At 43.7% G+C, this 72,089-nt stretch overlaps 2 protein-coding genes and 1 long non-coding RNA gene across 3 annotated transcripts; 2 read left to right on the top strand and 1 right to left on the bottom strand.

Moving 5' to 3' along the window:
- Positions 1–11,537: 11,537 nt before the first annotated feature.
- LOC132370485 (uncharacterized) lies at positions 11,538–33,429 on the bottom strand. The gene is made up of 7 exons (XR_009504589.1): positions 32,305–33,429; positions 31,294–31,424; positions 23,499–23,623; positions 16,087–16,226; positions 12,617–14,185; positions 12,184–12,272; positions 11,538–11,886 (listed from the first exon to the last, which is right to left on the bottom strand). It is a non-coding gene; the product is annotated as an uncharacterized LOC132370485 (long non-coding RNA).
- On the top strand, positions 27,965–29,675 carry LOC132370483 (lysine-specific demethylase 4D-like). The gene has a single exon (XM_059930562.1). The coding sequence runs from the start codon at positions 27,965–27,967 to the stop codon at positions 29,528–29,530; it is 1,566 nt and encodes a 521-aa protein (XP_059786545.1). The 3' UTR covers positions 29,531–29,675.
- On the top strand, positions 32,922–61,890 carry ENDOD1 (endonuclease domain containing 1). Its single transcript, XM_059930563.1, has 2 exons — positions 32,922–33,297; positions 57,483–61,890. The coding sequence occupies exons 1-2, from the start codon at positions 32,995–32,997 to the stop codon at positions 58,683–58,685; spliced, it is 1,506 nt and encodes a 501-aa protein (XP_059786546.1). The 5' UTR covers positions 32,922–32,994; the 3' UTR covers positions 58,686–61,890.
- The last annotated feature ends 10,199 nt before the right edge of the window (positions 61,891–72,089 follow it).

Raw genomic sequence — 72,089 nt, 5'->3', positions numbered from 1 at the left:
GCACTGCAGAGAAGAAAGGAGACTTGGGGAGGTCTGCATTGTCACCAGACTGTGAGGCCACCTTCCCTGGCCCCTCTCCAGGGCTGCAGAAGATTTCCTTCCTCATCATGGCAGAGAGGGTGACTCCCAGGAGAACCTAATTCTGTCCATTATGAAATTTTGTCCTTGGTATGGGAAATTCCAGAAAGGCTATTACTCTGGATAGTAATAATGATTCTCTATTCAGTACTCCTTCCCTATCACCTTCCCTGCTGCCTCTTATTTTCTTTTAATGGTGAAGTAAATAAGTGTTATGCTGCTGATGTGGTTTTGTGTTTTCCCTCCATCCACAATCTCAGTCCATCCATGGACCCACTCTGTATGCATATGTGCAAAGTTGAATCTGCAGCGTGATGTCTTTCAGAAAGCAAACTTTTCCGTAGTCACTGCTTGGACCTTTCCAGCAGTTACTTAGAGGGGAAACTGGACTTAAGAGTCAGCAGAAATGGCATTCAAACCTGCGCTTTGCTACTTTCTAGTCGTGGGAGCTTCAGCAAAAAAATCATTGATTTTCTCTGAGCCAGAATTAGAGTGCGAGAGTTGTGTGAAGATACTGGGGATGTAAATGTGAGAGGCATGTAGGAGGTGCTCAGTTAATTTGATGTGCATTCATACACTCTGCTGTCCTCTAGGGCCAGCCCAAGGCCAAGGACATCCGCTCATATTCTTTCTCTGATGCTCAGTTCTACTGTTGTTTTCCTCACCACCCCCTCAGGCTTACACGTTCTTTTAATTAATAGACTTTATTTTTTCAGAGTAGTTCACAACAAAATTAAGTGGAAAATACAGAGGATTCCCACATACTCCTTCCCAGGCTCCTCCACCATCATCCACAGCAGAAAGGAACATTTGTTACAATCGATGAACCTGCACTGACACCTCATTATCACCCAGAGTCCGTAGTTGAATTTATGGTTCACTCTTGGTGTTGTACAGTCTATGGATTTGACCAATGTATAATGACATGTATCTACACTTATAATACCATACAGAATAGTTTCATTGCCTAAAATTCCTCTGTGCTCTGCCTATTCATCTCCCCGTCCCCGCCCCCCCTCCCCCGACAACCACTGATCATTTTACTGCTTCCATAGTTTTATCTTTTCCAAATGACTTCTTTCACATAGTAATATGCCTTTAAGTTTCCTCCACTTCAGTGGTTTTATAGCTCATTTCCTTCTATTGCTGAATAATATTCCATTGTATGATGTACCACCCTTTATTTATCCACTCACGTGCTGAAGGACATCTTGGTTGCTTCCAAGGTTTTCTGCAATTATGAATAAAACTACTATAAACATTTGTGTGCAGGTTTTGGTGTGGATGTAAGTTTTCAGCTCATCTGAGTAAATACCAAAGAGTGCAATCGCTGGATTGTATGGTGAGACGATATTTAGTTTTGTAAGAAACTGCCAATTATTTTTACTGGTAGAAAACTGATTTTTTTGTTTCTCATGATCTAACGCATGTTTGCCCAAAAGGTCACACATACCCATTTGCAAATTCCACTCCTTGGGGTATTTCTCCTTGTTGCAGTGTTACAAAGGCAAGGTAAAGATTTCACAATCAGTCAAGAGCCAGAGAACCCAGCCTTTATTCAGACTCCTACACCAAGTTGTTTAGTAGTCTTTCGACAAATCAGGTTTCGATGGCTCTCCACTTGCCAGTTTAGGCAAAATGAGCTCTTAGCCACATTGCACCTCTGAGAGAGTTTGCACATAACAAGTTCAGATCCAGGCAAACATAATTTGTGCTAAATAAATATTACCTATTATCATTATTACTTAGGAGCCCAAAGTTGTAAGATGGACATTAGAACCTGTATTTAAACGTAACTTGTAGAGGTTGGAGTTCAGGTCTTGGGACTCCTCAAAGATTTATAAAAGCGTCAGATATGGATTTGTCTGACTACCTGGCCACAATGAATTATTCATAGAGATTAACCATTACACCAATTCAGTTTCCGTGGGTGTAAGGATTCCTTTCCAGATATTTAGAAATAACTTCACCATGATATTTATGTTGTTAGATTGTGACCATATACGGGTCTTGAAGTTGATTTTTCCCCCAATGTTTGTGTTACCTTTCATCACTTTACATAGAAAACCACAAACAGTTGCTAGGAATTGGCTACCGAGATAACTGGAATGGACGCTGATCTGAGTTGAACAGATCCTGGGGAGGAACAGCCCTTGCCCATCCCGCTCTGCTCACCAGCCTCTCAAACTGAAACGCCGCACAAGCTCCTTGTCATTGACCTGCAGTGATTACAGGGAAATAGTGAGACCCTTCTCACGGTTCCTCAGCAAGTGGTGGGTGTTAAGGGGATAAGCAATTTCAGGGAGGACAGAGGAAGGGCAGAACTGAGCCCTGTTGGACATGGGTAACATGTTGGAGGTGCCACTCTATGAAAATGCAACATTTGTGTGGCCGGGTTTCTGGATTTTTCTAGGATCCTGGCACCCAGTATCCTCGTGCCCTAAATGTGCAGGCCCCTCTACCTAACACAGAGCTACGTCCAGGCCTGTAGACCTCAGAGAGCATCTTTTCTTTGTCCCATCTCTCAGAGAGCCTCTTCTCAAAAGATTCACATGGTGCCTATATATTTCAGGGCCCGTTCACTCACTCACTTCTTCATTCATTCATTCATTCAGCACATGTTTACTAAGCACTTACCATGTACCAGGCACTGTTTGTGGAATTGGGGCACAACAGTGAAAAAGGCAAAGTTTCAGTTCTCCTGCAGCTTATATCCTCATTATAAAGAGACACATAACAAGTCAAGCAGTCATAAGGGCTAGGAGAAAAAATAAAGCAGAGTAAGGGGTTAGAGAGTGACAGGACTGCTATATCGGAGAGGGTGGCCTCTTGGGACTGTGGTCTTTGAGTGCGCCCTGTGGACAAGGGAGTGAGAGCATCATTCCAGGCAGAGGGACACACATGCAAATACCTGCGGTGGGGGCACCCTTAAGGTGCTCAAAGATTAGCAACGTGGCTGGAGAGCAGGACAGAGGCGGCAGGAGCTGAGGCGGGGGGAAGGCACAAAATGTCCTAACTCAGTTAATGCAAACTCCTCCCACTGAGTGATCGGGGCCATTGGTGTTTTAGGTGAGCTGGGGATGGAGGAATTTGGGGGCCCCAGAGTCTTTGAAAGCACTGATAATTCACAGCCATCCCTGGAAATGGCTCTATCTTTCCTCCCAGAGGCAAATCCTGAGAGCAGAAGGTCTGTAGGTTCTGGTTTCCTGCTGTATCAGCTGACAGGTCACGTTTCTGACTCGTATTGAATTAGGTGGGACTTTAACAGACCCAGCAGATCACTGGCATTCACTAAGTTGACAACAGCCATCCCAGCTACTTATGAGCAACTCCAAATCAATGCAGTCAATATCTTGGAATTGTGCTGAGGCCCATATTCAAATAATGTGGAGGGCGGTGAAGGAAGTTCCTCAGGAGACTTCAGGAGAAATTCTCTGGAAAAACAGCTACCAGGTGAGAGATCAGGTGTCAGAGTTGAATGGGCTATAGATTTAGAATTTCAGGCTATGCATGGGAAATCCTGGCTCCAGATAAGGATAAATTTTAGGAAAGAGCTAGGATTAAGAATTTGCAAAGAAAGAGCTCAGGATCCATTCCCTGGGAATGTCAAGCGTCTATTGCATAAGTTTCTTTTTCCTGAGAAACTCCTTAGAAACCAGGTGACCTAACCTCACCTCTCTTGTGGTATATCACCTTGACTGTACTTACACATGACCCTCTAGGACCCTGAGTACTTTATTAACCTATGGTTTAGCTCATGAATTGAAACAGATTAATACAGTTGATAATTATCTTTCTTGGCTTTCTCTGTTTAGTGAGGACTCAATGAATATTGTCGATTGAGTGAATAACTTGAAACCACCAATAGAAATGAAAAAAAGAGCTAGCATCATAAGAAACACCTAAAATAAATAAATAGTTCCTATTATAGCATAATTGCTTTCATGTTAATTGTCTTTTAAAATAAGATATCCCGTTTTAAGCTGGGGGTTGAAATAACTCACAGAGCCAGAGAATAAACTCTGTTTCTCCTATTCCAATATGAGACCTTCATTCATTGACTCAACAAATATTGTTAAGCCGCCTCACCGTGCCAGGCTAGTACGACATGCTAAGGGAACATCATATGAAGTTTATGATCTGCTTGGAGACAGACAGGCAATTAGGCAGTTTCACCACGCCACAGCTTCTTCCCAGCTACCATAACCATAGCCAGGCTCTCCCACAAACTGCTGGTTTTAGAGCCTCTGAAGAAAGGTATCTTTTACTGGGAACAGTCAGCCTCAAGTTCAGGGCCAAAGCCTCTTGGGGCTCTCAGAGCTGTTTCAGTCTGTTCTCAGGCTCATGGCCGCTCTCTTGTTCACTTTTCTCAATCGTACCTGACAAATGGGCACAGGTCACCTTTTTGGGAGAATGATGGCTGCTCCAGGCGTTTCTTTCTTACCAGGGCTGCAGGGGGATGGGACTGGCTTTGAATGTCCCCACTGGCTCCTTCACTCTAGGAATGAGTGTGGCTTACTGTGAAATCCCTCCCTTCACCCGCCCATGACATTGATATTCCTTGGCTCCTTTAGGGAGCCGGGGCATTTCAATTCCATTTCCTGTGCTCCATTCCGTTTTCCCACTATCTACCCCCTTGCTATGGACCGAATGTGTCCTCCTAAAATTCATATGTTGACACCTTAATCTCCAATTAGGGATTTGCAGGTGGGGCCATTGGGAAGTCTTTAGATCATGAGGATGGAGCCCTCATGAATGAGATTAATGACCTTCTAAAAAGAGAGATGATTATTCTCTTCACCATGTGAGGATGCAGCAAGAAGGTGGCTGTCTTGTAAAGCAGGAAGAGAACCGTCACCAAGAAGCTGACCATGCTGGCACCCTAGGCTTGAACTTCCTGCCTCCAGAACTGTGAAAAAAACTGTTGTTCAATCCCCCCAGTTTATGGTATCTTGTGATAGCAACCCAAATGGATAAAGACACCCCCGTAACTGCTTCTCCACAGTTCACACTGGCTACTCTAGGAGAAAGGTAAAAACAAGTAGGCTAGAGACAGGAAACGTGGTTACCATATTAGGAGGGTCTACAATGTGCCGAGAACCGTGACTCTCAATTTGTAAACATTGTTCACTTTTCTTTCCAAGAGCTCAGTCTGTAGAGTCGGCCAGATGGAGATTGGAAGCCCAGCCCTGCCTTTTGCTAGGGTGACGGGCAAGTGACTCAGCACTACTAGACCCCTGCTCCTGGGAGAGCCAGCGGGGCCCAGCACACACCCTGTGTCCAAACACCAGGGCTGCGCTCATAAAACCGTGTGACCTCGGCGGGCTGCTTCTGGACATGATAAAAGCAGTACTCACAACAATCGGATGGTTGTGAAGCTCAACTGACTTAATATAAGTAAGAGACTTAGAGTAGTAACCAGCTTGAGGTAAAAACAAGCTATTATTTCACATCTAGTTGAAGTTTTTTAAAAATAAATGTGATTTCAGCACAGTGTTTGACGAGAAGCACACAACAAAGTCTAGCTATTATTGAAGTTATTATTATTACTTACTTTGTATTACTTTAATAATATTATTCATTACTATTATTACTTTCAGTCTTAGAAGTGACAGACCTGGTGTTGTCCCTGCTAAAGTGTTGAAAGGAGAATGACAAAAGAAAAAGCTATAGCTTCTTCTTCTTCTTTTTTTAAAAAATTTTAATTTATATTGGAGTATAAGTGATTAAAAATGTTGTGTTATTTTCGGGTGCACAGCAAAGTGATTCAGTTATAGATAAACCTGTATCTATTCTTTTTCAAATACTTTTCCCATTTAGGTTGTTAGGTAATATTGAGCAGAGTTCCCTGTGCTATGCAGTAAGTCCTTGTTGGTTATCCATTTTAAATATAGCATTGTGTACATGTTAATCCCAAACTCCCTAACTATCCCTTCCCACCTTCCTGCCGGTAACCGTAAGTTTGTTCTCTAAGTCTGTGAGTCTGTTTCTGTTTTGTAAATATGTTGATATGTAACATTTTTTTTTAGATTCTACATATAAGCGATATCATACAATACTTGTCTTTGTCTGACTTACTTCACTCAGTATGACAATCTGTAGGTCTATCCATGGTCCTGCAAATGGCATCATTTCATTCTTTTTAATGGCTGAGTAATATTCCATTGTATATATGTACCACTTCTTCTTTAGCAATGCCCCTGTCGATGGATATTTAGGTTGCTTCCATGTCTTGGCTATTATAAACAGTGTTACAATGAACATTGGGGTGCATGTATCCTTTCAGACCATGTTTTTCTCCGGATATATGCCCAGTACTGTGATTGTGGGATCATATGGTAGCTCTATTTTTAGTTTTTTAAGGAACCTCCATACTGTTCTCCACAGTGGCTATACCAATTTACTTTCCCACCAACAGTGTAGGAGAATTCCCTTTTCTCCACACCCTCTCCAGCATTTATTAATTGTGGATTTTTTGATGATAGACTTTCTGACTGGTGTGATGTCATATCTCACTGCAGTTTTGATTTGCATTTCTCTAATAATTAGCGATGTTGAACATCTTTTCCTGTGCCTGTTGGGAAAGGCTGTAGCTTCTTATCACCCAAAGCGTGGACAAGATCCACAGCACGGACATCGCCTTTGACTTTGGTGAAGTTCAGGAGCTCAGACTTCGGCCACAGACCTACCACTCAGAATCTGCATTTTCGACTAGAACCCAGGTGAGTCAGGGGCATGTTCAAGGTGGAGAGGCACCGCTGCAGTGCGCTGGTCCTCAACCCACTGGAATCACATTTGAAACACACTGATGTCTAGACCCTCCCCCCATATTCTCACCACCCCAAAATTCCGGCTCCATTGGCTGCAGTACAAATGTTACAACTGCTGTGTAGTCATGGTTGACACCCACCCATCTATCTTTTGGTCCATGGGGAGTTAGGCTGCAGGGATGGATGGGAGTTCAGTTTAGATTCTTCAGCAAGTGCCAGTGAGAGGGTTTGTATTTTTTCTCGTCAGGCCCAGTGGAAGGATGGAGGGACATGGAGAGAACACATTCTTCTTTCCCGCCCCTGCCATTCCCCGTCTTCATTCCAACTATGGACACGTGACAAGGCTCTGTGCAGGCTTCTTGGCCAATGTTTCTGTGTCTCTGGTTGCGGGTCACAGTGTCCAGGCTGGGCTGGCTGGCAGTCTCTCTGTCAGGCCCGTGTACCTGGGGCTTGGCTTTTGGGCGGTGGGAGTTTGTATTTCCTTGAAATGGGGTTCATCTCCTTCCTTCATCCGCTCCTGCCCACTGCTCACAGCACCAAGAGCCTGCTGACCTTTCCTGCGAGACCCTTGACCCCTGGTAGAAAATTCCCTTTCCCACCCGGCTCAGGCCGGTTATCTAAGTGACTGTTGCTGTGAGGAGGACGGCTCATGCCCCATCGTAAGGCCAAGGACTCTCCTGAGGGCCAGTGTACTATTCTTTTGTGGGAATGAGGGTCATGGGGTTGTCATTTTCTGAATTTTCCAGAGAAGCTAACAACTTGGGATTTTATGAAAAATAAATGTAAATGTTGACAGCTAGTTAAAAAAAAACTTCCAAGTTCTGATAGGCAAATAAAACATTTCCTCAGCTCAGACTTGCCCCCTGTTCTAAACAGTGCATTGAGATTGCAGAGATTCCACAAGCCATGGAGGCTAATCCAAATGATCTCGCTGGACCTTTGGAGCTGCTAGAAAAGGGGAGACACCTGGCGTCCCCTAAGCCACATGGCCAAGGGTTTTTAATCCAATGACTTGTTAGTTTGGTAGCCCCTCTGCTGAAGGCACACCTTCCAGAGGCCTAAGCATGGCTGTTGCTGACACTCACCACCTAAGACCTCTGGATATCCTCCTAGGGGGACAGGGGACCTCTCTGCCTGACCTGGGGCCAGATATGGTAGGACTTGTACAGGGCAGTCGTATTTCCCTAGGACAGCAGAATGGAAGGAAAGAAAGGACAGTTTACACTCTCCAATCTTCTCCCTCCCTTCTTTTGTGCCCTCCCTGAATGACAGACAGCCCCAGCGTTAGACACAGCCCCTTGTTTAATGGTGCCACGTCTCTGCTAGTGACCGAATGTTTCTCCCTCATTATTTTCTTTATGCAAGATGACGTGACTTGTGTTTGTTGTTAATATTAGATCTGTAACAGATGCCCTCATTGTTGGGCCAGGGGTCCATGTGCAGCAGGTTAATAAAGCAAAGACAAAGGCCTCAAATACTCAGTGACTTGAAGAGCAGAATTTGCTGCAAGGGACAGGGCCCTTATACTGTGTTGGGCAAGGTGAGGGGACAGGCCTGTGAGAGACCAGGAATTGAGACCACAGTCTAAATGCCATTGCAATTGTAGGCAGAGCTCTTGGGGTAAATGGGCATGGAGCATAAAGCATCAAGAAGAAGCATCTTCATGTGGAGACAAACAGTAATGTGGTTAAAATGACAGGTCATCTAGTCACCGCTGGTGGAAAAAATTAGGAGACAGGGGAACCAGGTAGCAAGTCTAGGGAGACAGTAGATAGTTCAGTGAACATGGCCAATGTCGTGGTTCTTTTTGCTCCTTTCCATTTTTCTCAATAAAGCCTTTGAAGACAGATCAGAGGAGGGTGGTCACCTACCATGTACCTCCTGGGTCTTAGCATGGACCACTGGGACTTTCTTTGCCCTTCCCTCATCTTCTTATTGCAAGATAATTTGTGTTTGTGTTTTATCTTTAATTTATTTTATTGAAGTATAGTGGATTTATTTATTTATTTATTTTTGCTGTGTGAGGTCTTCGTTTCTGTGCGAGGGCTTTCTTTAGTTGTGGCATCGGGGGCCTCTCTTCATCGCGGTGAGTGGGTGTCTCACTATCGCAGCCTCTCTTGCTGTGGAGCACAGGCTCCAGACGTGCAGGCTCAGTAGCTGTGGCTCACAGGCCCAGTTGCTCCGTGGCATGTGGAATCTTCCCTGACCAGGGCTCGAACCCGTGTCCCCTGCATTGGCAGGCAGATTCTCAACCACTGCGCTACCAGGGAAGCCCAGTATAGTGGATTTATCAATACAATGTTGCATTAATTTTTGCGGTACAAAAAGGTGATTCATTTATATATATATATACACACACACACACACACACACACACACACACACACATATATATATATATATATATATATATATATATATATATATATATATACATTCTTTTTCATGTTCTTTTCCATTATGGTTTATCCCAGGATATTGAATACAGATCCCTGTGCTGTACAGCAGGACCTTGTTGTTGATCCATTCTATATATAACAGTCAGCATCTGCTAATCCCAAACTCCCAATCCATCCCTCCCTCACCCTGTGTTGTGTTTTTCAATATCTGCTCAACGTGGTTTTTTTTTTTTTCGATATTTTTATTTAGTTGCCTGAATCTTTACGAAGTTACTGCTGCACAGCGAGGTGGAGATTGCGTCTGACTGTCTCACCTGCTACATGGACCCACACACAGCAGGCTTTGTCCTAATGAGCACTTTCTGCCCACAGTGATCCCAGCGCTAGTGCCTCGAAAGGCTACCTGAGACTTGGCCAAGGCCAGTGGATCAAGGGATTTTTTGGTCTCTGGAGGGTTGTGCTGCAAAGGTTCTGTGCTATCTTGATTAGGAATTGGATTGTCAAGGTGAATCCTGCAGCTAACCTGTTTATAATCTGAGTTTAATATTTTTGAAAAGAAAACCAGAGCCCTAAAAATACCTGTCTTATAAATTCCAGATTTTTGTAATTGCATTTTTTTCTCCCTAAAGGAAAGACTGGCCACCTACCTACAGTGAAACTATATGGAAGAAACAAACTAGCGTTTGTTCAGTTTTGCTATAGGTTAAGTGCTTCACATTGTTTAGTTCATTTCATTCTCATGTCAAAAATGTGAGGTAGGTCTTATTATTCCCATTTTACAAATGAGGGATTTAAGGCTCAGAGAGCTCCAAAAGCTGATAAATGGCAGAGCTTAGATATAAATCAAAGTCTCCTGATACCCAAACCTCTGCTTTTCCCATTTATCTGCACTTCTGGAGTTCTTTTGCAATAGCCAGATGCTGTTCTATTCAGACTAAGACAGACACATATAGACAGAGATAAGACTGAATGTTTTCCTTAATATATTTTGCAGTGATAAAAATAAACAGCAATTATTTTAAATTCATAAGTAGTTATAATGGAATAGATACGTAGGCAAATAGATTTCTGAAATAAACGTTTAAGGTTCCGTGTTGAAAATCAAGACGACCTGGTAGAAAGCTGAGATTGTGAGTTCCAGGACAGCTGAGACCATGTTTTACAGACTCTGTGTCTCCAGCAATTAGCACTGAGCCTAGCCCACAGTGGGGAGGAAGGCACTCAGTGTTTGCTGAATGAATAAGTAAGTGTCTGCTCTATCCACATCAATATTTGCAAAAAAAGAGATCATCTACTTAATTTAAATGGTCCTCCTTCACCCACTGAACAGACTGTTGTCTTCAACATTACTGCCATAGACTGAATGTTTGTCTCCCTCCAAAGTTCATGCGTTGAAACTTAACTGATAGTATTTGGAGGTAGAACTTTTGGAAGGTGATTAGGTCATGAGAGTAGAGCCCTGATGAAAGGGATTAGTGCCTCTAGAAAGAGACCAGAGAGAGCTTGCTTGCCCCTTCTGCCATGTGGGTATACAGCAAAAAGACGGCCATCTATGAACCAGGAAGTTGGTTCTCACCAGACACTGACTCTGCTGGCCCCTGGATCTTAGACTTTCCGGCCTCCAGAACAGTGAGAAATAAATGCTTGTTTCTAAGCCACTATGATATTTTGTTATATCATCCTGAAAGGACTATGAAAATACTAAATAATATTAACAGGGGTTAGGCAAGAGAGCCAAGCCAAGCAGTTTATCCATATCTGGAGAAAGTGGATTTTGGTCACCTTGCTTCATCAGAACCTCCATTTCCTGTTTGTATTATAAAATGACTCAGTGCCTTGGTGATCTATGAACAGCTAGTGAAAATGAAATACTCCTGTGAGTTTTTTTAAAATGTATATTTACGAAAGCTACAGTGGTTTCCAAACTTCAACTGAATTTAACACTCTTTGCTTTGAAAAAGAATTTCATTTTTTCTCTTATAAGACAGTTTTTCTGTATAAAATTTTAAATACAGAAAAATAAAACAAAATAATTTTACTTACCTATCGTGCAAAGGCAATATTGAGCTTTTCTCAGTCTTTTATTATCCTTTGCGTATGTTCACACACTGTGACCAAACCATGCATAAGTTTTGTATTCTACTTTTCTAATTATACTTTCTATTATAAACATATTGATAGAATTTTATTTTCCTTTTTTCCTGGAAAGTAAACAAAACTTTCATAATACAAAGGCAATATATGTTTGTTTTAGTTAAATTAAACAATACAGATGAAAGATACACAGATTATTCAAAATGAAGAAAATTTTTAACGTGGGAGTTTAGAACAGAATGTTCTGCTTTCTCTGGTTGACAGTCGAATATATTTGAAAAGGGAACACGCAATCAGCAAGAAACAAAAGGCCAGGGAAGCTCCTTTTGTTCCCCTGTCTAAATACATAACATTCACTCATGTCTGCGTGTCTGCCATCTGAATAAACGCCTTTTGGGGTCCAGAGTGGAGCTGAATTAAAGTTGGTAGGGGAGGCTTAGGAGTTGTTTATAGAACCAGTCTCCAAGGTTCACTAGAGCATCACTGGAAACTTGCTGGTATTTAGAAAATGTGTTTATTGCATCTTCTCTTAGGGATAGCGGGTTCTGTAATTGGAAAACAAGACTCTCATTAGTCACTTGGGGAATGGCAGTCCAATGATCACTATCCTCCTAAGAAGAGCAGTTGGGTAACTTAGGACTTTGGATTTGTTCCCTGGTGTGTGCAGCTTTGGGGTGAGAGCTGGATTTCTGAGCCGCACTGTCAGAGATCTTACTTCTCTGCTGGGTCTCACAGTACCAGTCGCTCTAATAAATGATTGGGAAAAGAATGTTGATCTAAAGAGGCATCAAATTTTTACCTGTCCAAGGTATCCACATCTCAGTGGGTCTCAGTTCTCTCACCTTTCTGAGATCTTGGCTAAGATAAAGGGATGGGTACCAGATGCTTCCACCAACTCCAGGCCAAGTATGAAGAGCAGCTTCTCTCTTTCCTGGGAAATGGGTCAGTCATGTTATCATTTGCCATTGCTATCTTGGACATTCGTTTAAAAATGAGCTATATAGGTTGGCTCTGATGAAGTTAGAAGAGCTATATATATTTTATATCTATATCATCTATTAAATATTCATTTAGTACTGTTTATGTGCTATGTATTTTTCTAAGCTCTTTGTATCCTGAATTTCATCACATCTAAGATTCCACTGAACATAAGCTACACCATTATTTTTCATACCACTGAGGCAACTAAACTATGCTATGCTCTTGACTGTAAATTGCACCTGAATTTCAGACATGTTAAAATGTGAAAAATGCATGTCTTAGAATCAATGAAACCTGGTATATTAATGCACGTTGTCATAATTAAAACAACTCTAGGAGGTAGGTTCTATCCTTATCCTCATTTTGTAGATGAGAAAACTGAGGCATAGGGAGGTTCCACAATGTGCCCAGGATCACACAGCATTTGCACCCAGACAGTCGAACTCCAGGGCCCAGCTCATAACCACCACACTCTTCTCCCTGCAGATAAGGAAAGCCAAAAAAAAAAAGTTTCAGAAAAGTTATTTTAAATATTTCTCTGCATGAGGAGACTCAAAGTTATTCCTGTCTGCAGTTGTCCCCTAACATCTGGACCAATATCCCAAAGCTGAGCAATCCGGAAGTGCTCAGGAGTTCTATGGACCATATGTCTGTTTTAGTGCACGCTCATGGGGTGAGAGTGCGCCTGTGGACACATGGCTCCTTCTATGAGGACTGCAGTTGTCTAGCGTTACTTCTAGACACCATCCAAGGTGTAGCTTTGCTAGAAAGAAGACAGTTCTGTCCACAGTTTCAGGAGAGCGTGATTCAGCCTCCGGTGGGCTTCGGTGTCAACCACCACTTTGGACTCTGAGGCCTTCTGCTTCTCACTTGAGGGTTGAGCCTGGTATGCTTTCTTACGTTTAGTCATGATTAGGAAAATAAATCAGGCATCCTCACCCAAATAGGAGCTTCTCCTCAGCCTCCTTGCCTCTCCTCATAATCCAAATAGGGTTAATTCCTCCTTACCTGTCAATTTCATACAAGTGTTTGACAATCAACAGAGAGGAGTGACTAAGAAGTAGCTTCAGGGACCTAGAAATTGAATCATTATTGCAGTTTACAAGCCACAGTTTCAACATATCTCATCATTAAGTATGATTTTACCCCATTGCTACTCTCTTTCCAGAGCTACTTCTCCCTAGATTAGCTTCAGCGACCCTTCTCTGCCCTCATAGCACATAGCTCTCTTAAAGAGCGCTTCTCACACTGTATCAGAACTCCTTTGTCTGGTCTGTCTGTCTGTCTTCCCTACTACTTCAAGTTCTGTGGTACAAAGTTCTGTATCTGTCTTGCCCTGGGCTAGAGGTGACACAGCATGAAATCTACGTTACAGAACTCACTCGTGGCGGGAAAGTTCCCCAGCATTGCCCTTCCCTGTCTAAGGCAGAGCATGAGTTAACTTCTGCTTTCTTTTCTGGTTACCCATGGAGCCCTGCGAGGTGCTGGCATGAGAGAGGGACCAAGTCTAACCTCGTTCCTCCCTGAACACTCGGCATCTAGCCAGTGCTCATGGTAGATGTTTTTAAAACATTTTGAAAATGAATGAATGAACTAGAGCCATGAGACTCCAAATGAAATTTCATGGAAGGGATTTTTTTCCCTTTCTTTTATTCATTTATTTACTCACTGTATTGAATACTTACTGTATAGCAGGCACTATGTTTATGTCTGAGGAGGAAGGTAGCAATTAGGTACAGGGGAAATACTGGGATTAATATGCACAATCAGGGAATTCCCTTGTGGTCCAATGATTAGGACTCCATGCTTCCACTGTAGGGGGACTGGGTTCGATCCCTGGTCACGGAACTAAGATCCCACAAGCTGCAAAAAAGAAAAGGCACAATCAGAAAGGGCCCTTAAGCTCACGTAGAGCAGGAGGAGGGCAAGTGGTGAGTGAGGACATGCTTGTTAGGAAGATGGATACTTGAGGAACTAATGTTTAGCTGGATTGTGTTTAAGAAAAAGAAAAAAAAAAAAGCTCAATGAAAGAGATGAAGGGATGGGAATACATGGTGAGAATTCCAGGCCAAGGGAAGTATTTTATGATGCAAAGTCTCAGGGACACGAGAGAGCACTGTCTGTGGTAGAAACTGCAAGAAGTTGAATAGTACTGCTCAGAGCATAGACAGCCAGGTGGCACAGGCCACAGGTGAGGCCCAAGAGGGAGGGATCAGATCTCAGTGGTTTTGGGGGTCAGGTAGGGAGCAGGGTTTCATCCTAAGGCAAATGGAGAGCGATTGATGGGCTGTAAGAGTAGGATGATGTCATCACATTTATTTTAGGAAGTCACTCCAGCAGCAGAATGGATTGGCGAGGATGAAGGGATGAAAAACTGGGTATGAGAGATGAGGACTGCAGGGCTGGAGAAGGGTCGATTTTGACTCATGTCTTCAAACAGCTTGGAACAGAATCAACCAAACCACTGAAATCCAAGTAGAGTGTCATTTTATTCCACATCAGCCATTATTCTTCCTCTTCAGGTCTTTGCTGACAGCTACCGACAGATGTTGGATTGGCATGGGTGTGAGTGCAGAGGCCTAAGAGGATCTGGTTTGAAACCTCGTCCCCAGGAGAAGAGCATCAGTGGCAAAGAAAAGGGACCAGAGGTGATCAAACGGAGACAGTGAATGATCGCTCATAAAGATGCTGTAAAAGACAGGCTTCCCCTGGAATGAGCTGTCAGTAAAAACTTTGATTAGATCAAGGTACTCCCATGACATATTGTGTTCTACAATCTTGGGGTGAGGACCTTTGTAATTTGCAAAAGCAAACTCAGTATCATCATATAACTTATGTTTGGAAAGCAGGGAAACAAAAAGAAACTCTCTTGTCTGTACTATAAACTAAAAGGATCTAAAGTAGACAATATCGCCCTGGCTGTGGGATGTGCAAATGTTCTGTGCTATGTGCGTGTTGGTCACTGACAGGATTCTGGGGAAAAACTAGAATTTGCCGAAGGGGGTGGGAGAGTAGTGGCAGAGATAGTTATGCTTATCAAAGGGGGGGCAGGGATCAAGAAAGTTTGAAAAACAGTGAATAAAAATCATATAAATGCTTTAGTCATAAAAACTGAAAATTTATTTTTATATTCTGCATTTTTTCAAACACAACAGAATCCTCAAATTTGACATCTATTATTCCAGATGCTGTGGTAGCCAATGGGACCCAGAGACTAAGAAGGGACCACCCTGTTTCCTGAAGTACAAGATCTAGTAGAGAAGACAGATAGAGGAATGATTAATACCCTTACATGACAAGTAGCATAATAGAGCATGTATAAAGAACATGAGAAAGGAGGGATTGATTTCTACTTGTTTAATTGTGTTTAGAGTTGACAACATGAATCGACATTGGGGAACATGTATAATCCCAGATAGTAAGATAAATATTAAAAAATCCCATGAAAACCATAATCCTCACAGCCTCCCATGGAGGACATGGCAGAGGTGTACAAGGGTAAGGATGACCTGGCTGAGGGACAAGTACCACGTGACCAGGGTCATCAACTCCAGATCAAAGGGGACTCCAAGTCTAGTTGTTACTGTGACATCACACTGTATGTGTCTTGTTTTTTTTTTTTTTTTAATTAAGAAATAAATTTAGGTTTCATTTCAGAGGCCAAACGTAGTCAACCTTTTCAGGTATTGAAGCCTCCAAGGAATTGGTTATTAGGCTCCAGAATGTGCTCTTCTGACAATTTCTCTCCTATTTTATAGGCTCACCTCATGGATTTGCTGTGACTTAGAGGAAAGGCCAGGCCTAGGAAGCAGACGGGCCTGCCTCAAATCTGGCTCAGGACTCACTGATTATGCCATCTTGGACAAGCATCTGAATGCTCTGGTCCAGTTCCCCACGTGGCACACTGAGGAAATAAGATTAAATAAGAAGATGTGAGTGAAGGCACCCTAGTAGGCACTCTGCTTCTGGCTCAACCACCACCCCACTCCAAGCTACCATCTCTCATCTGGATCTTTATACATGTTTTTCTTCATTCATTCTCGGCCACTCCAGTCTGCCCATTTCTGCCCAGAAAGCAAATGTGATTGTGTCTCCGCCATTGAAAGATCAAAAGCCTCAACATGATTTATAGAATATATCTTTCCAAACTGCAGGACATGAGCGATTCGTGGGTCACAGAAACAACTTTATGGGTTACCAGCAGCGTATTTTTTAAAGGGGAACAAAATAGAACACAACAGAAATACTAGATTGCAATGGCAATTTTAAGCATAAGGATTATTACATGAAGCTTGCTTTCTCAATATGGGTCCGGGTTTTAGTATTTTCTGAGAGATGAAAGAAGTGCACCTGTGAAACAAAAATAAGACAATGGTGGGGGGCAGGGAAGGAAGCTATATACACTTGAAAAAGCTAAGGGGACAGAAATGAGCTGTTAAAAATTAGAAGTTTGATAGGAGAAATGAAAAAGACAATAGAAGCAGGTTTACAAGATAAAGATAAGAAAAAATTTCAGAAGGTAAAGCACAGTCATAAAGGGATATAAAATTGGAAGAAGAAAAGACACAGAAATTGGAGGTCCGGTCCATGAGGTCTGATATCCAAATACAGGAGTTAATGTACAGAGGGAAAAACTAGAGGAAGCTGTCAAAGAAGTAATTAAAAAGCTTTCATAAAACTAAAGAACCAGAATTTTGAGACGGAAAAAATTTAAGAGCACTGGGACAAAGAAAAGCTCCTATAAACTATTAGAGAGGAACACAGCACACTAGGACTAGGAATCATATTTACATCTCCCTTATTCCTCGTACCATACTCACAAAACAATAAAAAAGTTAATAAAACAAACCCAAAACCCCAGTTAGAATTAAAGGTATAATTAAAATCAAAATTAAAAGTACAATTAACCTATAAAAAGGAAAATCCCCATAAGTTAATATTTATCTGTCTCTGGATGGGAAAATAACTTTCTCACTTTCTAAACATAAAGGCCATGAAAGGTATTACAAAGGAAAAGACCGACTCAACATTTTAATATATTAAACGGATATATATATACGAAAAACATTTAAAATTAAAATTAAATATAAATTAAAGAAATGGTAAACTGGGAAAAATCTATGAACAGATTAAACACAGGGTTTAATATGGAAAATATTCACATGAGCAAGTAAAATGTTCATATACTGTATAAAATATGCAGAATACTCACATAATACATAAAATGTTCATGTAAGTAGATGAGAAAAAACACTAGAACCATATTAGAGAAAAATGGGCAAAGGATATGAAGCAATACAAATGGCTAGCATTCATTGAAGAAAAGCAAGTCAATCTTAGTTGTAATCTAAGAAGTATAGATTAAACCTGGAGCTACACTTTTTCACCAAAATTTTTCACAATAATTTTCTTACCAAATTATTAAAGATATTTTTTCAGAGTAACGTTAATGGTGAGGATGTAAAGTGATATGTTTCTGGAAAGTTTTGGAAATACATGTTAAGGATTTTAAATGTTTAAATCTTGCAATGCAGTAATTCCATTTCTAGTTATCTAATCCAAGGAATTTCATTATTTAACTAATATGTTACCAAATATACTGATCTAGGTACTGAAATATAGGATATTTATAAGGGATTAGTAATACTTGTGGAAAAGTAAAAAACAAAATAACTGTCCAATAATAGGGGGAAAGTTGTGTCACGTATCTCCATCCAATAGAATTTATTTAGCCATCAAATATGATGGTTATAATTATTTTCAATAAACGGTAAGTAGACTTTCTAACGTGAGAAGAAATTTATTAAACACAGCATTTAGATATTGGCTGTCAGCAGAAACAATGGCTAACGTCTGAGGCATTCTGTCAACAATCCTCATTTGAAAGAATAGCTTTGAAATATGCACCGAGCATGAAAGACAAGAAGGCTTTCCTGCTGTCCTGAAATTGCTGAGCAATCTGTACAATAAGCAATCGGGACAATGGCCACACTGAGAGGACTTATTACACTTACTTCACTTCTTACCTTCCCCAGTTTAAAACACAGACACACACACACACGCGCGCACACACACACACACACACACACACACACACCCCAGGAAAGCTTAGAGGAATTATTTTTGAAAGACTCCTAATTTCCAGAAATCCATCAAGTCTAATCATTCTGATAAAAATACTTTTCTTCAATTGTCAGAATTGTCAAGTTTCCTTAGAGGAAGAATTTCTGTGTTACTGGGGGATACCAAGAATAAGGGTAAAATGGAAGAGTAACTGAAATGTAAGGGCACTTATTGTCAACTAGTACCTGTGGCTCCAATTGAAAGAAACATGTAGGCAGTTTCACAGTAAAAGCAACCATCTGAGACCCATAGAGAAGACATTTGCCTGGAGCACTGAAGGATCACCGTAATTGTACCCGGCAAATTCTGAGTTTTGATTTGAGCACAGAGTTACACTTACAAAATCAGAGTGTTTCCTTTGGATGCTCAATATCTGAAGACTAATGTGTATCTAGATTATTTATTTTATATAGATGGTAGCCCGGCCGCATACCTCCTAGGATCCTTAGAAATGTAAAAAGGAAATAATTTAGTTTATAAAACAAATATAGGGGACTTCCCTGGCAGTCCAGTGGTTAGGACTCTGTGCTTCCACTGCAGAGGGACGGGTTTGATCCCTAGTCAGGGAACGAAGATCCCACATGCCACGTGGCAAAGCCAACAAAAACAAAAACAAAAACAAATACTCAACTCAAGGCTTGTTTTAGTTGTTTATTAAGAATTCAATAAGAAATGAGGACCTCTGACAAAGGATTAATCTCCAAGATTTATAAGCAGCTCATGCAGCTCAATAACAAAAAAACAAACAGCCCAATCCAAATATGGGCAGAAAACCTAAATAGACATTTCTCCAAAGAAGATATACAGATTGCCAACAGACACATGAAAGAATGCTCAACATCATTAATCATTAGAGAAATGCAAATCAAAACTACAATGAGATATCATCTCACACCGGTCACAATGGCCATCATCAAAAAATCTAGAAACAATAAATGCTAGAGAGGGTGTGGATAAAAGGGAACACTGTTGCACTGTTGGTGGGAATGTAAATTGATACAGCCACTGTGGAGAACAGTATGGAGATTGCTTAAAAAACTAGAAATAGAACTACCATACGACCCAGCAATCCCACTACTGGGCATATACCCTGAGAAAACCATAATTCAAAAAGAGTCATGTACCAATATGTTCATTGCAGCTCTATTTACAATAGCCAGGACATGGAAGCAACCTAAGTGTCCATCATCAGATGAATGGATAAAGAAGATGTGGCACATATATACAATGGAATATTACTCAGCCATAAAAAGAAATAAAATGGAGTTATTTGTAGTGAGGTGGATGGAGTTAGAGTCTGTCATACAGAGTGAAGTAAGTCAGAAACAGAAAAACAAATACTGTATGCTAACACATATATATGGAATGTAAGGGAAAAAAAAAAAAGGTCATGAAGAACCTAGTGGCAAGACGGGAATAAAGACACAGACCTACTAGAGAATGGACTTGAGGATATGGGGAGGGGGAGGGGTGAGATGTGACAGGGTGAGAGAATGGCATGGACATATATAGACTACCAAATGTAAAATAGATAGCTAGTGGGCAGCAGCCGCATAGCACAGGGAGATCAGCTCGGTGCTTTGTGACCACCTAGAGGGGTGGTATAGGGAGGGTGGGAGGGAGGGAGATGCAAGAGGGAAGAGATATGGGAACATATGTGTATGTATAACTGATTTACTTTGTTATAAAGCAGAAACTAACACACCATTGTAAAGCAATTATACTTCAATAAATATGTTTTAAAAAAAAAGAATAAAGAAAGAAAAAAAAAAAAGAAATGAGGGCCTGTGTGATATTCATAATCAGCATTTTAGGGTTCATTAGGGGAAAGACCCTTAGCATAGTATTTAAATTTTTGACATTAATTTTCCTTCTAAATTGTTTCACTCTTCTCTTTTCATTTCTTTAGAGGAAGTTTTCATACAGAATGAAAAATTTGATTGTATATTTATATAGTTTTAAATAAAATCATTGTAGAAGAATTTTTAAGATTAAAAATTAGGGTGAGATGGGGAGATTATCACATGATACAGGTGATGGGTACTTGTAGATCCTCAGGGTCTAGCTTGAGTGGTGACAGCTATAAGGAGGAGAGGAAGGCAAGCTGGATACTTGCCTCCTTACATAAGGAAGGAGAGCACAGGAAGCCTCCCTGGGGTATACAGATGTCCCTGGGGCCTCACAGTAGACTGTCGTGGGATCCCATGACATCACCGACTATATGTCTAGGGAGAGGGAGATGTAATAGCCAACGGTAACTAGGATACTGTACTCCCATCGTTAGAAAAAAAGATTTCTAAAGGACGAAGTTAATTTCAGGAGAGAGATGATCAATTTGTACTAAACAAGTTGATTTTCAGGGGATCAGTGGCCAGTCAAGAAGGAAAAGCAAATCAGAAGCGCAGGAGAAAGTCAGTGCTATTAGAGAAAGCTATGGCAATAAATAATATCTTTAAAGAGAGAGAGAGTGTGATACTAAAGAAAGCCATGAACAGAAAAAGGAGATTGAAAGGGAGAAATAAAAAGAGTTAAAAGAGAGATGAGAATTGAGCTTTGAAATAAGACTGCATTTGTATAGTGGAAAAAGAAGTGGAACCAAGGAGAAAGAAAAGAACCGGAGAAGACTATCAGTACCCTAGAGGTCAGAGACATTTGAGGAGGAAGGAGGTGTTCCATGAATCAATGATGTAGAGAGATAAAGTGTAACCCATGGAGGCGCACTTGGGAGACAATGTGATGATTGACAGAGATCAATTTCAGTGCAGAAGTGGGGTCAGAATCAGAAGATGAGAGAGATGAGGAAATGGTTTTGTAAACGTAGATTTTTTTGTTTATGTTTTGACATGTTCGGTATTGAAAGGAAGGTAAGAGAAAGGATGTAGCTTCAATCAGGAAACAGACTGATGACTGATGATTTAAGTCTTTACAGAGGTGATAGTGATCATTTAATTGACCATAGTTTTGGAATGCATGGGAGGTGTCAATTTAACGAGTTTAAATGGCAAGATTAGCTCTGGAGAGGGGGAGTACCTTCTCTTCCCCTGAGATAGGAGAGTACGGAGAAAGATGGGGTGTAACCAAAGGAGAGAGGCTGCAGTGTGCGCCAAATGATTTTAGTAACTTATTTTTCTAATAAAAATGTTTGGAGTGTGCACCATATAGAGTACCAAGATCCCTTGGAAAATATGATGATGAACAAGACCTAGAGAATGCTCTCAAAGTAGTTTTATATGGAAGATAAGACAAGCACAAAAATAACTCTAGAGATTGAGAACACAAGCTATGAAGTTAAATATAAATTTTTCCAAACCTCAGTTTCTTCCTCCATACAATGGGAATAATGATAGTACCAGCTATGTTTCAAGCATCCCATTCTCTTGCTAGCTTACATTTCCTAGGGTTCTAATACAAGTATTTCACCTAATGGAGACATTTAGCCTATGAATCGAGCACTGTTTCATTCTCCATCATTGCCCTCATGTTCTCATTTCCTTTTTTAGCCAGGATAAATTTACTGGTCCATCATTGTAATCACTCTCTTATCCCTCCATCCAATCCATCAAGACACTTGTTCCTCTCTCCTTGAGATACACATGGCTGGAAAACCCTAACCCTGATGCAACCTTACTATTTGCTTTCTTCCCATCTTTTGGGTCCCCTTGTCGATGGAGGAAAATTCCACAGAGTCATACAATATGAGTTCAGGAAACACATCAAGACCAAGGCACACATAGGCTCTGCATTTCCTCAGCGTCTACATGGAGAGGCATCCCATGTTGAGGAGGGTTTTGTTCTAGTGGAGGCCCCTTCCCCAGTGCTCTTCCTTCATATAGGGCTTTGAAGACAGCAACCTTATTAGGAAAGGGAGCTTCGGACTGCTTGGGGAATTAAGCGGCCTAGATATCATGCCAGCCTTTTACAGGAGCTGTCCGGGAAAGCCAGCAGCCCTGTACGTTAGAAGGCACCTGGGGACCTTGGGCCGTTTTGGATGCTATAGCCCTCCAGTCATGGAAGGAGTCTAGGCTAGCCTATTGTTCAGGCATCTTAGGATGAACATCTAGGGTCATGTTTGAACAATGCTTCTCCTTCATAACAATCTATCCCCAAGACCCTTGAGTGCTCATCAGGTGTTTCTGGAATAGGAAGAGAGAGATTATTTGACTTCCACCCAATCTTTAGAGGCTAAGTGAACTGCATTTGTCACACCCCCTCAAGGATGAACTAGATTGTCAACCACTTCCCCTCCCCACCATTTATTACCAACAAATTCTATAGAAACCTCAAGATTGGTTCTTTGATCCTTTGACATTAAAGTTGGAAAAAGAGAAGAGTGTTTTAATCCTCCCTTACCTACCTTCTGCATGTTCCATGGTGCATGAGGCTCCAGGGCAGAGGTACACAGAGCTACTACCGCTCACTCAAAGGGCCCCTGCCACCAGTCTTCGGGTCTGCAGCAAACATTCCTTTGATGCACTCTTACAAAAGCTACCAGCAGGGGTCACAGAGAGCAAGCCCTTCCTTGGCTATTTTTTTGTCCCTGATCCCAGATCCAAAGGAGAAATGTTTTATGTTGAAGCCCAATTGTGCTGACCTCTTTGGGGAGAGGGGTGGTAGAGGATTGGGCCCCAGCCCCAGCTTCCTCTTGTCTTGAATGGACCCCAGATAAGATATAGGGACCTCTGGCACCTCTTGCAGACCATAGGAGATGTGGGGAGTTTCTATCACTTGGAACAATGGCAGGCAAGCTGATCTTTCGAAGTCTTATTGGGGAGACTACAGGGTGAGGAAGATGAAATGCCTTTGTTCTCTAAAGGCATTTGAGCTCTTCCTCACCGATTTCTGTAGCATGGTTTTCTTCTCCTCTCCCTGGTTCTTGTGCTGACCCAATACTAGCGGTGTTTAATGCCCTGACAACTGTGCTAGCTCCTCCCATTCTGGCAGCTTTCCCAGGGAAATCCCTCTGGACCTAAAAGGACCCTGAAATTTGTCTAATATTTAGATCTCATTTATTTTCTTGTAAGAAATCTTAAAGGAAAAATTTCAGGTAAAATACCTGTCTTTCGTGGGCTGATAACTTTAAAAAGGAGGCCTTTTAGTAGACAGTTGGAAGAGCCAGTTGGATTCCATTGTGATGCAATCAGCAATGTTGGAGTTACCATGGCGCTGATGTGAGTATATCTGGAAGAGATACATGGGTACTGACCATCAGTTCAAGTTTCATTTGGAAATGTTTTGTTGAGAGAGTACCTGTTTTCCTGGAAGGAAAATCGTCTCTACTTTTATCCAAAGCAAGACAATCAGAGGAGAGTTCCCTGAAAAGGTGATGTTTGGGCTGAGGCTTGAGAGTTGCCTGGGTGCAAAGACCCTCAGACAAGAGTATACCAGCCTTTTTTGAGACACAGCCAGGAATGTGTTTGGAATGAGAGAGCAAGGAGCAGGGTAGAAAGGGGTGAGGTCAAGAGGTGATGGTGGGCCAGATCACTTAGGGACTTTTCGGATATTCGGAGGATTCTAAGTAGGGTGGAATAGGTGCACCTGAAGTTTGAGGACAGGGGAAAGTGAGAGAGAATATTTGAATGGTGGAAATTAGGGGAGCTTAAGAGGATTAGGAAACAGTAATAAGGGAGCACTTGAAATTGGGTTAATGAGATAGTTTGCTTTGGTTATTTTTTTGTTTTCTTATTTGTACACATATATTTTCTGTCCTAAATCATAACTATTACATTTGCTCTACACAGTTCAAGTTGAAAGTGGAGTGTACATGGTGAGATTTATTTTTCACATTGTTTTCAATATGTTTTTTTCTTTTCACACACACACACTGTATTTTATTTTTATAAGGGATAAATAAACTGACACCAAGCATTGTAAATGGATGACCACAACAAAAGCAACGATTGCAATTACCCAACACGAAACTCACTCATACTATGTCATAATATTGACATTCAGTCCAGCAATCCTCCACTGTAACAACTCCTTTACTTTGCAGTGGAAATTGATTTGTATATTTTTTGCCTCTGAGTCCTTGTGGGATTTCTTTTTTTTTTAATTCAAACAGAAAGTCACAAAAATTAAATCATCCTCATAAGTTGACTCAGTCCCACCTAATTAATTTTTTTTTCATCTTGATCTTTTGTTAGGACTTTTATGAATTCATCAGTTTTCCATGAGTGTTCTGAACATGCTTATTCATTCAGTTCAGCAGTATAGTCAGTTACCAGAACCTGTACTTGTCAGAGTCTTTTCCATGAATTTCTTGAAGATGAAACCCTTTTATAGGAACATTTTTGCAAAAGCATCAGAGTACACCCAGAACTGTCTGTAAAGGACAAAAGACTTGAAAATGACCACGGTTAAAGATTGGATGAAAGTTCATAATAATGCAATTGACAAGGAAATTTTGTTATTTCTGAGATATACATTTTAAAGTAATAACTAGAATTATGACTTATAACATTAGACCAGAAGATATAAGATTTCTGGAAATTTCATGTAATGTCTGAAACCTTTATATTAACATATTTCCATACAAATAACCCAAAGAAAATTTAGTATTAGTTGTTTTTTGTTTGTTTGTTTGTTTGTTTATACTGCAGGTTCTTATTAGTCATCAATTTTATACACCTCAGTGCATACATGTCAATCCCAATCGCCCAATTCAGCACACCACCACCCACACCCCACCGCGGTTTTTCCCCCTTGGTGTCCATACGCTTGTTCTCTACATCTCTGTCTCAACTTCTGCCCTGCAAACCGGTTCATCTGTACCATTTCTCTAGATTCCACATACATGCGTTAATATATGATATTTGTTTTTCTCTTTCTGACTTACCTCACTCTGTATGACAGTCTCTAGATCCATCCACGTCTCAACAAATGACTCAATTTCGTTCCTTTTTATGGCTGAGTAATATTCTATTGTATATATGTACCACCACTTCTTTATCCATTTGTCTGTCGATGGGCATTGAGGTTGCTTCCGTGACCTGGCTATTGTAAATAGTGCTGCAATGAACATTGGGGTGCATGTAGTTTTTCAATTATGGTTTTCTCTGTGCATATGCCCAGTAGTGGGAGTGCTGGATCATATGGTAATTCTATTTTTAGCTTCTTAAGGAAACTCTATACTCTTCTCCATAGTGGCTCTATCTATTTACATTCCCACCAACAGTGCAAGAGGGTTCCCTTTTCTCCACACCCTCTCCAGCATTTGTTGTTTGTAGATTTTCTAATGATGCCTATTCTAACTGGTGTGAGGTGATACCTCATTGTAGTTTTGATTTGCATTTCTCTAATAATTAGTGATATTGAGCAGCTTTTCATGCTGATGCATCTCTTTTTCCTAACTTTAATGAGAATGTTACTTTTGTTTCACTGTTAAGAATGATCATTGCTATTTTTTACCTTGGAATTCTTTATCTTACAAAAAAAAGTTTCTCTTGATGCTTTGCAAGTAAGAATTTTAAAATCATGAATGGATTTTCCATTTCATCAAATGCTTTTTTGGTACCTATAAGATGATGATATTTTTCATTTACTTTGTTAATATTCTGAATTATATCATTAAATTTTCCAATGTTCAATCATACTTGCCTTCTATTTGGTCATGATGTATTATTCTTTTACTATATTGCTGCATTTCATTGGATAACATTCCATTTTATGCTTTCCTCTATGCTTATAAACAAAAATGGCCTGTAGCTTTATTTTTTATTGTCCTTTTTTCGTTTGGCTATCAGAGAGCAGAATAGCCTCATCTGAGTAGCTTTCCAACTTTTTCTATACTCTGAAGCAATTTGCACAATAAGAGTTAACTGTTTCTTGAAAGTTTTCTAGATTCACATGCAAAATGATGTGTCTCTTGGACTTTCAGGAGTCATACTTTGAACCAGCTTCTTATACTGGGGTGTTATTCAAGCTTTCTGGTGTTTCTTGCATCCATTTTGGATATGTTTCCTCTCCAGAAATTTATTCTTTTCTCTTGTCTTTTGAAAATGTTGCTGGCAAGTTTCTCCTAAGATTCTCTTTCGAGATTTTAAAAATTCTTTTGTGCACTATTTCATTCCTAGTGGTTTATTTTCCCCTTCTTTCTTATGCTCAGTTACGCCCATGGTGTATTGCTATCATTAATTTCTTCCAAGAATATTTTTGGTCATCAGTGTTCTGTCTTGTATGTGTTTTCTTTCGTTAATTTTGTCTTTATTCTTTGTTATTTTTTGACTCCTACCCCTTCTTTCTCTTCATCTATTTTATAGTTTCTTCAATTGAATGTTTAGTTCATATATTTTCAATCACCCTTCTTTTTCCTTTTGGTACAATGAAAGATATCATTCTGTTTTAATGCTTTTCACCCTAAACTATAATTTTAAATTTATTTAAATAATTTAAATAAATTTTAAAAAATTGATTTCATAGAAATTTGTGAAAATCATCATAACTTGAAGAATTATGACAATGAGTCATTCTGATGGCTGTGTAACCAGTACCTGGGTTCACAACAGAATATTCACATTATTCTAGAGACTTTCTCACAGCCCCACTCACAACCTCTCTCTTTCAAAAAGGTAACCACTACTTTGACTTCTAACATAGATTACGTTGGTACCAAAAAATATCATCATCTTATAGGTACCTTTTTATCTTTATATAAATGGAAGCATAGAATAGGTATTCTTTTGAGTCCGGATAATTTTGCTCAGTATTATGTTTATAGAATTATTCTTTAATTTTCATGTAGTTTTTGTTGATCTCATTCCTGTATTGTATTCCATTGTATGAATATACTACAATGTACTTATCCATTCTAATGTTGACTGGCATTTGAGTTGTTTCCAGTGTTTGACTACTGAAATCATGTTGTTCTGAACATTCTTGGACTTGACTTTCATTGCACAGACATACACATATCCTAGGCATGAATCATAGCACATGGGTAAGTTCAATTTTAGTGGATACTGTCCAAATAGGTTTTCAAAGTGAATGTAATGATTTCCGTTCTCCTTACTAGAGTACAAGAATTTCCATTGTTCACAACACCACCAATTCTTGTATTGTCAAACTTATGAAATTTTCGCCTTTATTTGAATATGCAATTAAAGTCCATGGTGGTGTTTTCTTTGTAGTTCCCTTGTAACTATTTCCAACCATCAATTTTCAACCTGTCTCTATTCTTTTTCTTTTTAGGTTTTGCTTTCAATTCTGCCCTGAAGACACTGCATTTGGGATACCCAGCCAGGGCTGGGTGATTCACTAGATCTCAAGAGGACAGAGCCAAGTGTCAACCAAGGACATCACAGACTTGCAGGCTCAGCCGGCATCAGTCCTGAGCAAGGCTTCTGCCCAGCGTGGAGTCCCCTGGAGAATCAGCAAGCCTAAGAAATATTATCAACTCATTGCATTAAAGTCTACTGCGGGCTCCTGCTGATATACTCCAACCCATTTTTGAAAAAGTAGTGTTTTCCAGCATCCTCACCTGCCCAGAACATACATCAGAACTTGGGAGTTTCCCGCTTATTAATGAAAGCTATGAAGTCTAAGTCCAACTGGGCCCAGAACCCAAGTTGTAGAATAATGGTATTTCATCCAACCAAAGAAGAGTTTAATGATTTCGATAAATACATTGCTTATATGGAATCCCAAGGTGCACACCGAGCAGGCGTGGCGAAGATCATTCCACCCAAGGACTGGAAAGCCAGACAGACCTATGATGATATCAATGACATCTTAATAGCCGCTCCCCTCCAGCAGGTGACTTCTGGGCAGGCAGGTGTGTTTACTCAATACCACAAAAAGAAGAAAGCCATGACCGTGGGTGAGTACCACCACTTAGCAAATAGTGAAAAATACCGGACGCCACCACACTTTGATTTTAAGGACCTGGAGCGAAAATATTGGAAAACACGCCTCTATGATTCACCAGTATATGGTGCGGACGTGAGTGGCTCCTTATTCGATCAAAGCACGGAGCAGTGGAACCTTGGACACCTGGGAACCATTCAGGACCTGCTGGAGCAGGAGTGCGGAGTGGTCATCGAGGGCGTCAACACCCCCTACCTGTACTTCGGCATGTGGAAGACCGCCTTCGCCTGGCACACGGAGGACATGGACCTTTACAGCATCAACTACCTGCACTTCGGGGAGCCCAAGACGTGGTACGCGGTGCCCCCGGAGCACGGCCGGCGCCTGGAACGCCTGGCCAGGCAGCTTTTCCCGGGCAGCGCGCGGGGCTGTGAGGCCTTCCTGCGGCACAAGGTGGCTCTCATCTCGCCCACGGTCCTCAAGGACAACGGCATCCCCTTCGATCGGGTCACTCAGGAGGCTGGGGAGTTCATCGTGACCTTTCCCTATGGCTACCACTCTGGCTTCAACCATGGCTTCAACTGCGCGGAGGCCATCAATTTCGCCTGCCCGCGCTGGATCGATTATGGCAAAGCGGCCTCGCAGTGCAGCTGCGGGGAGGCCCGGGTCGCCTTCTCCATGGACGCCTTCGTGCGCATCCTGCAACCGGAGCGCTACGAGCTGTGGAAACGCGGGCAGGAGCGGACCGTGGTGGACCACACGCAGCCCACGGCGCCCGACAGCCAGGTCCTGAACGCCTGGAGGGAGGTCCGCGCGCCCCTGGGAGCCGCTCTCGGCCAGAGGCACCACCTGCCCCGCCGCGCTCTGCGCCCCCGCAGGGCTGTAGCCGCGGGCGCTGGGACCAGCCACCGAGTCCCTGTGCGTGCTGGGTGCCGGCGCCCCTCGCCGGCCCGGGGTTCTTGCTCTGCCGCCCAGTTCGGGGCTGCGGCCACCGGCACCTCCGGCGAGCCCGGCCCGACCCAGCCGCCGACCGCAGGTCCATCCGCCCCGGATCGCCACCCAGCTGGAAGATGTGGCCCTCGTCGTCGTCCTTGGGAACAGGGCCCTCAGGAGCCAGCTGCTCCCCCCAGGGCTAAGAGGAGGCTTTCGTTAGACACAGATCAGGACCCCGAGGCTCCGCCCCTGCCTGTGGAGGCACCCTCGCCGGACAGCGCCGCCCCGCTCAGCCCTGGGCTCCAGCAACCCGCCACGGCTTCTGGCTGTGGTTGTGGCCCCGTCCCCTAAGCCCAGGGGATGCCTTTCTACCCCACTGCTCCTGCGTGGGGATCCTTTGAGACTGGTCATATTTACATTTCAGAGCTTTGGGTATTTGCAGGTCACTAGTCTTGCGTGAGAGTGCCTCCTGTGCTGCCGCTGGACGTGCTGGGTCCGTGGTGTTTACCAAATTCTCCAAAGTTTGTTCTTCCTTCCAGACCCTGGAATGCTTGGACACCGCTAACTCCTGTGTCACAAACTGAGGTTTCATGCACTGGACACTCTAGTGGCTCTGGGAACTAGATCCTGCTGAGGTCGCCAGAGCCCAATCTACCTCACACTCCCATCCTGTGGGCCAGCTCTGGATGCTGCTGAACTTCTAAAGAACCCTGGGCTTTCATTACCCTCCAGTCTCTCTCCTTTTCCTCTTCCCCCTTCTCTTCCTGCTTTTCTTTCCAAACTAGGCCCTTTTGACCAATTAGGTCAGTAGAGACTAAGATAATAATTGATAATCTTTCTGAGTCTTTGATGTATTGAAAATGTGTTCTCTGCCAGTATGGTAACCAGAATGTTAAAATCTGACTTTATTAAATATATTAAAGGTAACCAGAATGTTAAAATCGACTTTATTTTCTGTGTTGTTCAGTCAGTCAACTGAGGGGTGGTCGTTTTTTCTGCACTTTTCTTAATAATTATATCAAAACATTTCAAGCAAAACTTATTTTTATGAGCTTGTTGCCTTGTGTGATGTTGGTGAGTGAGTTTGGGGTTGATTGTTGGGTTCCAGCTGGCTGGCTGGGTTGGGGGATTTGGTTTGCAGGCCTATCTGAAGGACGAGTTGGTGGAAATCACCTGGCACTTGCCTGATCCAAGTTTCTAGGAGAGATGAGCAAACAGAGGACAAAAAGTGCCAGCATGTGAAAATCTTCTCTGCAAGTCTCCACTGCCTTCTCAATGCTGTATGTATATTTCACATGGTTAGGTCATTGATACATCCCAAGAAACAAATCCACAAATAAAGGAACAAGACAATTTCAAGTGGGCATATGTTCTGTGAAGAGATTAAAGGGGATGGGATGCTAGTGCAGAATGGGCAGTGTGGTTCCGGTGGGCAGGGAATACTTCATAGAGCAGGAGACCTTTCTGAGTCCCAAATGACAAGAAGGAAGGTCCAGAGCTGACTTCCACTTGGATGAAACAGCAAGTGTAACAGCCCTAACATAGAGCTTGGTGTTTTTGTGTGGATAGAGAGGAAGCTCATTTGTGTCTGGGGCACTGAGAAGGGAGAGGCAGGGTCCAGGGTATGTAGGACCTTGTAGCTCATGTTTAATATTTGAGTTTTTTTCAACTTGAAATGAGAAGGCATTGGAAGTTTAAAACACCACCTGACATGATATAATCTGCATATTTAACTAATCACCTTAATTGTTCTGTGAACCCCTTGGGGGCAGGAGAAGTAGTTAGAACATCTAAGTAATACAGGTGAGAATTGATGGTTACTGATTTAGGCCACAGTGTTGAAGATGCACAGAAGTGGCCAAACTCAGAATAAAGTTTGGAAATTGAAAATGATAGTTTGGATGCAGAAGGAACATGTGACTCCAAGGCTAGTTGTTACTGTGACATCACACTGTATGTGTCTTGTTTTTTTTTTTCTTTAAGAAATAAATTTAGGTTTCATTTCAGAGGCCAAACATAGTCAACCTTTTCAGGTATTGAAGCCTCCAAGGAATTGGTTCTTAGGCTCCAGAATGTGCTCTTCTGACAATTTCTCTCCTATTTTATAGGCTCACCTCATGGATTTGCTGTGACTTAGAGGAAAGGCCAGGCTTAGGAAGCAGACGGGCCTAGCTCAAATCTGGCTCAGGATATGCCATCTTGGACAAGCATCTGAACGCTCTGGTCCAGTTCCCCACATGGCACACTGAGGAAATAAGATTAAATAAGAAGATGTGAGTGAAGGCACCTTAGTAGGCACTCTGCTTCTGTCTCTACCACCACCCCAGTCCAAGCTACCATCTCTCATCTGGATCTTTATAAATGTTTTTCTTCATTCATTCTGGGCCACTCCAATCTGCCCATTTCTGCCCAGAAAGCAAATGTGATTGTGTCTCCGCCATTGAAATATCAAAATCCTCATCATGATTTATATAATATATCTTTTCACACTGCAGGACATGAGCCATTAGTGGGTCATAGAAACAACTTTGTGGGTTACCAGCAGCATATTTTTTAAAGGAGAACAAAATAGAACACAACAGAAATACTAGATTGCAATGTCAATTTTAAGCATAAGGATTATTACATGAAGCTTGTTTTCTCAATAGGGTCCGGGTCCTGCTGAAAAATGTTTGATGGCCTGTAGCCTATGATCCCTGGAATTCTGTGTCTCCCGCCTCCTTCAGCCCTATTTCTCATAATCTTCTCCCAGGTCTCTGTTCTCTACCCACACCCACCTTCCTTAAATTCCCCCAACATATCACGTTCCCTTCTGCAGGGAGACCCCTTAGCACATGCTGCTTTCCTCTTTGCCTAGTTCATGTCAACCTCTTGGTCTCAGTCCAGACAACACTCTTCAGGCAAACAACTCTGAATCCCCGGAAGGGCAGGTTCTCACAGCTCCACGTTCAGTGTGTGTCATTATTCCTTTAATAGCCTGCTTCTTTGATTAACGACAAGCTTTCCCACTAGGTTTCGTCTGCAGGACCGCAGGGACCCTATTCTTGTTTACCACTGTACCCAGTCGCCGAACCCATGTTGGCCCATAGGCACTCAAGAAAGAAAGAATGAATCAACCAACCTACCAACCAGTGATGTTGGCCGGTCTCGTTTCTTTCTTGGTTTTGGTTTTGATTCTAAGCCTCGCAGTACCAAGTAAACCACAAGAGCTGTCCTATTTCCCTAGGTTAGGAATTTCCTAGAAGAGGATTTTTAACTTGGGTCTCCTGGCTTCTGATCTGCTGAAACTTCATCAAAGTTGTGTCCGTGTATTGGCGGATGAGCATTTCGTTGGGAAGGGGAAGGCTGATTTCCGTCGGGTGTCACTGGGTCTCCCTGCCCATCAGACCCAAAGAGCCACAGTTCTGAGGGCATCTCACGCCGCCTCTTTGCATCCTTGAGGATCCCTGGGGCGCGCTGGCGCAGGAGGCTTCTAGGCTCCCAGCCCCGGGGACGGTTCTTTCCCGTTTCCTCCGATTAAGCCGACCCGGTTCATACCTTTTAGTCTTGGGAGCGCGCGTCCCCGAGCCTCCGACCGCAGACTGCAGAAACCAGGCGGTGCAAGTCCCCGCGCCCGGCCCCGGACCTGCGCAGCCATCTTCAGGGAGGAGGGTGCGAGGGAGGCGCGGCCTCGGGACGCGGACCCGCCCCCGTCGCCGGGGCCGCCCAGCCCGGCCCGCAGAGCGCTAGCTCAGCCGCGCCGCCCCCGGCTTCCGACTCCGCCGCGGCCCCGCTCGGCGGCCTCGCGCTCTCCCGGCCCGGCCCGCAGACGCGCCATGGGCCCCGCGCGCTGCTTGGCGCTGGGCGGCCTCCTCGCTCTGGCCGGGCTGTTGGAGGGCCGACTCGTGCGCGAGCAGGAAGCCGGCTTCGGCGAATGCGACCGATTCTTCTACGCTGGGACCCCGCCCGCGGGGCTGGCGGCCGCTGCCCACGTGAAGATCTGTCAGCGCTCCGAGGGCGCCGAGCGCTTCGCCACCCTGTACAGCACCCGGGACCGTATCCCCGTGTACTCGGCGTTCCGCGCCGCGCGCCCCGCGCCCCTGGGCGCCGCCGAGCAGCGCTGGCTGGTGGAGCCGCAGGTAAGCGAGGCGCTTCCCAAGCCCGGCCTTTGGGCTGGCCTCCCAGGGCGCTTTGCAGCCACCGTGAGCGGTAGGGCGGGGAAGGGCAGCCCCAGCCTTCGGTGCCAGGGTCGGGAAACCCGGGTTTCCACCCGCCCCACCGCGCCCCCGGAGTTACAGACCGCCTCGTCCCCTGTCAAAGCCACGGCCAGAGCTGGGAGATTTGCGACCCTTCGCGTAAGCCTCGGGGCTCCGAGGCCCCCAGTGGGAGGTGGTTCTCTCTGCACTTCAGAGTAGACATCTGCAGTGTCTCATTCACTTCCTGAATAATGAGGACTGTGAGACGGAGACCCAAGAGACCACTCAGATCTTCGGGACGCCTAGGCTGGGAGCTCACAGGTCGTTGCCACAATTCTGTGGGATGGGTGGGTGAGTGGGCATTTTCATGCCCATTTTACAGAAGAGGAGATCAAGGCTCAGCGGGGCGATGAGACTGGCATAAAGATGGGGCAGGTCTTTTGGCTAGAAGTTCACTGCCCTTCCTACTAGGGAAAAGCTTTTCTTCTGCAGAGGCCACCTGAGCCTGAAAAGCCTTCCCTTCTGCACAGGACATTGAGTAAATTCGATCTGAAGTTAATGTTGGGTTAGGACAATGAAATAAAGGTATGGATTTTTAGAAATGCGATGGGATAGTTACAAATAGTAGGGACATTGACTACCTCCTACTAATGGGAAGAACAAACTTGTTTCTCCTGGCTCTTCATATCTACATTATTAGACCACTTGGAAATCGTGTCATCTCTCAGGGTTTTCTGTTCTGTCTGGTGAGAGTGACCAAACACTCCAAGAGGCTCCCAGAGGTCCTGCTGAACCTGCCTTCACACACCCTGCCCTAGGTCTGCTCAGCCAGCCTCCCGTGGAGAACACCGTGCCAGGCTCCCCTTTCCCAGCGACCAAGGACACCCGATCTGGGGGAGGAGCTGAACACTCAGCCCACCCATTCTTTTTTTTTTTAGAACTGGTTGACCTTGATCTTTTTTTTGTTTTACTTTTTTTAACTGAAGTATAGTTGACTTACATCAGCCTGCCCATTCTTGATGGCCACAGCTGCCTAGGCATTGTGAGCAGGGGACTGGCTTTCAGCTGTTTTATTCAGAGCCCTGGGTTGTAATTTCTATAATATCATTCAGTTATTTCTGGCTCTAAGACCTTGACCAGATCTCAGGCCATCTGCACCTCTGTCTCTTTACCTTCCCCACAGCCTGTTGATGTCAGGACCTATGAGATCAGGCATGTGAAAAAGCCTTTGTAAAGTATACACGCTTAAGGCATATATTAACCTAAGGTTAGTTTGCCCCCATCTGCACCCCTAGAGCTCTCTGTGTTTCCCCCAGTTCCCCAGTATGCATGTGATTGCAGACCTGTGAGGAAAATAGATGACCTGGTCCTTTCTCACCGAGGATCTCATGGATGGCTTGGGGAGACAGAACATACCTGTGAGGAAGACGTGGGATGCATGCTGAACAAATTTCAGTTAAATCCAGAACTACCACATTTAGTAGTCACCCACTGTGTGCCAGGCACTTGGGGTGCCAGGGGAAGAGAGTGGAGCTCTGGGACTCAAAGGCTTCCTGGTCTGCTGGGTGAAGAGGTGGCAACACCTCTGATTAGAGCCACGCTGCGTGGGTTTAAGCCTCAGTTCTTCCACTGACTTGCTGTAACCTTGGGCTGGTGGTCTTAGAGGTAATAACAGGGTGATTTTGAGGATTGAATGAATTACTCCATATAAGGTTCTCGTGCCTGGCATATCGGTCCTAGCTGTTATTATGACATAAGCAAAACATCCTCAGTTTAAAAAGGTAGAAGAAGTCTTATTAGATTTAATCCGTCTTGGAGGTGACGGGGTAAGCCTTTGGATCAGGGTGACATTTGTGCTTTGCCTGGAAGGATGAGGCAGAGTTCAGAAGGGAGACAAGGACGAAGACATTCCCAGCAGAGGGGACATGCTGCGTGAGAAACGCATGGCCGAGTCAGGGATTAGTGTGTGGGGCGTGGTTGGAGCAGCTAAACCAGTACAAGTGAGTAGATGACTCAGTGAGTAGATGACTCAAGTGCTCAAAATAAAGAGGAGTGATGGAAGGGAGGGGTCGGGTACGGAGGAGTGATCAAGGAAGGTTTGGGGCAGGGGTGTGGAGCAGAGCCATTTATGCGGTTATTGAAGGAGCCCAAAGGAGCATGACTCATTCAGCAGAGAGGAAATGGACAGAACCTTCACATAGGCAGTGGAGACCGTGGGCCCTGGTAATGAGGGATAGGACTGGAGAGGTAAAATAGGATGGGGAAGGAGGAAGGAGCTGGTGGGGTGGGAGGGAATAATTCCAAATGGCAGCTTGAGAGGTGAGAGGTGCAGTGGTTCAGAAAAGCACAGGAGGCCCGAGTTCCCGACTGGGGAGGTGGGAAGGGTCCAGTGGCTGAGCACAGCTGGAAGGATGCTTTTCTCTGCAAGACAGCCTTGTGCTGCCTGTCCCTCCCCACCCCAGTGTCCAGTCAAGTCAGCCAGGAGCCAGGGGCTATTAGGAAGGAGGCAAGGAAGGAGAGAGGGGGGAGAAGCTGCCAGATTGCCATGCTGGCAGGCTCTGGAGCACACTGCAGCAAACCTGCCCCCCTGAGGCCTGCCTCCCAGCCAGTGTGCCCACTGCAGAAAGATGCTCAGGGCTCAGCGTGGACTTCTGGCTGCTTCCAAGCACTCTGTAATGCTGAGTCACCTTGTGCCCACATCACCTCTTTAGGAGGTTAGTGTTACCAAGAGCCCCAGCAGATAGAGGAGGAAGAGGCAGGGGAGCAAAGGAGCTGGGTGCTTGCCTTCGGTAGTTAATCAGGTAGGGCTGTTCTGACCCTGAGGCTCCTGAAGCTCAATTCAGCAGCTCGCAAGGCTGTCCTGCAGTTTGCCTTTGGGAAAAAATAAAAACAACCGAAAACCTCCTAAATCGAAGATGATAGAAACTTAGTCACTCGTGCTTAAAACCTTTAGGGTGTTTTAAGCACTCTTGTGCTTAAAAACACAGGGACCCAGAATTCCACCCTACAGAATGCAGTTTACAAGGGCCCCGTGCCCTGGCTCCTGTCTTTAGCTCCGGTCTGTCTCCTACCCTTCCCCACCCTCATGTACTGTTCTAGCATTATCTAGCTGCCTGGAGTGCCTCTCATAAACCATTCTGTTGGTCACATTTGTCCCTTTGCTCATGCTGATTCCTTTTGCCCCAAATGCCCTTTCTACACTGCCCCCCTCTTGCCCCTCACTGCCTCTCTACTCCATCCTTTAAGACTGCCGAGGTGTCACCTCCTCCAGAAAGAACAGCCCACCTGAGTGAGGTCCACTTCCTGAATTAGGTCCACCCCACAATGCTCCCTGTGATTTCTCTATTTTTGTACATACCACATTGTTTTATAACTACCTGCTTGTGGGTCCGTCTCTCCAGTGGAGAGACTGAGGGCTTGCATTTCTAGTGCCTAGGACATAGAAAGCACTCAGTAAGTGTTGAATAAAATCATTTGATGTTCGGAGGTTCAATCAGGCAGCAGTGGGTGAGATATTCTGCTTGAGCTTTCTTGGTGGAGAGCTGCCTGCTTTAGAAGCTTGCTTCTCAGCTAGCCAGCAGTCACTGTTCCAAACGTATTCCATATGCAGAGCTGGAACCTTCCTCTAAATCCACCCCACCTGTTCTAGCTCCGGCCTTTGGAACTACCCCAGATGATTTCGATCTCTTTAGCATCAGATGACAGGATCCCTCATCTGAGGGGCCTTCTGAAGGACATAATGAGAACTTTAAAAGGAAGCAGAGGGACTTCCCTGGAGGTCCAGTGGTTAAGACTTTGCCTTCCAGTGCGGGGGGTGCAGGTTCGATCCCTGGTCGGGGAGCTAAGATCCCACATGCCTCCTGACCAAAAAACCAAAACATAAAACAGAAGCAATATTGTAACAAATTCAATCAAGACTTTAAAAATGGTCCACATCAAAAAAAATTTTTAAAAGAAGGAAACAGAGAAGACAGAGGGGATGTTGTGGGTTTTATGTGGAATGTGGTCACCTTTAAATTGAGAATGGGGAGAAGGCAAGAAAGAGACGAGACAGTGTGTCCCTATTAGCAGGACAGAGATGGTCCGGAGGGTTTGCAGTCAAAATTGAGAACTGGGTTCTGGTTTAGTACAGGGAGCCTCAAACCTTTTAGTTGCTCAGCTCATTTCCGTTTAATGGAAGAAATTTTGGATAAGGTACTAGTGATGCCTTTGCAAAGGATGTTGTCTATTCACTCTAGAAGCCAACGTATAAGACCCTGTCATGTCATTTAAAAAAAACAATTTTTTTTTTTTGGCCATGCCACGCGGCATGTGGGGTCTTAGTATCCCGACCAGAGATCAAACCCGTGCCCCCTGCAGTGGGAGTGCAGAGTCTTAACCACTGGACCGCCAGGGAAGTCCTCAAGACCCTGTCATTTTGTAAACGTGAATATTGGAAGGAACTGGTTTTATATTCTGCTTATACTTCTTTAGTCTTACAAAAATACTGTGAGGTAGATCTTATTCTCTTCATTGTAGAAATGAGGAAACTGGCTCAGAGAGGTTAACTGTTGTGCCCAAGGCCACACAGCTTGGATTTGAACTCATGACTAGTTGCTCCTAGTCCGGAGCAATTTTGATGAACCATGGAGATCCTTGACTTCCCATGGATCCACTGCATTAATGGTCATAGGACTTCAATTCTCATCTTTTATATGGAAATCTTAATTTCTACTCCATTTCTCTTTCCCAGCAGTCGTAGGACAAGTCAGAGCACATATTTTTCTCTGGAGCAAGTTAGGGTACTTGCCCTGTATCGGCAGAACATTTTAGTGATGTTTTGTCCTGGAACAGTCTAGTGGTGATGGAGCTGTGCACCATTCTTTCAGTCCAGACTTAAATTTGGACAATCCAGGAAAGGAACTGTCATTTACTGATCCCTTACTATGTGCAAGGATCTTCACAAATTAACTCATTCACAGAACAGCTCTAGGTCCTATGACCCACGGTTTATAGTTTAGGAAACTGAGGTTCAACGTCGTTAAATAACTTATCCAAGGTCACACAGCTGCTACATGGCAAAGTCTGGATTGGAGCTTATGGCTGTCCCACTCCAGAGCTCTTAGCTCTCTTTCTGCTGTACCATGCTGCTTTCCACTGACAATGTCAGTATTTTCTCTCCGGATTCCAAATTGACTGATTTGTTATCATATTTTTATTTTACTGAACTAATCCAGTTCTTTGGATGATGTCTGGCTTGGCTTCTAACACACCATTCTGGAAATCTCAGTTATAGCTCATGGTGATTGAATGGAGCTTTCCTTGAGGAATAAAGATTTTATTCGTTGGGTTTTAATTCCTCTTCCTTTTAAACTGTCAGCTCTACAAGTGGAAATATGAGAAAATAAGTCCTCCCGTTTGCCAGTAGCTTTCACTGCCAGTGATCTGATCTTGCTCCTAGAATTCCTGTTAGTTCAAAAATGTTTTTCCTTCATGTTGTGTATCTTGTCTCCTGAGTGGTCACGTACCCTTTTGGTTAGTAGAACTTGACAACTATGTCAGCAATAATTCATTGCCTGCTGACATATCTATTTGGCCACTGAAAGGAAGGAGAAATAAAAAAGAAACCAACTCGTAGGGTGAACCCAAAATAGAAGCACCGTTTAGTATTCCAGTCATGCTTTTATTTACCCAGTGCCTGACAGATGTGTGGCTCATTCAAAGGAGGTCAAATGAGGGCATTTAATATATATTTATTTATTTTTTAAACTCATTTGCAGTTTTTTAAAATATTTATTTATTTATTTATTTAATTTTGGCTGTGTTGGGTCTTCGTTTCTGTGCGAGGGCTTTCTCTAGTTGTGGCAAGCGGGGGCCACTCTTCATCGCGGTGCGCGGGCCTCTCACTATCGCGGCCTCTCTTTTTGCGGAGCACAGGCTCCAGACGCGCAGGCTCAGTAGTTGTGGCTCACGGGCCTAGTTGCTCCGCGGCATGTGGGATCTTCCCAGACCAGGGCTCGAACCCGTGTCCCCTGCATTGGCAGGCAGACTCTCAACCACTGCGCCACCAGGGAAGCCCCGGGCATTTAATATTTTTAATCAAAACTGAAAATATGAGTACTTCTCCTTTTGCAGAGTAAATAGTTGGATGAAGTAGGATTTGAAAACGTAAATTAGATTACATGTTCCAGTTGACTTGCACCTTCATTTTAGCGGTGGTTGAATTGCCCAGGACGCATGATTGAACAGGGACCGTGTAAGGAAAAGGCCACGGTTTATGTGTCTGAAAGACTGGGCATCCATCATAGCCTCAGGACACACGGAAGCACAGGGAAAGGAAAGCTGGGCTGATGAACCATAAAAAGGTCTTTTGTCATTCTTGGGTATTTCTATTGTATCTGGAACCATGGAACCCATGATAACATTGGACACCTCCTTCACAGCCAAGTGGACCGTTTGGGATGGTTGATGGTCTTGCTTCTGCACCTCAGTTGACAGACTTCACCCGTCTAATCCCTACCATCTGCACCCTGAGGTCCAAGCTGCGACCATCTTCATCCAGGCCTCTGCAAAACAGCTTCCTGACTGGCGAACCCATCCCACCTGGGTCTCCTTTAGCCTTTCTCCACCTGGAAGCCAGAGAAATTCAAAACATTCATCTCATTGTATCTCCAGTGGCCTCACTGGAAACCCTTCAGGGCTCCCCATTTCTCTTCAGATAAAGACAAGTCCTTATCAGGGTCTCCAGAGTCCTGCGTGGTTGGTCTCCCGTTCCCCTCCCGGCCTTATCTGGCGTCACACATTGCCAGGCCTTAACCTCCGGCCACTTTGGCTTCTTTCTATTTTGTTTTTGTTTTTGTTGTTTTTTATTTCTATGTTCTCGCCCATCATAGGACCTTTGTACCCGCTGGGCTTTTTTGTCTTCCGTGATATTCCCACCTAGGTCAACTGCCCATAATACTCTCTAGTGGAACCAAACACACCTTTCTTTGCTAGTGTGGTACAATTATACATTTGTTTGTGTGACTAATTGAGTGACCCCGATTAGACTGTAAGTTCCATGAGGGCAGGGCTCAGGCCTATCATACTCACCATCGAATCCTCATTGCTTAACACACTGGCCAGCAACCTTTTCTGTAAAGGGCCAAATAGTAAATAGTTTAGACTTTTGGGCCATATGGTCTCTTTTGCAACTATTCAACTCAGCTGTTTTAGCACAAAAGCAGCCACAGACAATGCATAAATGAGTAGGTGTGGCTATGTTCCAAGAAAACTTTATTTATGAAACAGGTGGTGGGTCGGATTTGGTGCACAGGCTGTAGTTTGCCAACTCCTGGTCTAGCATGATGCCAGCACAGATTAAGTGCTTAATAAATGTTGAATTGTGAGCATCCAGCAGATACGGGTTGAACACCAGCAGTGAAATTTGAAAGCTGTGCAGTCTTATTCCTGTTATGGCATGGCAGCCTTAGATCTAGACCTACGGACAATTTCCATGAACCTTTTTAATGGGGTGCTGGTGGTGGTTCTTTATCATATTTAGGGTTTTTTTAGGATTATAAAAGTAATATGTGCTTATGGTAAAAAGATTCTTCTGAGCATTTTGGAAGTATATAAAGAAAAAGATCCGCTTTTCACGGATAACCAGTCTTCACAGTTTGTGTGTATGGGTGTATGTGTGTGCGTAACATTCCAGAAATTTCCAGTACATATAGAGAGACATGTGTACTCTCACATCCTTTATTCTAGTCAAGGCTTAGCACCCTTTTGTAGTCTGTGAAGCCACATCTCATGAGCCTCTCAAACAGTCAGCACACTTTTCGATGAGCAAATCTGCACGGAAACATAAACAATTTGTCTCATTAAGCATTTTTGCTAGAAATAGAAGGCCTGGAGACTTGAAATGCAAAGTCTATTGCATCACCTTTTTCTTTCAAGTCTGTATCGTGTATAACTGACTGATGGCCTGAAATAATCCTGCTTTCTTCCCCCTCCCCTCATTCCTGAGCACAGGACGTGTTATCCTCCTCTTATAGAAGAGACAGGGGCCCGGAGAGTCACTGGTCTGCCCGAAGTCACAAGGCCAGTAAGTGACAGAGCTGACAGATCTCCTCATTTCCAATCTGGTGTTCTGTTCGGTCACTAAACCCTGCTGCCAAGTAGTCTCACCTTTAGAGGAACTTGAAAAGCTCACAAAACCCAAGAGAAGAGGTCAAAGAAATGGAAATGATTTTGCCTGCGGGCAGATTTACTAGCCTCAGAGGATATATGTGACACAACATTGAGAAGCAGATGATGTCTCTTTTGTGCTAAAGACAAGAGGTCTTAAGCTTCAACAGCTTGAGGAGGGTTGAGGTTGGATGCAAATAAATCATTTCCTGACATGAGAGCTATGATGCTGTGGAAATGGGTCCAAGGACTATCAAGTCCCCTTCTCTAATGATCTTTAAGATGAAGGGTACATTTTGCCTGTTGGCTTTGGAGAAGGGCCATCTCTTATAGTTAGTTACAATCTTGTGTGGAGATCGGCTATGCGCCCTCCCCAGTTTTCAGATGAGGGTGATGCATAATTGAGTTGATAGTGGTACCTCATAGGCCGCCGTTCTGCACCCAGGGAGCTCTTTGACCAGGCTTGTCACTGCTCTTGCTTTTCTGCTTCCATATTGGATGCCCTTCTGCTCCTGGGGCCTCCTGTTCCAGGCCAGTCAGAGCCTAGGAGTTTCCTCTCACTCATTTACGTAATACATGTGGTCACAGCCAATCAGCAACAAGAGTTTATCATCGATTTGTTCTCTTCTCTGTCAACGAATTGGGGTTTAAGAGGTAGGCGTGTAATTAGAGGGATCTTCAGTGGCAGAAACAATCTCACCCTGTTTATTATCTGTTCATCCCTTTATTCATTCCTGGGCAGCAGGGGGAGAATGTTAGCGTTGAAAAGGCTGAGTCCCCAGACCTCGGCTGCTGGTTGATCCTTTTATCAGTGTTTTTATTGTCGTCAGCATCACAACCATTTATTGAGTTCTTGGGTCTAAGCCCAGAAATAGGAGCCCAGAAATATGTGCCCTGCCCTCAGGTGTCTTGTTAACTTAGTCGGGAAGGCAGATCAGGCATAAAAAGTGGTTTTCTTAACTCTCTACCAGACTCTTAGGCCTGAAGGGGCAAGGATTGGGCATACGGAGCTGTTAAGAAGATTGGTTTTGTAGTGAGACAAAACTGGGCTGAGTGCCAGCTCTGTCCGTTACCAGCTGGTTGACCTTGGAAATGTTACTGAATCTCAAGGAGCCCCAGTCCTCATCTGTGGCCCAGAGCTCATAAATCATCCCTACCCTATGGATGAGTTAGGGAGGCTCAGTATGACCGCGTTGTGTCTACACTCTCAATACGTGTATGTTAAGCATGTGGAATGAATAAGTAACCTTTGCTTCCCAGCCCGTGCCTGCCTTGGAGACAACCAGGATGAGGGTTACCGTGCCCTTAGGTCTGACCCAGTGTTATTGCTGAAATGCCCTTACTTCCCCCGTACTCCTGCTTCATTGCCGCCTTGCCCGTGACGGGTCTCCACTTTCTCTGAGTTCAGCTGCTCCTGCACTATCCTCTGTGTTCCTTTGCCCATTGATCCTCTCCTCTGTTGAAGAATTTAGTAGAAGTGCCTTCTCTCAGTCCCCGGGTGCCCCTCTGATCTGTTCGAGATCTTCTGCAACCAAGGCACACGTGTCTCTTCCTTTGTGCCCGAGATTTAATCCAGGTGTCTAGACGGTTCGGTTCCTGGCCTGCAAAGTCCCTGGCCCGATTCACTTGAGTCCTCATAAGAGTAAGACTCCTGAGGTTTCAGGCTTTTTGATACATGAATCATAAGCTTACCCAGGCTTATTCGGGTGAAGGGCAGGACCGTTGTACGAGATCACTGGTAAATTCACAGGCACAGGAACAGGCCTCAAAGGATCCAGAACAGGGAAGCTTCTAGAAATCAAACAGTCCCACAGAGTCTTCAGGATCTTTCTCCCACCCTCCTCTGTCTTTTCTCTCTTAACCAGTTCTTCTGCTTTCCCATGGGTCAGGCTGGCTGCCAGTCCTAACACTCATCTAGCAACCTTCACACCCTGACTGTTGTCAGCCTTTGAGCTTCTTGGACCGAGAACCCAAGAGAGCCATCTGGTAGGTTGCTGTCCCTACCAGGCTGGCTGTCCCTTGGTTATGCCTGGCAAGGAGGAGGGTAGGAGAAGGTCATGTGCTAAGAAATACCACTCTTTTAGAGATAGTGTCAGAAGTACTTGGTTAATTCAGAAGTAGGGGTTGAATGTGGTGCATTGGCTGACAGGGTTGGCATACCCGGTGGTTGGCTGGGAGAGCCCAGAGTGGGCAGCCAGATTAGACTACTCAAGGGACCCTCACTACTCAATAGAACTCATTCTGCGTACCAACCATGTGTGTAATTCATGCTACAAAAGGCCCCGAGGTGGGTGTGATCTCCTAGGACCGTGTGAGCTGGGGTCTTGGGAAGGATCTTACTGAGGCTATATCAGCCAGGGTCTGGGAAGGAAACAGGTGGAACTCTCAGAGTAGTTTAACTGACAGAATTGAATGAAGAAACTATTTGCAGAGAATTAAGGGAGTCAACAAGATATGGTGAAGTACCCAGGGCCTAGCCATCGCAGGAAGCTGTCACCATCCCAGGCCTGTGGGGTCAGCGGGGAGCCTGGGGAGAGCTGTGACTGCAGAGGAACTCAGCCAGAGCCAGGACCACAGCAACCAGGTGGGGAGGGAGCAAGGGAATACATCCTCTCTCTTCCCCCCCTCCCACTGGCTGCCCCAGTCAGAAGCCAGAGGGCAAGAGAGCTCAGATGATGTGGTTCCTAGAAATCAGCCTCCTGGGACACAGAGCAGAGCACAGGAGAGAGTGGAGAGTGGATCTGGGGGGCCAAAGGAGACCACCCAACACAGGAGCGGTGAGGTTGGAGCTGGGCCCAGGCACCCAGCTAGGATATAAGTAGCGGAGGGGAATGGTGAAGGCCCCCCTCCACCAGTGTTGACATGGGCGGCAGTACAGAGGGAAGCAGGGCATCATTTACGTCACAACCATGTAACTGACTCGGTTGGGGGACAGGGATTGTCCTTTTCTGGTTGAAGGTAAGGGAAGACTTGAGAGAGGAGGTTGGAGAAATTGGGGGTGGGGGGAGTCATGACTGTGCTAGTTTGGCATTTAACCCGGAAGTATAGGATGCTACTGAAGATGTTAGAAAGAGTAGTGAGATATGACTCCAAAAGTATAAATAAGCAAAAAGAGACTTCTCACTTCACATATGAATAAGGCAGGAAATTCATGTTTATCCATTTTGGGGATCAGAATATTAGCTGCTCTGATGGGTGGAGGATCCGAATGGCCCTATAGTACTTTATTCTCTTTCTTGGCATTATCATTCCAGCTCTTGTGGTTTGTGGATAATACCTCTTGGAAAGTATTAATAGCGTGTGAATAAATTAAGCCCAGCTGGGCCGCTACCAGAAATGATGCAGTAAGCGATTGTGTTTCGCTGCTGTCCGTGGACCCCCTGCATCAGCATCACTTGGGGTGGTGGTTAAAAATGCACTTTGGGGGCTTCCCTGGTGGAGCAGTGGTTAAGAATCCACGTGCCAATGCAGGCGACACGGGTTCGAGCCCTGGTCCAGGAAGATCCCACATGCCGCGGAGCAACTAAGCCCGCGAGCCACAACTACTGAGCCTGTGTGCCACAACTACTGAACCCTGCGTGCCTAGAGCCCGTGCTCCGCAACAAGAGAAGCCACCGCAGTGAGAAGCCCGTGCACGGCAACAAAGAGTAACCCCCGCTGGCCGCAACCAGAGAAAAGCCCGTGCGCACCAACGAAGACCCACCACAGCCAAAAATAAAATAAATAAAAATAAAAAATTAAAAAAAAAAAATGAACTTTTGAGGCCCACCCCAGGCCTACAGAATACACCTCTGGTGTGAAGCACACAAATCTACGTTTTTAAATGATTTATTTTTTTTATTTTTTGGCTGCGCTGCGCAACATGAGAGATCTTAGTTCTCCGACCAGGGACCAAGTTGCTTCTAATACAGACTGAATTTGGAGAACTCTAGATTTAAGGAAATATCACTAATTTCTTGTAATAGCTGTCCAGGCAGGGGCTTAATTCCACCAGTGACAAAGGAGAATGTGATAGGGACACAGCCCAGGGGTTCTCCATTTAGAATTACCTGGAAAACTTTAAAAAAAAACATCCCGTGCTGATCTCCAAGCACTAACCCCCCCACTCAAGCTTTTTAAAGCTTCCAGGTGATTCTAAGAACCTCTGATCTCTGAACACAGAAGGTGGAAAAAATTAGAAATGGAGATGTCTCAATTTAACTGACTTGTTTGAATTCTGTAACACATTGTCAAATGCTAAGAATAATTGCTCTGGAAAAGAAAACAAGAGCACAGAATGGAAAACTGGCTTCAGTGAGTAAAGAGGAAGATGACCAGGGGTGTTGTAACTTGAGAAGGTACCGGAGGTCTGGAGAGGTCTTAAAGGCGCCGGCGCACTTTCTCAGGCTCCTGGGAGGGAGGAGCAACCGGAGGAGTTCCACGGGAATTTGTTTGCTCTCCAGGCCACCCCCTGGCCTCTTCTCAGGCCTCCCTTGCCCGTACCCAGTGCCAGTTTAGGATTGGGGCATTTTTTTTTTTGAACGTCCCCCCTTTCATTTTTATTTTTTCAAATTCTGAAGACAAAGGAAGGTCTGAAATGGAAGTGGAGCATCGTTTCATTCCCTCCTCTGTTCCACCACCTTCCGACTTAGGAGGAGAGAACTCTTAGGCCGTTTGTCTCCTTTCTGCACGGTTCACGCCACGCTGTCTGTGCCGCGCGCCTACGATGTGCACGGCACAAGGACAGCTGGAGATGCTTGCTCCTCCCCAAAAGCAGGGAGGTGTGTGGGCAGCGTGGTGAGCCCAGAGGAAGGGTGATTCAGGGGGAGGAAGGCTGTTCAGGAAATGGAAAGCCCTGCATTTCTCATTCCTTAAAAAAAAAAAAAAAAGGAAAAAGCATCCTTCTAATTCTTCTAAAGCTGTTTCTGTTCCCAAGAGGATAAAGAATATTTTAGATGCCAAGCAGGGAGGATTTTTTTTTTTTTTTTTTTTTTTCTTGAATGGGTGGGTCAGAACTCTGTTTATGCCTTTCCTGAGAGCTGAAAGGCCTGGTGGTTTATTCCTCCCCAGACGTCCTTCCGTGGCTCTTGTGGCCCCTCTGGCCTCCTGCTTCTTTTCTGAAAGGCAGCTCTTTCCCAAGCTGGGTATTTTTCCTGGTGGGTCCTCAGATCTAGTTCATTCTGACTTGTGGGAGTGTGCAGAGGGCCTGTCTGCAGCGACCAGCTCCAGCTCTGATAAGATTATCTGATGTTCCGATTTCAGCTGCAGTTTTAGTTCGTTATAAGGGGGGGCCCTCTGACCCACCTGGTGATGGGCAACAGGATGACAGCAACTCTTTAATATCTGTGTGTGTGTGTGTGTGTGTGTGTGTGTGTATCATAGTTCACACAGCAGAAACAAAATTGGAACACCCACTGTTCAACTTGTCTAATGATTTAACTCTTGTTGAAAAATAAAACAAACCCCAAAGGAAATAGCCTCTCTGTCCCCACAGAGTTAGATAGGAGCTCACTAGGTCTCCCCCATCACAGGATCTTGTCTGAATCATTCCCAGCATGTGCTTATCTAGCTTCAGCCTAAGCTTCTGCTGAGGAAGGAAACTCCACCCTTCCCAGGGCGAATCAGTGCAAAGTTTCACCACCATTTTGATCATCCTTCTCGAGGACCAACTTTCCCAGGGGGAAAGCCTGGAGCAGAACTAGAGGACAGTTCGTTTTCTCTGGAGCCCCTCTTTTCTTGTCTGCAAATTGGAGGACATCCTATGTGCACGTGTAGGTTATTGTGGAGCTCAAGGGAGATCATTCTTTCAATGTGTCGAAATTAGCTCACTGGTGTAAAGGGCAGACCCCCACCTTGTCTTTGGAGATCAGCCTGCCCAGCGGGATGGTTCCCTCACGTTCCACAATCCTCAGCACTGTCCACACTCCTGGCAGCAGCTCAGCAGCAGCAGGGCCACCCCTGACCCCTCCACCTGCCAGCTGCTGGCACAACGCACCCAGTCTTCTCCCCATCCCCACGTGCCCCAAGCCAACCTTGCTCCTCACTGCACTTGCTTAGTCCCCTCACATCAGCAGGGCCGTTAGCTGTCACCTGCAAGCCTTGGCCCCGTCCCATCCGGACACTGACAAGTGCCGAAGCTTCGTGTTTGTGTCCTGCAGACCACTGCCCCTGTCCCCAGCATCTCCTCCTTACCCCCCCACCCCGCGCCCCAACCAGTGACCAATTCCCCCATGGCAAATCTGTACCAGGTGACATTGGTCCCTGAGGTGTGCGTGGATTTCACAGCCCAGGAACCCTCAGGGACAGGGGCTTCTGTTCACTGCCCACCCCCCCCCCGCCCCTCCAGCCCGTCACCTTGTCATCGTCCCCGTGAGATGCTCTCAAGCCCCAAGGTGCTCCCTTGTACGGAGACCTAGGTAGCCCCACCCTCCCAATGCCCCCTCTTCCTTGGATGCAGGTGGGGGGCTGCAGGACAATCTTTGCTTAAACCTGTAAGCCCTGCTTCTCCAGCTAAGGCTGTGTTCCTCTCCTGCCTTTATGTAAAAACTTCTCAAACGGAGGTCTGTCTGCAGCCTCCTCTTGCCCATATCCACTCACTTCCACCACCTGTCTTCCTTCCTGAGCCCCCTGTGGAAATCGCCCTTTGAAGCCTCACTAAGGACTCTTTAATCATCAAAGCCCTCAGGCTTTGTCTCCATCCTATCCTTTCCTCTCTGAGCAGGTGCCACACACTGTGATCCTCCTCTAGGAGAAGCTTTGTCCTCCCTTGACTTTGATGTGACACTAGAAGATTAATTCTCCTAGGCTCCATCAGTTGCCCAGTTGCCCCTTCATCCCCTCCCTCCCCTCTCCCCCATCCTCTAGCGTGGCTTCCCTGTGGCTTTTGGCCTCCCTTCCTCACCTAGAGGCATGGGCAGGGCTAGGAGCTTTTGATTCTGCGATGCTGGGCGTAGGCTTGGCTGTGCCACTTATGAATTGGGTGAGCTTGTAGCTGTCACTTACCTGAGTTTTAATTTTCCCATGTGTAAAATGGAGATGATGATAATACTTACTCTGTAGGGTTGTATGAAGAGCCAATGGGATGCAGCAGTGCAGTGTTTTCTAAATGATAGTCATTTGCAGACCTGCTTCACAAGAGTCCACCTATACTACTATTGACTTGAAATTTGGTCTTTGCATTGACTTTAAATCAACTTATTGGAAAATAAATTTAGTCTTATCCTAAATAATCATATCCATGAAACCATGTGTAGGAAATGCTGGTTATATCTTCCCAGAACACGTTAAACATAAATGCGTAACTATTAAAATAGCAATAGAAGCATCCAGTGGTTCACTTCTCATTGTCCACAAGGCACCACGGGGTTACATGCACTGCAGTGCAAGTCTTTTTTTTTTTTTTTTAAGATTTATTTATTTTTATCCATTTATTTATTTTGGCTGTGCTAGGTCTTAGTTGTGGCACGCGGGATCTTTGTTGAGGCACACGGGATTTTTTTTTTTTGGCTGCATTGGGTCTTCGTTGTTATGTGCGGGCTTTCTCTAGTTGCGGTGAGCGGGGGCTACTCTTCGTTACGGTTCACGGGCTCTAGGGGCACGGGCTTCAGTAGTTGTGGCACGCTGGCTCAGTAGTTGTGGCTCTTGGGCTTTGTTGCTCTGCGGTATGTGGGATCTTCCCGGACCAGGGTTCGAACCCGTGTCCCCCTGCATGGGCAGGCAGATTCGTAACCACTGTGCCACCAGGGAAGTCCCACATGGGATCTTTTAGTTGCAGCATGCAGACTTCTTAGTTGTGGCATGTGGACTCTTAGTTGTGTCATGCGGGATCTAGTTCCCCGACCAGGGATTGAACCCAGGCCCCTTGCATTGGGAGTGTGGAGTCTTACCCACTGGACCACCAGGGAAGTCCCCTGCAGTGCAAATCTTATGTGAGTTACACCACAGTGCCCGGACCCCAGAAAGTGTGTGCACCAGGTTGAGCCTTTGTTACTCCTCTGTGGCCAACCTCGCCTTTGTGCCCAAGCTCCAGTTCTGTATCTCCAGCTGCTATCAAATATTTCTGCCTGTCAATGTAGTCTCCTCTAAAGATCAGCCTGTCCAGTTTCCCTCCACTGCCCCTCATTTCTGGGTGACCTCGGCTCCAGCCTTGGACATCATCTTTTACCTTCCAGGGACCCTCCTGCATCAGCCTTCACATCCCGACGCTCCTTCCTTCCAGAATCTCGCACATGTCCTTCCCTATTCATTCCCTCAGCTGCCTTGTGGTCCAGGCTTTCCTGGCCAGTGCCGGCAGGTGTATATCTCCCTGGAATTTTACATCCCTAATGACGTTCCGGCCTCAGAAGCCATCAGGGAATGTACCCTGTGTACAGGTCAAATTTAGACTTGGAAGCATAGCATTGAAAACACCCAGAAAGCAGAATGGAGCAGTAGTGCGTTAAGGTCGCTGAAGTCACACCACGTGGGTTCGCGACCTCACCCTCCCTCACCGACAGTGTGACATCCGCACGCTACTCAACGACTGAGCCTCAGTTACATCTTCTACAAAGGAGGTAATAGGGATCCTGTTAGGATTTAAAAAGATACGTTCTGTAAAACACTTACCATGGTGCCTGCTACATAGAGAGTGTTCAGTGAGTCGCAGTTATAATTATTCTATGATTAGTTATCTGTATGTCAGATCATTCATAGTCTGGCCCCCTGCTATCCCTTCCAATTAAACCTTTCACTTTTCCTTACTCAGAGTCGCATTTTCACAGGCTGCTTGTCTCTGCCCTCAAGCCTTTGTGTAGACGTCTCGTTAAGCCTTACTGACCTTTCTATTTTTCTAAGTTTATCAAAATCTTGCACATCCTTCTAACCCTGCCTCAGCTTTTGTTTTCTCCAAAAAGTAAGATATCTTCTCTGACCTCATTTATTGTGCCCTTCCTTCCTCTGGATCCGATTGCTCTTTTTCTTCATCACATTTATTTGGCACTTAACTTTATCTGCATTGCACTGTTGTTTTTTCTTGGTTTCCTATTTAACTTTGTATGTATCCGTATCTTGTTTCCCTAAGTTGCTCGTGAGTTTCTTGATGTAGAGGCCTATTTTGAGGCATATGAAACAGTGCTTAAGAGCTGCAGCTGTGGGGATGGACTTCCTGAGTTCATGCCGTGACATCACCACTCACTAACTGTGTGACCTTGAGTAAGCTACTTAATCTTCACGTGCCTCAGTTTCTCTACCTGTCAAAATGTGATAATAAAAGTACCTAGTTTTCATGAGTTTAGATGAGTGAATACTTAGTGCAGCCACTTACTGATTTAGTACAAGTGAAATTCTTAGAATAGGGCCTGGCATGTAGTACTTGATAAGTGTTGGTGGTGTTATTATTACCAGTCCTACTGCTTTCTCCTACAGTAGTGATCACACATAAATATGCTTAATACATATTGTTGAATGGGTGCCTATTTTCCCTCCAGCTCTCCTCAATTTTCTATTAGTCTACTTTTCTTACATGCATATTAGCAGGAATTCATTTAATTCCAAAGCAAAAAAAGAAATCCCATGGGTTTAAATAGCTTTGGCTATCTGGTTAAAGGAAACAGACCAACTAGTTGAGAGAGAGAAACAGTTTTGTTTTTTTTTTGGTACTAAATTTGAAGAGGAATTTTTTTATAAGATTATTTATGGGGCAGGATGCTGGTGGTTGGGGAGCACTCATTCTTCTAAAACCTACCTAGCATGTTGTGATCAGGAAAAAAAATTTTCCATTAAACCCAGGAACTGTATCAAATTATATCAGCAGCCCAGGAGGACTAGGTCAACAGGGAGGTGGATTACACAGAGAGCTTTGTGCCTGTCCCTTCATCCAGCGATTCCGCTGGGAAACCAAAGAGAAAGATTAGTGGTGCTTGCAAAAGGGCAAGTGCAACCCAGAAATTGTAATCTGAAATTACATCTTACATCATAGTTGTATTTTTGTCTTTAGGGAGCAGTGTTGTTGGTAATTTACTGTAATTACTATAACCAGATCATTAAACTATGTCTACAGAGAGCATGGAAAAAAACACCTGCCCTTTATGTGACAGTGTCTCAAAGAATATATTAGACTTTTAAATCAAATATTCTTATTATTTTTAGTACAGTGTTCCATACACGAGTCAGGTATTTTAGTTACAGACACACTTCGCCATTCCTTCAGAAAGTGAGAGTCTACCAAGACATAATGGTTGTTTTGTAGAGTTAGGAAGCATGATGATGAGGCGGAGCTGTTATACCAATTTTATTTAGATTTTCAGATGACTCTTTAACAAATGACATTAGAACATTAGTCATCTTGAGATCAAAAGAAAGTTTTGTCATAAGTTAAAAAACTGGTTTTAAGACAGGAAGTAGAAATCATCATGGGCATTTCTCTCAGTGGAGATTAGTTAGCAGACTATTATAAGGGCCTGGGATTTAATATGTTTTATAAATTATATGGTAAAGTGATTTCATAATGGAATATCCATTTTTTTAATGACTCTAAGTTGCAAATACAAAATCAATGGAAATAAATTTCAGCAAGACAGAAATGCCTACATGAACAGACAAGAGAATTATAGGTGATAGATAATGCAAAGGAATTGGTAAAAATAAACAAACAAAAACCAGACAGAATCAGATTGTTTGTAAGCTGGCTGATGTGATTTGGCAAAGGTCTGGGAGTCCCTATATCCTATTCCTAGTGAGAGATTTCAGCCTGTAAAGTTCTTGACACATCAGTAAAGGTGTTGGAAGATACTGTTCTACTTACACCAAACAGGTATCCAGTAGGTGGTCTAAATAGAAAAAAGGAGAATTAAGCAAAGTAAGTAAATTTGGGGATGATAAATCCATAATAAGTTATAAACGGAAACAAGGCATACTTTAGGAGAAACTTTATAAACCTTAGACGGGGAAAAACAAAGTTTCTGGGCAGATGTGGAATGCCTCTCCTTCTACTACAAACACATAGAAATGTTGTATTAAAAATATTATATATATATGTATTTAAATTAAATTCATATTTCAGCAAAAAAGTAAGAAGAATTTTCAGGTGCCAGAAATATATAAGAAATCAATAGGCAAAGCTGTGTGTGGGAAGTCACAGGGATGGTAGGGGCTAGGGCTCTAACATGCCTGGGGACAGGAATCAAGATTACATAACCGAATCATGACATGGGTCTGGAACTAGGCTCGCCAGGTTAAGCTGGGGGCTGGCAAACTGTTGCAGCACTGGTGAACCAGGCAGGAAAACTACCTGCAAGTTGTTATAGGAAGTAGTTGCCCACATCATGTCATTAGTGGAAATAGTCACCCTCCAGAAATAAGCTTAAAGACATCATCTTTCTTTTGTATGGGTCCAAATGTGCACTGCTTTCTCCATGTGGAAACCCTGAACTGAGAAAATAACTCAGAAACTAGTCCAGAATCATTGAACTCTTTAGGGCTCTGGCAGAGGCAACTGTGAAAGCAATCCTATTAGATTTGTTTTTGTTTTCATTTTTGCCTTTTTTTTTTTTCAACAAAACATCATGGACCTCTTATGAAGACAAGCTTATGAGCAAAAACTGCAAAGCACTTAAGTATACACACCACCTTGAAGTCAACCAATAGGAGCAACAAAATAAACTGAAAAACCAAATAAAATAGACAGATCTTAAAGGGACTTTAAGAATGTCTAAACTATTGAAAGATAAAAAAGAATTCCTCAAGAGAGGAAAAAAAATTAAAAAGGAGACTATGAAATAGAACCAAATAGAAATGCTAGAAAAGAAAAAAAGATTCATTGAAATGGAAAACAAAAAGAAAAAAGAAAAACACCTCAACAAAGTAGGCAGTAACTAAACATAGCTAAAGAGAGATTTAGTGAATTGGAAGATAGATCTAGGGACTCATCTGGAATGCAATATAGAAAGTTAATAGGGTATGAAGTATGAAAAAGAACATAAGTCACAAAAAGGATAGAAGGAGAGGCTTTGGTGTAATTGGATCCTCAAAGGAGAGAATAGAGGGTTCATTGAAGATCAGTATGTGGTCTCATAAAACATTCTTTGGTATCTTTGTCAGAGATTTAAGACTGTATTAGATAAGCCTTGGGAAATTTCTCTATTATTTATTTTATGTTTTAATTTTGACTGGTAGCATCCATACTAATTTTATACATTATATACATTAGTGTATTGAACTATGGCCAGACAAGACAAGCCTAGAATGCCTGACACAGTCTTCCTCCATGAAGTTTTGCTGTGTTTACTGTTCTCTGTTACAGCTGCTGATGTAGAGAAAAAAAAGCGAGTAGCCAAGTGAGGTGCTAATAGGAACAGTGCTTCTGGGGGAACCAGCCAGATGACCAGTTTCTAAGGGTAGTAGTACTCTGGAAACTACTCTGGCCAGTTGCCTGCTGCCTGTGCTGCCACATTTCTGAGACTGTGAAGCTAGAGGCTCAGCCTCCATGTGCTCTGGGCAAAGGCAGAAAGGAAGCATGAGGGCCAGCCTGTACGTGTACCATTTTACCTTCTCCTTTCCACTCTCTTTCCATTCTGGGGACTGCAACCCCAGGGGCTCAGACATCAGCTTCTCTCCCTGCAACCTTAAGGAACTTCATTTATTCTGTGACACGGAGAGAAAAGGAGACTTCAGTGTTTTTTTTTACTCTCTGGTGGAGAAAACTGGTACAGCAGTGTCCTTTAAGATGGGGGAAAATATGGTTTAGTAATAAAGAACATGTGCCTTAAGAATAAAAAGACTGACCTCAGTTCAGATCCTGTCCTGCTTATTATTGGATATCTTTGGCAAAGTTACTTCACCTTTCCGTGTTTTAGTTTCCCCGTTTGTAAAATCAGATAAAAAATACCTTCTGTAGGATGTTATATTGAAAGCATTTACTTGGCAGTTAAAAAAAAATTAGTTCTTGACCTCCTGTTATATCACTATGTAGGTACAGAATTCAGGCATTCTGTCTTGATTTCAAACACTACAGTCTACCTTATCGTCAAACCATAGGGCCAAATTTGGGGTTCATAAGAATACAGTGACCATGGAAATGGGGTTCTGAAGAAAGCAAGGGGAAGGGGAGGGAAGATGTGCTCTCTTCTGCCTGCACATCCAGAGCATATTGTTTAGTTTCTGCTTTGCCTAAGGAGGCCCAGGGCAGGGAGGTACACAGGGCCCATTGTGGAATTGGGCCCTGGCCTTCCAACCCCTTCAGTTCATACTGGCCCATTTCCCATGTACCTGTGAACTGTGGGCAGAAAAGGCTTAAACACGGCAGCCCCTTTAACTCAAGTGGCATGAGAAGATGCAGAAGCAACCAGCTCAGTCTCCTCTGACCTTGGCAGCTGGGAGACCATGCTCTGAAGTTTGGGAGTAAATCAACCCACAGTCCTGGTTTCTGCCTAAGAGCAGGATATTGTGTTGTCTCTTACACACACACACACACACACACACACACACACACACACACACAAGTCTCTCTCTCTTTCTTTTTGTCTTCCCCCTGTCTTTTTCCCCTCCCCTTTTCTCTTCCTGCCTGGCTCTCTTTTGTTCCTTCCCCTTGCTCATCCAAGAATCTCTTTTCTCGTGTTCCAGCCTGCCTTCTGTCCTTGTAGGCATTATTTAATCCCTGGGTGGCTCTCGGGCAGAAGACGAACCACTGTGTTGACCTGTGCTCTGTCACACAGCTACCAATTAAAAAACCAGCTCCAGACTTCCGCTGGATGGGATAAAGCAGCTACACCAGGCTAAATGCAGACACAGTTCCCTGGTAACCATGGAGAAACATGCATCCTAAAATTCCTGACCTTCCATCCAAGACTCCACAATCTTGGCTCTGCCATATCTTATCTCACGATTCAGGAATGAAGTTGATATTTCCATGGGGTGTATCTTTCAGCTATAGAAGAGCAGCGGCAGCAGCTCTACAAAATGAATGTGCTTCTTATTTCTGTCCTGTGAGGATGTGGTAGGAGTGGAGAACATCCAGGAGCATTTCTAATTCTAAGACTGGGGGAAGGGACAGAACAACCTTGAAGGGTGAGGCTATGGCTTACTTCATCATTAGACTTCAGTGAATATTCCTGCTTTCATACGAACTTGCTCATCTGTTGCCCTGCTAACCCTACACATACATGCATGAGCATGCCTACATTTGCCATTGCAGAGCTGGAGAAATGCAGAGTTGGTTGCCCTCTTGACAGGAGGTGCAACAATCACATGACCTTGACTCCCTTGGGTTTAGAGACAGGTTTAGCGAGTCTAAACCTAGGGAATCAATTAGTAAGAATTTACTTATTTTAATTAGTTTCTTTTTTGTTTTTTCCTTTTGAAAATAACATATAAATAATTTGTGGGTTGATGTGGGTAGGAGAGGTACAGGGAGAGAAACAAGAAAATAGAGGAAAAAAAAAGTATCACTTGCACCCTCGGGAGTCAAACAACCATTGTGGACATTTTCATGTGTTTCCTTCCAAAGTTTTTTCATGCCTATTTTTAGAATTTAAAAAATTGTTATCATTTAATTTTATAATCTGCCTTTTCCTTTCAACATTATAACACATATTTCCCCATTATTACAAGTGCTTTTTAATGGCTTTGAGATATTTAATGGATATAACACCATTTATTTAACTGTTCCCAGTTTTTGAAAATGTAGGTTGATTCAACTTCCTGCTATTATAAATACTGCAGTGATGACCATCTCAGATTAACAAGAGTGCCTTGAGATTCTAGTATGTGTCAGTCCTTGACTGGGTCCTATATACAGGGTCCTTGGTGTCAAGGAATTTACAGTCTAGTTTGGGAGCAAAAAATAGAGTTCTGGGTTAATCCTGAGCTCCTTCCTTTCATCTTTTCAGATTGGCAAAGTGAAAGTATGTATTATACTGCTGAATTTAAAAAGAAAAGAAAAAAACCAGAACCAAGAGGGATGTATATATTGATCATTATTGATATATAACACATAGCTAGATTGGCCTGGACAGAAAATGAGTTGTTAATGATAGCAAATATTATGAGGAGATGAAATTCGAAGAGAAGTTGGTCAAATTTTAGCTTGGCCTGGGAAGTATCTAATAACTGACAATAATCTATACATTTTCCCCTGTTTGGTTTATTTATTTATTTTTAAAATTTATTTATTTTTTAATTTATTTATTTTTGACTGCGTTGGGTCTTTGTTGCTGTGCACAGGCTTCCTCTAGTTGCGGCGAGCGGGGGCTACTCTTCATTGTGGTGCGTGGGCTTCTCATTGCGGTGGCTTCTCTTGTTGCGGAGCACAGGCTCTAGGTGTGCAGGCTCAGTAGCTGTGTTTCGCGGGCTCTAGAGCGCAGGCTCAGTAGTTGTGGCGCACGAGCTTAGTTGCTCCGTGGCATGTGGGATCTTCCCAGACCAAGGCTCGAACCCGTGTCCCCTGCATTGGTAGGCGGATTCTTAACGACTGCGCCACCAGGGAAGCCCACGCCCCCCTGCATTTGATTTAAATGCTCTGATAAGAGTTGAATGTTTTTCGTATATCCCAAAGTATGTAAATTTCATTTAGGAATATGTTCTTTAAATTGCAGCTAACATTGGTGGCTGATTATCTGAATTAGTTACGATTTTTATGAGCCTGCTGAGATTTACTTTTCCCCTTGTTTTCATTTTTAAAATCGATTTGAATCTCATGGAAAAATATTCCCAAAAAGGGCTATGAAATTTATAAAACCACAGCGGACGAAAACCAATGTCCTGATGGTATATTTGTGAGTGTGTGATAGGGTATTACTGCAGGGCAGGAGTGGAGTGTACACAGAGAGTGAAATAGGAAACAGCCTATTTGAAAGATGCTTTCAGACACCAGGATTGTGGGATTACAATGAAGTGTGTGTACACTTCCAAACCTAAGCCTTGGAAGTGTTGGTGTAATAAGGACTTTGCTCGAGTCTTGGCAGAATGATCCAAGGACACCCTGTCTGCTGTGAACGGGGACGCATCTCAACCTTGCTTTCTTCTTTCAGATTGATGACCCCAACAGCAGCCTTGAGGAGGTGATGGATGAGGCTGATGCCATCAGCTCTGTGAACAATCTGGGAAGCAAGCAAGCTTTGCATGCAGATTACCTGGGTTCTGATTACCAGACAGGACAGCTGTACCCGTTCTCCCTCAGCAGTGACCCCGACACGGCCACCTTCACTCTCACAAATGCAGCTCCAATGACCCCATCCTTCCTGAAACGGTGGTACGTGAATCTCAACAGCCTAATGGACCGGGCCCTGACCCCACAGTGTGGCGATGGGGAAGAGCTCTACATCATCACAGGTGCTGTGCCCTCAGACCTCAAGGTCAAAGACAAAGTGACCATCCCGGAGTTTGTTTGGCTGGCAGCCTGTTGTGCTGTCCCTGGAGGAGGCTGGGCCATGGGCTTTGTCAAGCACACCCGGGACCGGGAGGTCATAGAAGATGTGATGGTGAAAGAACTTGAGAAACTGCTTCCATTCAAGCCTCAGCTGTTCCAGAACAACTGTGGGGAAAGTGAACAAGACACAGAGAAGATGAAAAAAATCCTGGAAATGGTCAACCAAGTCCAGGATGAGGAGCGGAGGGTAGACTCTGAAGGGGACTCTGGGACCCTCTCCAGCACAAGGAGTACCAGGTCCACTCTGCTGCCTCCAGAGGCATCTGGGGAAAAGAGTAGCCTTTTGGGAAAACTCTTGGGCTTCACTGCTACCCCATTCATCAAGCTTTGCCAATTAATTTATTTCCTGGCAGTCAGAATCCTGAAGTACCTTGTGTATTTCCTGTGGTATGTCACCAAACAGGTGACTCATGGTCTAGAAAGTTGTCTTTACCGCCTGGGGTCAACCACCGTCTCCTACTTCTTGGCCATCGGGGAGGAGTTGGCCAGCATTCCCTGGAAGGTACTCAAAGTCACGGTCAGGATCACCAGGGCCATTCTCCGGATCCTTTGTTGCCTGCTGAAGGTTGTTTGCCGTATCGTGGGCATCCCTGTCCGAGTCCTTGTGGATGTGGCCACTTTTCCTGTGTACACCATAGGCGCAGTTCCAATTGTGTGCAGGGACATTGCAACGGGCCTTGGTGGCATCATCTCTCTGTTCTTTGACACTGCTTTTGGCACCATGGGTGGCCTATTTAAGGTCATTTTTAATGTCGGCAAGCAGATTGGCTACAAGATTACTTTCGACAATCCTGGGGAGTTATAGAAAAAAAACTGAGTGCCCAGTCACAATGAATTTGATTTTTTTCTTTTCTTTTTTTTTAAATAGAGAAAGCTGGAATATTTTGCCTATATAATGGGTTTCTGTTCACTGTCAGTTATCGTAATATTTTGGCCTTTGGTGGGGGGGTGTCTGCCTGTTTTTGCAAAGGAAGATGATACAATTTTGACTTCACCCAAGAGGAAGTGTTCAAGGTGAGATTATGTGTAGGTCGCCTGCTGTGATGTGGGTGAACTTCCAAGCCATCACCTTCAGTTATTCACTCTGATACAGGTGACCATGTGAGAGACTCAGGTGTTCATTTGTGATAATTAAAAATTACAGGAAAGGAGGACAACTTTAAACCAAAGGCTTTCCAAGAAAAGTAGAAAGGAGTCTTGTTCCTCCTATTACTCTCTGAGACTTAAGGCAAAACTGATATAAATACTCCTGGCCAATTTGTTATCATTTTGCTTCTTTTTCTCCCCAACTCAGCTGACTTGGTGAGGTAAAGACATGCTTCCCTGTTGAAATAACTTTCTTAGGACATAGAATCCGCTATATCCCTTAGCTTTCCATGGCTCCCAAGGACCTGTAAGGTTGTTTTGTATTTTTTCTTCAAAGTTGAATTTTGCTGCATTTTTTTCTTTTAGGTAATGATAAGCATTTTATGGCAAATGTGGAATAACAAATTCTGAATGCAAGGACTAAGATTGTTTGCCCCTTGAATGCTATAGTACAGTCCTCCCAGGTAAAAAAAAAAGGGAGTGCACAGGTCAGACCCCTGCTCTGAGTAGGTGCTGTAGGTCCAAGGATATCCTTAGCCAAGCTTGGATTAACTTGACATATATTAAATCTCTGGCTGAGAAGACAGAGCTCAAAGACCTACATGTTAAGCTAATATGAAAATTCATATTCTGCAACATACTAGATCATTCTTTCTTACACTTCAAACAAGTACCCAATACCAAAAGTAGAAAGTAGTATAACACTCTGACTTCTGTCCTTAAATGATTGCTTTGGTATAAAGGTATAAAAAAGAGCCCCCAAATAAAAACTCTTCTGGCCATCTCGGAAAAAAAAATCCATATACATATATATAACTTTACATATGGATAACCTTGATTCAGAATCATTATCTCAGGAAATTATTTTTTAGTGTGTTTGAGGCTAGAAAACATAACTCTCCCATTAATTCAAGTTCTATGTGAGAGCTAATCCCCAATTTTTTGATCAAGCACTTGTCATTTTTTTTTTCTTTTTTTTTTTTTTCTTTTTCTCTTTTTATTTTAAAACAACTTTATCAAGGTATAATTGGCATACAATAAAGTACATATATTTAAGTATAATTGGCATACAATAAAGTACATATATTTAAGTGTATAGTTTTGACATATGTATACATCTGAAGCACTTGTCATTTTAAATCTTGCTCTGAAAATGATTAACAGGAGGAAGCTGCAGCTCCCAGACTTTGCTCTGCCTTCCACAGCTGAGATGGAATCACCTGGATTTTTCTGAGTTTTCTAAAGAATTGTTGTGGGGTATAATAGAAAAGGACCAAGGGTAAACTACTGATTTTGGGATTGCAGGCCACCATGCATCTGAAAGTTTGATGCAGAAACTTGGGGTCCAGAAAGGCAACAAGGAGAGAAGGGTGGGTCAACCATTTGCATCAAGTTGGTGGACAAGAAATGTGAGTGTAATGAGAGTTACATTTTGTAGAAAAATAATTGAATTGGACCCAGAGTGGAAGAGCAGCCAGCAAGCTGCCATCCTGATCAATTTGTGACGCAAGGTAGGGTAGTATGACACCAGACTGCGAACGTGTCATGGGGAGCTATGCACCAGATTACCTAAGACTCTTAAGCAGTATTTTACCAACACTTCTGTTAGTGAGCATAAAAATCTGTAGTCGGGCTTTCCTTCGTTTTAGCAGCATGAAAGTACATGGAGGAGAAAGGGTTTGCCTTGGTACTGATGGGTCAAGAATCCTGCTGGATGAAAGAAAGGGAATTTCAGAAGGGACCAGCGAGATGGTCTGACCAAAGCCTTATTTGATGAGGAAGCTGAGGCCTGATGCTAGCTGATGGCATGTCAGGAGCCAAGGTCTTCTGCATATGTCCCGTCACACCTGGGATGTCAGATCTGTGGTCCAGCTGCCTCCCTGGACCAGGGCAGAGTTTTCTCCCTCATCCATCAAACAGACTAGGCTCTGAAGAATCAGATGGGTTTGGCCTATATGATGAAACAGCTAGCCATCCGTGCATAAGATCATGCTTACTGCCTCCCATGGACTCGATATCCCCTCAGAGTACTTACTTGCATACTGAAAGACCCAAAGAGGGCATCCATGGTAGCTTGAGTCCCTTGGCACCGTGGAAGGAGCAAGGTATTTGAACTGCTGCTTGAGAACCATTTGAAAATGTCTTCCTTTTCAGTTCCAGTTGTTTAGCGTCTTATTTATTTATTATGGTGTGGCCTTTTTTGAAATCTGGAAAGGAAAAAATATCCCTAAGTTTAGGTGGCTGAGACCCTTTGCTCTGGACCACTGGTATTGGCTGTGCCTCTGGTTCACTGGCTCCAGCAGGTGGCTGGACTGCTGGCCTGTTCCCGATGATCTACTTTGGGCTTTTGGGTGGGAGTTTGGGTTGATGAGCCCCATCTCTGGCTTGAAGATTTCTCTGTGTCTCCATTATAGTCTCAGGCCTCTTGGGACATCAGCCAACTCTTCATCACTATGGAGCTGATTTTCTAGTCTGGATCAGACATGTCTTTGGACACTTTTCTTTTCCATTGTGCCTTTTGAGTGTTTGCTTCTCAGCGTCAGCACTTGCCCCTAAATGCAGACGACGGTGTCAGGAGAAGGAACTAGAGCGAAACACTGGTCATTCATTCAGTCATTCATCCATCAAACGTGTATTTGAACAGCAGAGTTGCAGAGGTTGACGATATATGGACCCCATGTTTGAGGAGTTCAAACATCTAGTGGTGAGGACATGGTGCAGTTAGTTGATCCATGTACCACATCATGGTAAGCCTGCAATGGTACTAGCAGCATGAGCCCTGGAGCACAGCAGGAAAAACCACGAAACCATGGACATTGGGGAATCCTTTACAGAGGGTGTGACAAAAGTCAATTTGACATTTTAAAGCTATGTACAATGCTGTGCACCTTGCAATGCTCAATAAAGTAATTGTTGACAATGCATCAACCATTCTGGAAAATATCTAAAGGGGGAGAATCCTGATGGTTGTAATGAGGTTTGGGGGGTTATCTGTGATTTTAATTTTTTTCCCATTTTCTTCTTGATCGACATTAACTCAAGCTGCTTCCACTCCCATCTGGATTTTTTATTTTTTTTTTAAATTTTGAATCATAGGTGAGAAAACAGAGAAGGTTAGATCAGTGAAACAGGCCCTGGAACTTCTTTTCCATGTTGTTTCTCTGAAAAGCTATTTGGGACATGAAATATTTGAAGCACCCGGGGCTTATTGCTTCACTGACTCTGAATCACATAGCAAGTTATAGAAACACTCTGATTTGTTTATTCATTAGGAACCCCCCCCCCCCAGTGTGAGAAATGACAAGCAGTCTCTGGAGGGAGATGGTCCTCTCTGTGGCCTTTATTAGGGCACCCAACCCTGGGGTGGAGGTGGCAGGAATTCTTGGCTGCCTTCCCAGTGTGGGCAGGGTCTTATGTGTGATTCTGTGTCTTGTTCAGCATTTCTCCTAAACTCATCACACAGTACAAGCTTTTCACAATGTTACACTATGAGCCATATAGTGTGGACTCCTTGACCTTTATAAATGGGTTCTCAGACAGAATTCTCATTGTCTCTTTCTGTTGTTATTTACTCCCAGATTATGGCTTGATTTCTAATAATTACACTCGAAACCTATTGCTTTTAAGCTTAAATTTCACTCATGACCAGTTGTCCTCATTGATTGTGTGCAGTGAGTAGGAGTTCACAGAGAGATGCTCTCAGGAGGGGATCAAGGTCACTCCTGGAGGCCGTGTTGCCTAATGGTTAAGAGCGCAGGCTCTGGAGTCCAAATGACTTAGGCTTGAATCCTGGCTTCACTGCTTAACAACCATGTGATATTGGGCAAGTTACCACCCAAAGCTTTAGCTTCCTCGTCTATGCAATGGGGCTAATTATTAGTACCTACCTCAGAGAGTTGTTATGAAAATTCAATGAGTTAATGAAGATAAAACATTTATCCCCATGCCTGTCACATAGTGAGTGCCCAGTAAATGTTAATTATTGTCGATATAGCTATTGGTCATAATATCCATACATCTTGGATGAAATGATGAAGTTGCCTTAGACCTCAGAATGATTCTAGATCAGAGCTGGAAGGGTTAAAGTACGGTCTGGGAGTTGAGGTTATGAATGAAAATGAAGGAATCCAGAGCCTCATCAGTGGTGTCAAGATACCTGAAGAGACAGGCGACGGCTGGACCTAGAGTCTAGAGAAAGGAGATTCTGAGAGCAGGAACTCTGCATGTTTTTTAGCACCTATTCAGGAAGGGAGGCATGAGCGTTTCTGGTCTGTCTCTGGAGTAGAGAAGCATTTCCCCTCCAGACCTTTCCTTGCTAAGTCCATAGTTTTATAACAGATTCAGCTTCCCAAGAACCCTATTACTTGGAAGAGAGTTAACTAGACAGAGAGCATGTACACATTAGCGGCTGAAAAGGATGATGACCCTCCCTGTAAATAGTCAATACTATTTATTCTTCAGCCTCTTATGAGTTGAGACATTGTGAATTAGTGCCCGAAGACTAACTGATCCTCAGTATTGATTAGATAGAATTTCTGGGCCCTCATAGTTAATCCTTAGACCTTGCACTAGAATGACCACCCTCCTTCCTCCACCAACTTGCTCTCACCAGGTACAGCCTCCAAGAGGCCCTGCCCGTCAGCCTCAGTGCCATCCTTGGGTGATTTCATCCCACCCAAAGCAGATGCTGACAACACATTTGTACTTTGGAGGCTTGAGTAGGATATAAAACTGCATGCTCTCTCTGAAGATGGCATACCTTTCAAAAATGAGATTATTTTTCCAAAGAAGAATCCATACTAATCAAATGAACCAAAAGATAATTTTGGTAAATAATTAAGAAATTATAAGAGGTCTACTTATTCTCTGTGTCCTAACATGGCCCACTTAATGGATCACTCTGGTTCAAACATTAAAATTAGAAGGGTCATGTTGGCAGATGCCCAGAGCTTGTGGACTTAGCTCCTGAACCACCCTTTTCATTGGCAAGTTCCACCCCTCTTCTTGACCACTTTGCCAGGTATCTTTTCATCCCTCTGCCTCCTGCTGTAACTGATGCACGTATTAGGTACCTTGCGAGTTTCTAAGATTTGACCCTTCAGGACCAGTCTTGATTCATTTTATCTTGACCTAGTTACATCCCCAGAGAGATCACTTTTCCAACCAGAGCGCCTTCCGATGGACAGTTCCTCAGGCAGCCCTAGCCAGGAGGGGTCCTGCCTCATGGGCACTTACACAACCTGAAGGCTCCTGGGCAGTGGGAGAGGTTCATGAGGGTAACAAAAGGACTTTGGCTCATGCAACAACCCAGAGCTAAACTTATATGAGTCTACCTGGCCTGACACCCTTCTCCAGGGAAGACCTGTGAACCTGAGCCAGAGGGCTGGTGTACACTTGTTTACTCTGTAAGCAAGAGGAGGAGAATGTGTGATGTATAGTGGAACCTTGTACAGGATAAATAATAGCTTTGAAAAATAGGAAAAAGTATAGAAAAAGTATAGAAAAATGTAATTCATGCTTAATGAAAAGGGCTTTGAGAGTAAAATAATTTGTTGGCGGTTGGGATAAGGTGATACCTAGAGATGTTTCAGACCAGCTCTCATTAAGATTCTCATATATGTCTATAAGTCCTTCCTAAATACAAGTTTGGACACTCCTTGCCCATCTAAACAAGTTTATTGGTTTTCTTTTCATCTGAAGGTGGCAGACTCACCTACATAGAACCCTAGAGTTTGCAGCAGTACTTTCATCTGCAGGGATTCGTCTGATCTTCCCAAACATTGCATACACTGGAGTATTGACAGGTGTACCCACAGTCGTCTAGACTTTGACAGCAGGAGTCTAGAGTTCCTTAGGGAGTATTTCTTTCTCTTTTGGATAGGAAAGGGCACACTTGCTAAGATGGAACAATATTCAGTTAAAAAAAAAAAGTTTCTTAAGTTTATTTATTTACTTACTTTTTACTTTGTGGGTGCAGAGAGAAGTTCCATCCAGTACTGTGTGTATCAGTGCTACTCTGATTTGGAACGTCACTATCTAGAACCATCCTGAAGACTCTGTGTTATAGGAGAGGCCATGTCCTAACAAGAGCTTCCAGGATTTCAGGCATCTTTGGAAGAAAAAAAAGGAGCTCAAGATCAAATTTGCCCTGAATTCTGCACTTCAGTGCTTCTACAAAGAGTTACGGTATAGGGCTTGGGGTTGGTTTTGTTTGTTGTTTGTTTGTAAGCCTGCACTCTGGATTCTGTAGACCCGGGTTCAACTTTTAGTTCTCCTATGACACTTTTGGGAAAGTCTCCAAACTTCTGTGAAATTTAATGGCTTATCTATAAAATGTGGTTAATAATAATATCAACCTCAAAAGGTTTATGTAAGAACCAAATGAGGGGAATTCCCTTGTGGTCCAGGGGTTAGGACTCGGCGCTTTCACTGCCGAGGGCTGGGATTTAAGCCCTGGTCCGGGAACTAAGATCTTTGCAAGCCGTGAGGCGAGGCCAAAAAAAAAAAAGAAAGAATCAAAAGAATCAAATGGGATAATATGCTTTGTAAACTATAAAGTATCACAGAAATATAAAGATTTATTATTATAGAAGGCTCCAGGTTTGGTTCTTTTTTCTGAAAAATCAGTGCATAGTTCTTTTTTAAAAAAGGTGAGTAGACACAAAAGAAAATTAAAGCAGTTATCCAGAAAGTGTACATGACTTAGCCAAAAATTGGGTTTGACGGTAAGCATTGTACACTATGCCCTGAAAAGGCTCTGAACTTCAGGTCCTCAGAATTCTGCCTCTTGTCTATCCTTAAGTCCTATGTTCTTCTTTTTTTTTAATTTACTTATGTTATTTATTTATTTTTGGCTGCATTGGGTCTTCTTTGCTGTGCACGGGCTTTCTCTAGTTGCCGTGAGCGGGGGCTACTCTTCATTGCGGTGCGCGGGCTTCTCAGTGCGGTGGCTTCTCTTGTGGCAGAGCATGCGCAAGCTTCAGTAGTTGTGGCACGTGGCTCAGTAGTTGTGGCTCTCAGGCTCTAGAGCACAGGCTAAGTAGTTGTGGCCCAGGGGCTTAGTTGCTCCACGGCATGTGGGATCTTCCCAGACCAGGGCTTGAACCCGTGTCCCCTGCATTGGCAGGCGGATTCTTAACCACTGCACCACCAGGGAAGCCCAAGTCCCATGTTCTTAAAGTCAGTGAAATCCGTCTTCAGTAGACTGCTCTGCACTCACCTCATGCCTGTTTGCTTTCCTTCCATATGAATCAGCCGAGTCCCTCACATATTAGGCATTAAAAAGAAGACACCATATGAGTAATAAATAATAAGTAATATATAATAAGCGTTGAACAAGAAATGGGTGCCAAGGGAGTCTCTGAGAACCGGCGGAAACACCCAGACCTCCCCTGGCAGCCTGCCAACCGGAGGCCAGCCTGGGCCTGCCACTGTCACTGTCCCCAAGACACCAGACAGCAGCTCCTGGGATTATGATTCTGGAGGTTGTCTCAAGTCTCTGATTCGCCAAGCTATTTGTTAATGAGGCATATCCAGGTGTATCCTGTTCATGGCATTTAGAAGGAAACTTCCAGGGAAGTGAAAGTTCCAGGAGTGAGGAATCAGCAGGCTGGTCAAAGGGTAGGGTGCTCCTGGGACCCAGGAGATCTGAGTTTACTTCCTGTGAGTCACGGCGCCTTTTCTGGATGCCATCACAGGACCGTCTTTAGGATCTTGCCAAATTGCAAGTAATAAATCTTTGCTTTTCAACAAGTACTTTCACGTCAATGAGTCACAGAGATTAAGTTTTAACAATTTCTCTCTCCTATTTGAGGGTTCCCCAAAAGTCGGAGAAATCTCCTGGGACAATATTGGGATGACAGCAGAATATCATCAACATCGTCATCATTATCACCGTCATCATTATTATGATTGTCATCAGTTCTTCCCCGACTTGCAAAATTGATGAGCGGGGTTACCCTTAGGTGGCAGCCAACCTGAGAGCATTTAAGAAATGTCATAACACTCATGCTCTCAAATAACCACCCTGCTCCCTCCCCCAGCAGCCTGCAGTATTGCCAGAAATCTCCCCCCTTGTCTCCCTTCCCTTAGGCTGTCTCTTTCCTATGAAAATACAAAGAGCAGCCTATTGTGTTAATACTAGCAACTTAGAATAAATGATCCTATGAAATCCTTCCCACTAGCTGGATCAACTCCCACAGGCAGTAATTGTTTTGCCAGGTGAGAGGCGTGGTGGGAAGCACTGTGCTGAGAGGGTCAGGAAGTGCCTTAGACCAGCTTCCCACGGGGCTGGAGCCTGGCCTAGGCGAGCCCTGTATTGTGAGGGCTAGGGACAAAGTGAGGTGTCCTCTAAGATCTTAGAAATAATGCCAACAAATTGCTCTCTACTTGTCAAATAGAAGATCAGCCCATAATAGATCAAAGTAGAAATATACACCTGAAAGAAGGCTCATCACCTGTAGTGTGCTAGTTAATGGTGAACAACCAGCTTGCTGAGGGGAAAAAAAGACCCTGATTTGTAATGTTTGCCAATTTCTCTGGTATAAACACCCTCACCATGCCTGATTTCCAGCTGCCAATGTAACATCACTGAAAGCAGAGTGGGGAAGAACACAGTCTGCTCTCTGGAGCTGGCCACACACACCACAACTCCAGAATCCAACTGAGGGCATTACGACATGTATAGAAAAAGCGTTTTCAGCACAAAAGGAGGTGCTCAGTCATCGTATGGCAGGGAAAGAAAATTTGCCGAGACAGACACTGACTCTGCCCAGATGAGTACTCTCCAGGAGAGAACAAGGCTTGGCAATTTGAGCTTTGGATATTTCCAAATCCAAAGACTACATAACCTGCCCTGCAAAATGAATGCATCATTATTTTTGGCTCAACGCCATTAAACTTCGACCTACCTAACACCTCTTTTTCTATCCCATTCCCACCAAAGAAACTTTTGATTGTGACCTGGCTTCGGATGATGGTTTGCCTCCAAGGCGAGTGTACACCGAACACATTGACTTCAACCCCCCTCGACAATGCTTTATTTCAGCAAAGTTTTTACAAAGTGGCTTTGAATAATGTTTCTATTTCTAGTGTAGCTTAAGAACATAATGTATTAAGATGCTGATGGAAGTGTTCCAGTCTACAAATCAGTTCTATTTTTCAGTGTAAATTAATAAAATATCATAGTGGTGTCCCACTCAATCTCTCATGTGTCCTAGTGTAAATCCCTTTCTAAAAGCCCATCACTTCTGGAAGCTCATTAGAGCCCACATCTGAGCTTTCAAATATGAGAAAATACCTCAGGGTGCAGTGTCCAAACCAACAAAGAGAATTCTACACAGCCCTGGTTAGCTTCCCCTGAAACACCATGGCCACCTTTCCATCTCCTTCCTCAAGACTCACTTCTTAGCACTGTATCCTCTCTCCATGAATCAGATATCCTGAGGATGTATTGAAAATCAGTGAAAACTCATTTGCTGCCATTGTACTTCAAGATGGCAAAATGCATTTGTCAGGATCCTTTTGTTGCATGCAACAGAAATCTCTTTGAAGCTAGCCCAGTCCCAGATTTACTGGATCATGTAACAGAAGCTTGGAGAGGGTCTTTTGATATCAGGGACTCACATGATGACAGAATTCTATCACACTATGTCGTCCTTATTCTCCCCTAGAGTAGATGGTCTTTCTTCGTACAGCATGGAGCATGGTCACAGGCAGGTCTGGATATTTATCCTTATGGCCGCATATCTAGAGAGGGAAGGAAGCTTCTCTGTTAGCTCTGACTAGGAAAATCCCCAGGGTGTTATTTTTTTCTTTTTATTTTTTTTGCCCAGTTGGGTACATTCTTTCTTGGGCCAATCACTGTGGCCAGGAAGACAGGATAAGATGATTGACCCAGTCTGGGTCATGAACCGTGTGATGTTGGTGGTACTTGTCATAAGAAAGATGAAGGAGGGGGTGTAGGACAGACACCTACAATAGACCCACATGGACTGACTCACAGCTTGATTTAAGACAGAGTGATGCCCTTTCAATATATAAGGTGCGCTGTGATTTATAAGGTCCTTTCACATTTATCAGTGGACATCTGAACCACACCTATTTTGATTTCTGACTTCTCTTAAAAAAATAGAAGCTCTGGTAACTCTGGGCCAGCATTTTTCTAAGGCCATAATCATCTAGAGCTGATTAGACAGTTTGTCATGAACCCCATTTTTTCTTGATCACCTCTCTGAACCACTTTGCTCATTTAAGTTACTTGCTTTAGCTCCTATAGCCACCTGGGTTTGCTAATCCCTAACGTCATCTCATTTCATTTATATTTATCCTGTGAGCGCTAATTATCCAAATTGTATAGATTTTAAACCAAGAGTCAGAGATTCAACTGACTTTCCTAGGATAACACAGTTAGAAGGTGAGATTCAGAACCTAGATCTTAGATTTAAGGTTGTTCAGGATTACCATATAAGGTTGTACAGGTTGTGCACTGCACATTGTGTCTATGTGAATGGAGTCCTCTAGAGTTGTGTAGTTAACACTATATGTGGAAGCCCTAAGACTATTTTCCCTTTCATTTCACCACAGTTATAGTACTGTCAAATATTTGGTTAAAAGAAGTCAATTGTCAATTCCTTCAAATGTGTATTATAGAACAAATACTCAGATGACTAAGAGAAATGACGAATGATCAGCTTGGAACAAAGACCAGCAAGTCTTGACATGGATAGATACTTCATCCAACTTATGGAAATGATGCAGTTAAGTCTGCAATGAAGAGCTTGCTCCCTGATGGCCATAATTGTGTTAAGGGTGATTTCTCTGTCTTGCAATTTCCCTTACTTTACAAGTAATCCAATCTCTCCCCAGATTTCAGTTTCCACATAATTAAAATGAGAGATTTGTACTCAATTTTTCAGAAAGACAGTAGTGCTTAATCCCGACTGAACATTAGAATCACCAAGGATCTTTTATTTACTTTTAACAGATGCTTAGGTCCCATCCCTAAAGATTTGAACAGAAACTTAACCAAAAAAGATATGCATATGTTGGGATTTCCCTGGTGGTGCAGTGGTTAAGAATCCACCTGCCAACGCAGGGGACACGGGTTCGAGCCCTGGTCCAGGAAGATCCCACATGCCACGGAGCAGCTAAGCCTGTGCGCCACAACTACTGAGCCCGCAATCCTAGAGCCCGCGAGCCACAACTACTGAAGCCCGCGTACCTAGAGCCTGTGCTCTGCAACAAGAGAAGCCAACACAATGAGAAGCCCGTGCACCACAATGAAGAGTAGCCCCCGCTCACTGCATCTAGAGAAAGCCCGCGCACAGCAACAAAGACCCAATGCAGCCAAAAATAAATAAATAAATAAATTTATTAAAAAAAAAAAATCTATGTATGTCAAAACAGGAAAAAAGCACATGAAATATGCTCTCAACATCATTAGTCATTATAGAAATTCAAATTAAAATCACAATGAAATGTCTTATACACCCACACCCACAAGAATGGTGAGGATGTAGGGCAACTGGAACTCTCATTAACTGTTGATGGAAATGTAAACTGGTACAAGCACTTGCAAAACTGTTTGGCAACATCTTAAAATGTTAAACATATACCCACTGTATGATTCAGTCACACCACTCCTAAATATTTACCTAAGAGAAAAGAAAACATATATCCATACGAAGACTTGTACATGGGTGTTCAGAGCAGCTTTGTTTATAATAGTCCCAAACTGGAAACAACTCAAATGTTCAGTGACAGGTGAATAGATAAAGAAATTGAGGTATATCCACACAAAGGAATGGAATACTACTCAGCAGTGAAAGAGGATTGACACACAACCGCATGGGTAGATCTCAAAATAATTCTGAGTTAATGAAGCCAGACCGAAGAAAAAGAAAATACCATATGATTACATTTGCATAAAATTCTTGAAAATGGAAACTAATCTATAGCAACAGAAAGCAGATCAATGTCTGCCTGGTGGTGGGATGGGAGAGGATTACACAGGGCATGAGGAAACTTTAGGTGGTGGTGATGTCTGTATTCATTATCTTGATTGCGGTGATGTATACTTATGCTGACAAATTGTTTATTATATACCAATAAGATAACGTATACAATACAATGTATATCAATACAACTACAAAAATACTGATACCTGGATCTCAGGTGCAAGATTCTGATTGAATTGGTCTAGGCATAGGTATTTATTAAAAACTTCATATACAATTCTGTTGTACAGCCAGGGTTGGGTTTATGATTTTAGGTCATTACAGTTGTCCTGTGCCAGGTACTTTGAGAGAGTCCTTCCCTACTTTGTGGACTAGAGCACAAACAAATGGTCCCACCAGAGCTGATTCTCATCCAAAAGGATGCAAAGTGCTCAAATCCATTGCCTCAGTGCCCAGGGGTCAGGTCTGGCTGCTTGGAAGCTGGAGCTACCTTGGACTTTCACAGAATAGAAACATCCCTTCACCCCCAATGTTTATCCATCTCCTCCAGGCAGCCTGATGCCTTCTTGTGACTTCCTTTCCTTTCAAAGCTGCCTTGGGTGAAAATGTTGATGATACTTAACGTAGGTAAAGATGTCAGTTGGGAGGGCTTGTATGTGTAGGAACGGTGTGATTTGCCCCAGCAAGCTGCCATCTAGTAAGTACAAGCTTGGGCAGGATGAGAGGCTGATACCAGATGCTTAGGCTTCAAAGCTAAGGCAGCAAAGTGTGGATCCAGAATCCCAGGAAGTGGAGGAGAAATCCCGCCCCCCTCCCAGCCCGATGCTCCCAGTGATGGCAGCGAAACTTGGCCAGTGGCATAGACCAGTGAACATGGCAGTCAGGAACTCAAACTAGGGGGGTGATGTTTTGCCAAGGCTCTTTCTACTCAGCCCAGAGACACAGTGAGAAAGATATTGCTTTAAGTCCCATTCTATTCTATATTTAGTATTAGTTTGGGAAAGTCATTTAACCTCTTTTTGCCTCACCTGTAAAATGGAGATAACAAGGTCTTTCTCATTTACTTCCACAGAGATATTGTGGGGACCAAATAAGAACACGGATGTGATCATGCCTTATAAGCACAAAGGGATGATTATTTACATGCTTATCTCATTGTTTTATAG

The sequence above is a fragment of the Balaenoptera ricei genome, chromosome 8 (assembly GCF_028023285.1).
Source record: "Balaenoptera ricei isolate mBalRic1 chromosome 8, mBalRic1.hap2, whole genome shotgun sequence".
Lineage (NCBI taxonomy): Eukaryota > Metazoa > Chordata > Mammalia > Artiodactyla > Balaenopteridae > Balaenoptera > Balaenoptera ricei.
Note: the sequence above shows the minus strand (reverse complement) of the source record. Positions and strands in the feature narration are given on the sequence as shown.

Bases quoted from the DNA above. Each gene is read 5' to 3' on its own strand.
- LOC132370483 (XM_059930562.1), top strand. From the start codon at position 27,965: ATGAAAGCTATGAAGTCTAAGTCCAACTGGGCCCAGAACCCAAGTTGT.
- ENDOD1 (XM_059930563.1), top strand. From the start codon at position 32,995: ATGGGCCCCGCGCGCTGCTTGGCGCTGGGCGGCCTCCTCGCTCTGGCC. The intron at 33,298-57,482 runs GTAAGCGAGGCG...TTCTTCTTTCAG, and splicing joins GCTGGCTGGTGGAGCCGCAG to ATTGATGACCCCAACAGCAG.